Below are 67,972 nucleotides of genomic sequence, written 5' to 3' on the forward strand. Positions count from 1 at the left end.
GGATCGTGCTACGGCAGTGTGCTACAGGTAGGAGTCACGGGATCTGTGCTTTCAAGAAACTTTCATCCAACAGGAAAAACAGGCATATAAATAAAATACAGTGAAGATGAAATGTGTAATTATAAAACTATGTGAGGGAGCATGAACGTATAGAGAGGAGAGCGGGTTGCTCAGGATTTGGGTTCGGACAGTTCACAAGGCAGTAAACTTGAGAAGGATTTTGAAAATTACATAGGTGCTCACCAAGCACACTGTTGGGGCAGAGGGGGGCGAGGACAGACAGAATATTCCAGATGGAGGGAACAGAGTGGGCAAAGGCATGGAGATACAGAACAGCCTGATGGGCATGTTGTTCAAGTATGAAGGAGGTGGGGAAATGGACAACTTAGGCCAGATCCAGAAGGTTTTTCTGTTCCACCAGGAAGCTAGACCTCCCTTTGAGGCCACCTCTCCCTATGACCATGGATTTGGTATCACTGGTTACCCAAGTGACCCTCTAATTTATGAATTTCCTTTTCAAAATTGACCCACACAGAGGTCACCCCACAACAACCTGCAAATGAATTAACACCTCCCTGGGTTTGGGCCCCGCTCGCTAGCAACAGCGTTCTCGCAGCCAAATCATTTCATCGATTCCGAGCCTGTGCGTGTTCAGCACGAACGACTGTTCACCTAAGTCTTTCCTACTCCTGCTTGTAAAGTCTTTTTTTAATCCCGAGTGCAAACTTGTACCTTTTTTTAGTTAAAGCTCATCTTCTTAATCTCCCACTCCCTTTCCTTCTTGTCTAAACCTTTGTGAGTTCTGCTCCTGTCATCTGCTCGTCGTGTGCTGACTTAATGAGCAGACTTTCAGGAGGATGGGGCAGAGCTGAGTAAGGAGTGCCTTGGCATTCAGGGATGGAGAGGTCAGAAAGGCACCTCTCTTTCCTCTCTAAGCTTTCAGTCTAGCAGGAGACAGAGGACATGTTGAGTGGTGTCAAGTCCTGGGCTGGGGGTCTAGACACTTGGGTTCTAATTCTCCTCCCCACTGAGTGTGACCTTGGGCAGATGGCTCCCCATCCCCGAGTTTTAGCTTTCTCCTTTGGAAAGAGGAATGAGGCATTCCCTTTCTGGCCTGTAGGTCGAGGCCGTTCCTTCAGCACATATTAATTAAGTAATTGCTAACGACTCGGTGCTGGGCGTTCTGCCAGGTGCCGAGGGTAAAGAAATGAAGGTGATAGGCTGTACCTCTCCAGCCTGAAAGAAAGAAAGAACCTCAGAGAGAAGCTCGTGCAAGCTGCTGGGAGAGTACGGAGAGCTCATGCTATTCTGCGTTTGGCAATAACCATCGTCCACAGTTTGCTATCAGATACGTGTACTGATGAAGCATTGTAGGAACTTCGTACTGGTGCCAGGACCCCCTCTCCTGGTTGTTTTGAACTTCCCAGGGCCCTGCAGTAATTGGGCGCTTGTGGTAGGAAAGTCTTGGGCTACTGTTCATTAACGTGTGTCACTCGGCTGGGGAAGCTGGTTCCTGTCCAGGCACGGCTGTGGCTCCTGGGACACCTGCCCACCCCCCCTGCCACCTGAGTCCCTCTCATCGCTGTCTACGTGAGGCCAACGTGCCTTGTGTTCCAGCTTCGTTTCAGCTCTTCCCCTTCCACTCTCCTTTGAAGCAGACATCACCCAACATTTACAACCTGCCAGGACACCATTCCACGTGCCTCGCCGTCCTCCCCCTGAGCTTACTGAGTTCAGGCCACTGCACAGGGAGCACTGCTGTGTACCAGGCCTGGGCCCCTGCCACCATCCCTGCCTTTCTAATAACTCAGCCAACACACTGGCAGCGGGTCCGCTGACCTCAGCCTCTTGAAGACCTTCACCCCCACTTCCCTTTAGCAACCCAGTCAAATGCCCATCACTTGAACCTCAGCAGAGGAATTTTTCCACCTCTAAAATGCCATTTTGTTATCCTTCCCCCTACGCAGCCCGCCGTCTGCTTTAAGGCAACTCCAGACCCCTAACTTGCCCTCTCTTGAGTTTCTCCTTGGCTCCTTTACCCACCGCCCCCCCATCCCTGTCTGGACACAAGCAGAGTGTGGGGAGGACAATGACTCTGATGACTGTACTCTCCTCAGAGGTCTCATCTCCCTGGGCCCCTGACCTTCTACTCAATTTGCCTTGTCAGTTCCTAACCTGGAATCTGGCTGTGGCTTCTAGCTACAAGGCTGGCTAACTCTGGTTTCTAACCTCAGTCCGGTCTCGGGCAGCTTGGCAAGCTTGCCCAGTTCCCCAGGCTGACCTTTTTCTTTCCCTAGAGCAATGGCTCCAAACAAGATTCCAACGTCCACTTTGCCCTCCTGCCTTGCAGTGGCCAACTGTTCCTTCAAAGTATAGGGGAACGTGAGACCATCGGGTAAGAACTTCCACTTTGAAGGAGGGCAGGCTAGCTAGCTGGCATCTGAGTCCTACGAACCTCTGCTTCAAAACGCACATTGTTCTTTAGAAGGTTCTCGAACACCTGCTGTCAGCTCTCCCTGCTCTCCCCCGCCCAGCCTCCTTCCTCATGACCCAGGAGGATGATTGTTTGCTTTTCCCTGACATAGTTACCCCTTCTTTCCCTTCCCTCACTACCTCTGCTCTCAAAAGAACTCAGAGGGAACCAATCACATTATCAAGCAGTAATGAGTTACTAGAATTAGGTTATAAAGGGCAAACTTTGGCCTCCTGAACAAGACAGAAGCAGCCCAATGAGCTGAAGCGGAGGTCAGAGCCAGGCCCGCCCAACAAGAGCGGCCAGAAGCCAGGCCCTGAGTGTTACAGTGGAGCTCCTGGGGGTCAGGGCTGGCTCCCTGGCCTGGAGCAGGGAGAGGTCCGAGTGCAAGAACATGCGGAAGGGAGGAAACGGGGGTGGGTGTCAGGGGGACCACTCAGGGTTGGCAGGAAGGGGACTTGGTCATCGCGTGGGATGCCCTCCACCTCTCGTTAGGAACACTCGTCCTCCAGGCAGCTCATTTCGTTTTCAGGAGGCTTTTCCTTTTATCGAGTCTTATTCTGTTGTGCCCTCCAAGGCCACACGGAGGAAGTCTGGAGTGGAGGTCTTTTTGATAGAAAAGCCCTGGAAAGCTGTGAAAATACTGATCAGGGGACACACCTCTTTTCCTGACGAATTATCAGGTTCCTGCAGTAGGTCCTTGGGTGGAACAGCCTGGAAAGCCCTACACCATGCCGGACGCTCCCCCTGGGAACAAGTCCCCCTTGCCAGTGCCCGCCTTAAGCTGCTGGACTGAGAACGTCCCGTGGCACTTGTGAGCTCTTCCGGGCACAGTACGGCTATCGTCCATGCCCTTCTGGTCGACAGACTCGAGATCTTATTTTGCTTCTTGCACCTGTGTGGACGCACATGAGGTAGCCCCCTCCACAAGTGATGGCGTAGGGACTGAGGTCAGAGGTCAGTGAGACCCTCCTTACGAAGCAACATCAGCTTCGGCTCCGGCCATCCAAGCTCCCCAGGCCTGTGGCCAATCTCAGGGCAAGTCATTAATAGCAGGGTAAGTGAATCAAACACACATCCACCCCTCCGGTTTCTTCTATTTTTCCTTCTTTTGATTGCACTCATTTAGAAGTCTCAGCCCCGAGCTCAACAAAGCCCTAGATTTCCGCTGGTCCTGCCCCCACCACTGCCCCCTCCCGCATGAGGACCTACTGCCTTCTGCTGCAAGCTGCCCTTCCCGCTAGGGACTCTGCAGTGCTCTGGAGTGCTCGCCTGACCTGCCCCCCACAGCTCCCAGCTTGGGGTCTGAGCCCCAGACCCTGGAGGGTGGAGACTCCAGGTTCTACGGCTCTGGGATGGGCTGACCACTCTGGCGCTCCAGGGACCGGAGATGTGGCCGCATCTGCGCTGGAGTAAGTGGATGCCAATTAAAGGATTACTGGCTGCGAGGAGCCACTCCTGATTCTGCTTTGATTGGAAGGGGAACGGGGGACTCAAGCACAGAGCTGCTCCAGCCCGGTGCCCTCCCCAACGCACTTACTCTGATTCCACAAGGGATTGGAGGAGTCAGGAATTTCTACCACAGATGTAGACCCTGTCCAGGATAAAGCAATCATGAGATGAGAGGGAGACTCTGTGGTCAGGGGGCAGCAGCTGTCACTTGGGCCCAGGACACAAGCTCCACACCCTCAGAGAGACCTGGGAAAGGCCCCTCCCAGCCCAGGCTTCTCCTGGTCTCCTTGCAGGGCAAACCGGTCCTCCTCCTCCCCTTCGAGTCTTTCTCTAAGGGCCCTTCTGTATCTCGGCCAGTCCTCAGCAGCTCCATCTTCTCATTTTTTGCAACTTCAAGTGGCTGCAAGGACTGCTCACCCAAGGCGCGGCCCTGACAGACCATTTCCGAGCTTGCTGGGACCCACCACGCTTCCTCCTAACGGGCTGGTCCTACTGTGTGAGCCCACCGCCACCGCCACCCTCGCCTGCCCAAAAAGTCAAGTGCCGTCTCCAGGCTCTAACCACTCTACCTGTCCAAACTCTCCTGCCTGCCCACAACTTTCTACCTCTTCCCTGCTGTCCCCTTCTCACTGCCCGCCTGGTCTGACACACAGTTTCCCTGTGTGGAAATCACATTCCAGAACCAGCCTAGGGTAGAAAATGCGAAGCCTCCAGCTCAGGCAAAGCGCTTCTTTGGAAGCAAAACCTACCCTATTCAGATACAAAAAATATTCAGCCCGATCTCTGCACAGTGGGTCCTAGGGACAAATTCCAAGCAAACTGCTCTAAGGACCCCAGAGGAAAATAGGAATTCTGTACAGAGTGCCCTGGGTTATCCCTGAAAAAGGGAGGTGAGAAACAGCGGGTCTTCCCAGTTTAATGAACGAACACCTCACCAGAGAGCAGGTTACCCACTCTTCAGACATCCTTAAAGGCATGGTCAACATCCCCATCTTCACAGGAAGTGGAGGCCAGAGCTGTGGGGCAAAGCTGCAGAAGCAAGGTCGACTGGATCTTAGACTATCACTGTGATATATAAATACCACGCCCACCCGTGAAGACAGACGGCGCTGCTGGTCACTGGAGCTCTCACTAGCTATGGGGGCTTTTCCCACTTAGAACGGCCTTAAATGGCTTTATCACGTCCTTTTGCCCCATCTCCCATTACCATCAGTTACATATACATTGACTTCCTTTTCTAACATTTATTCACTAAAAACTCAACTTCAATTTGCGATAATAAGTATGATAAAAGATAGAAGCGTCTTAAAAGGCCAATGCATGACACAGTGAAGTAGCTCAAGAATTCATCCAGACCCAGGTCCCTAATGAAAAGCTGGATGTGAAGACACTTTTAAATCATCAAGTAAACAGTTCAGACTTGGAAAGGACTGACAAGAGGTACTTAACCAAGAGCCAGACACCATCTGAAAAAGCAATAATCTGATGCCGATTACAACATGAATAAATGCAAATGAAAGTGATAACTGCCTAGGGGGAAGGGGGCAGAGAGGGAGCCTTTCTACTTCTGTATACGGCTAGACCAAAAGTCAATAAATAAAACAATTAAACAGGAGAAGAAATCAGATTAAGAATTCTTGCCTTTAGGCAGGTCTCCTCTCTTTTGGCATAAACATAAGGAACAAGAAGATAAAATCTAGCCAGATTTCAGGAGCCCCACAGACTTAACCCAACACCCACCCCATCTGACAGATGGGGGTACCGAGGCCAAGAAAGATCAAACAACTTAGTCACTGAGCTCAGTGACTAACCCAGCGTGTCTGATTTCTAGTCGCTGGCTTTCTTCATTCTACCACATTGCCAGGAAGTTTAGTCAAGGAAAGTAAGGATAACCCCCTGAGGAAATAATTCTGCAGAAGCAAAAAGCTGTATGCTCGGGACTCTGCACTACACTCACCAATCGGGAAATTTAAATGTTAAACAGGAAATGGGTTAAGTAAATTGATTTGAAAATGATTACAGTGATTGAAAATGAGGATTTAGGGCCTTTGTAGAGACATGGAAAATGTCCAGATATAATGCCAAGTAGAAAAAAGTAGGGTACTGGGGCGCCTGGGTGGGCTCAGTCGGTTAAGCGTCTGCCTTCGGCTCAGGTCATGGGGTCCTGGAATAGAGTCCTGCATCAGCCTCCCAGCTTCTCCTTCAGCCTCTGCCTCTGTCCCTCATGAATAAATAAAATCTTTTAAAAAAGGTATTATTCAAAATCAGACGGGGCAGTGCTAGTCACACCTGAATGAAACCCAGCTCTGCCCATTATGAGCTCTGTGGCCTTAGGGAAATTCCTCAACCACTCTGAACCTCCAAAAGAACAGCAGTATCCACCTCCTAGAACTGCTCTGCACCTACGTAAGAGAATGAATGTGAGAATCACATGTGTCGTGTAGAAATGTGCGATTTCTGTTACTATCACAATCATATCATATTTGGCTGTGAACTAAACAGGAGTCCAGTTGGAAAAGCAGTTGGAAATTACTGGACACTGATACACAGACATGAAAAGAACCGCAAAAGTAGGATGGGGTTACAAATACGCGCGTTTTTTCTTCTAATAACGCAATGTCATTTTCTGATCAGAGAGAGGCATTTTAAAAAGGGACCTCAAAAAAAAAAAAAAAATCCTATTCTTCGGACCTGGCTCCTTCAGTTTGCTCTTTCCTCCAGAGGGGCTCCAGGCTTCCCGCACCTACTTTCCTAAGACTGCTGTGGCATCTGTTGGTGGGCAAGGTCAAGAACAGCCTGGATCCCTTGGAAAAGATGGGGGTGGGGTGGAGGGGTGACGACACACACATTCTAGGATCCAGGGCATCCTGCTTTGCTCAGAGCAGACCTGAGAGGACTTTGGGGCTACGGGCTGAATCAGAGGCTTTCACGCGCGTGTGCACGCATGCCCCCTTCACTCACTCCTCCCAACACTCTGTGGACCACTCCTGTATGCGAGGAACCGTGCGAGGAGCTTCTGAAGAATGAGGCTGATCCGCTGGAAGAATTTGGAACAATCTCCATCACACAAGTGAAAAAGCAAACTGCAGAACACTGTGCATAGAGTGCTACCATTTGTATTAAAAATAGAATATAAATATACATATTTATAAACTTGTAAATGCATAGCATTGCTCAGAAAGTGTACACAAGATCTGGATAGATAACAGTGATAAATTCTAGAGGTGGGCTGGGGAACCGAAGGCTGACCTCCGATCGGAAGGTGACTTTGTACTGCATATTCTTTTGTATTGCTCGGAGGTCTTACCAGGTATGTGTATTAATTAAAAAAAAAAAAAAGCAACAAAAAAATTTTTATAACAAGGAAAAGTGCGGCCAGAGCTGAGTGTACAGTGGTGAACGGGGCAGGCAGGGGGCTCCTGCGCAAAATGTCTCGAACTTGCTAAGCCACAACTGCTACAGTTTTTAAAACCAGACTGTTTACATAAGTTAAGGGAACAGTTCTTTCTACACCAATGATAGTAATTCGGCCCGTCGTTGTACAGAGATAAAGCGATTGGAAAATAAATACTAGTCATTCTTCAAGCCGGAGAGTATTAGGCTGTAGTTTCTACACCGGCGGGCGGGGAGCTTATCTGTTTAACTCCATCAGCAGAGAGGTCACTCCCTAGAACGTGTACAGAAGCACTGGTTACAGCAAAAGCATTTGCTGAGGATGACAAGTGATGAGATTAGCACACCCACTAAAAACACCTCCAGAAAAGAAGAGAGCAGAAGATACTGGGCCCTGAGGGAACCATGTTTCCTGGCATGCCCCCCCCAAACTGATGCTCTTCAACGGCAAGATCGACCCCCAAGGTAAATGAAAGGTCACGGGCACCCCCCTCTGATTCAGAAGGTCCCGTGCAGATGTCTTGCGCAGGATTCTCCCTGGGGTGACGAGGCGCAGACGGGCCCCAAGCAGAACCTGGCACTCCGGGGGAGGGTGCAGGGAGCGCCCAGCCGCAGGGGAGGCAGGACAATAGGTGTCCTGATGGCTGCAAAGTGCTGACAGGCTGGGAGGCGGCCAAAGCAGCCAGGCCAGCAGCAGTGCGGGGTGGGGGGTGCTGTGGACTTTGGAACCAGACGGACCTGACCTGGCACCAGCACGTACAGGCCGCCCAGCAGGTTCTCTGACCTCTCTGAGCCTCTGTTCTCTGTGCTATAGAGGCGGGTTGACTGGGACGTCCTTGTGATTACAGAAATCGGCGGGCCGCGGGCCACATCACTACCGCTGCAGCAGCGTGCACGGGCCCACCTGCATGCCGGCGGCAGGGGGAGGTGCCCCCCACCCTCCACCCTAAAGGCAAGAATCCATCCCACATGTATAATGCCCGCACGCTCACCATCTCATGAAGCCCGGGAAGCGAGCTGGACGGGAATTACCAGGACTATTCAGCAGTGGGGCGGGGCGGGGCGGGGGTGGTGAAGGGAGAGGGTTTCCTAAGAGCCAGTTTAGGGCAGGTTCCAGGTTGTGCCCCAGGTCTCCTGGTGAGTAGCCTGGCATTCTTTCCCCGCCGCACCATCCCCAGAAGGAGGGTGGATGGGGTCAGGCCAGGCAAAGGAGCCTGCAGCTCGCTCCCCTGCCCCCACTCCAGCTACCACTGCTGGGGGCAGGAAGAGATCCACAATCCATCTCAAGCCCTTCTCAGAGCCTCCTCGGTAGTGTTCCCACAAACGGACCATGGGGTGTGGGGTGGGCACCTGCAGTGAATTAGGAAAGGGACGACAGACAGCCAAGACGGGGTGAGCTCAGGCCTTGCAGGCGGCCTCACCACCTGCTTGGGAAAGAGGGACATGGTGGCCTTGCCAAGTGTAGCAATCCTTAAACAGCGCAGCCTCTCCAGCACAGAGGCGAGCACTAACGGTCCCAGGGTCATGAGCATTTCCACTAAAAATCTGGCATTGGACAGAAAAAGAAAATGCACTTTTTTTTTCTGTTGTGAAAAGGTCAGACGTAGTTATCTGACTTAACAATTTACGACTGACACTCAATGCCTTCCTTGAAAGAGCACCTCTATGAGCTCGGCTAGTCCCCACTTCCCTTTGCTGTCCTAGACCTGCCGGGCCCAGTCACACCGCCAGCCGCACAGCAGCAGCTTGGGTCAGGGGTCAGAGGGCACCTCCACACGGCCTGCCCCTGGGGCTTGTTTGGGCCCAAACTCTGATGGCCTGCCCTGTCTAGTCCCGACGCTGCCGCCCGAGAGCTCCCCGTGGCAGCGGCAACACCAGGACGTCTTGAACACTGCGAGGTCACCCTAAAATTCCTTCCCTCTATCCCTCCCCCCACCGCCACCTTAGTAAAGGGGTCTCTCAGGAGGAAAATCCATTTGTAGGAAAAATGGGGGTGCCCAGAACATTCCAACAGGCCCTGAGGCCAATGCTGCTAGTCCCGGGGAGACCTCGGGGGAGGGAGCCCCCCTTGGCCAGTATTAAGACCCTCCCCCATGCCTTTAGAAAGTCTCTAGGGGACCAGGTACCGAGTTCCCGGTTTCCTAACCTCAGCTCCAGAATCTAGAGAGGACCGTCCTCCGACAGCAGGCACGCTGCTCTCCCTCAGAGATGGGGCGGGGAAGGAGTCTGAGAGAGACTGGAGTGGAGTGGGGCAGGGCCAGGCTCACCTGAAGAGGAATACAAGAGCCTACCTGCGTGGTAAGAAGGTTTTTTATTTGAAATATAGTCTGAGCAACATGAGTGTAGCCGAGAGGAGGAGGGGCTGGCCTGCCTGGGGCGGCAGCCTCTCTAATGGCACAGGAGCAATACAAACATCCCAACGTCTGTGGCCCCAACCCTGCGGGTCAGGAAGGGCAGAACCGCGACAGGACGCCCGGCTCCCTCCGACCGGGTCTGCCCGCCTTGGCCCCGCCGCCCCCGCTCCAGACTGAGACGCGCTGCGGAGCTTCCTCCCGCCCACACAGAACGGGAGGAGCCAGTGACAATCCACTCTCCAGGACTACCTTGGAGGGGAAAGAATCAGAGGAGGCAGGAAGGAAGGGCAACGATCGAGGGCCCTCACCGAGCCAGCCTGGGCGAGCTCTCCAACAGTGGGGGTGAGCACCCACATCCCCCTTCTCAGGCTCTGCGGGCAGGGCGGAGGGCTCGGATCAGAGCCCCGGCTGAAGACAGCACGCGGGACCCTCCCAGAAGAGCACAGTGCTGAGGGGTTTCAAGCCGAGTTGACAGCGTTGGGGCTGGGCCACGTAAGCAGCCTGGGGTTGGAAGGACACAGACAAGGGTTGGGGTACCAAGAAGCAGCACAAAGCCATAAATAACAGAAGCAGATTCGGAGCTGGGAGGGTCCTGGGTGACCGCACATTTCCCGGGGCTGGGGACGCCCAGCCCCCCGCAGCTCAGGGCAGACACGGCTCCAGGGCACAGCCGGCCACACTCACACTGGGGCAGAGCCTTCTCTCCCCCACTGTCCACACGGCAGACGGGGCACGCCGGGGCAGCTCCCCGACCGCACGCACCGCAGAGCCTCCGGTCACACCTGAGGGGATGGAGCGGGGCTGTCCTGGTCCTGAGAGGCCTGTGCTGGACTCTGAGCATCTGGGGCACCGTCCTCCTCGGAAGCCGGGCCTCGCGATCTCGCCTCTGGGTGGCCCAGCAAAGGCTCTCCGGCACATTCTTCCAGTCCGTTCTCCCTGGTCTCCATGGACACCTCCTCCCCGGAGCCCTCCTCGGGCTCCGCGGCCTCCTCCTCCTCCTCCTGGTCTCTCACCTTGTGGACGATGAAGAGGTGGCGGCTGAGGGAGCTGGCCGAGGTGTAGCACAGGCCGCAGAGGAGACACTGAGCCGTGGAGCTGTCCGCCTGGTGCTGAGGTATGTGGCTCTGGAACTCGAGCCCCGAGTCCGTGGCAAAGCTACATTTCGCACACTGGAACAGGGACTTGTGCCTTTTGGTGGAAGAGACGGCCGCGCCATTGCTGGTGCCCGGAGCGTCCCCGGCTCCGCTGCCCGGTCTTTTCAGATGGCTCACCTGCAAGGGGACACGGTGTGAGCGTGTCGGGCGGAGCCCGTGCCCAGCGGGAGCCCCAGCCCCAAACGCTGCCGCCTATGGACTCCCAGGAGCCCCGCCCCGGCCGGGCTCGTCCCAGCCCCAAACCGTGGGTTTAGATTTGGTTTCTTTCAGGTTTCTGGGTTTGCTTTTGCTCTGTCTCCTGTAACATATGCATGTGGCACCACACTCCAAGGATGTGGGACAGGAGAAGTCCCTCTTGGCCAGCTCTCCCCGGGCCTGCCCACACGGAGAAGGCCACATGGCCTGGGTTCTGCGGCTCCCCGAGAGACCGTCTGTGCCCCCACAAAGGGACAGCCGCTGCCTTTTACAAAATGATACCACCACATGCACGCTTTGCTTCAGCCTCCTTTTCCTTCAGGACACGGGCTGGCGCTGTCCCCAGGAGGGCCCCTACAGGGCGACGGCGGGGCGAACGGTCCCCTCCTGCAGCATGTAGGTGCGCTCCTGCGATGTACTGCACACGGCCCTGCGGGGCGGGCGCGGACCCCTTCAGGCCCAAGGCCAAAGCCGCTGGACTGAACAATCCCAGGGACAGAACGGCTGGATCAAAGGGTACGTGCATTTGGAGGGTGGGGGTGTGCATGTCAATCGCAGACAGACGTCCCCAAAACGTCGGCGGACACCCCACCTGCCGCATGCCGAAGGCCTTCGGCTGACCAACGCCCTTCTCCAAGCAGCCGGGAAGAAATGCCCTGCAACCCAGGCAGCTCTCCGAGTCCCAGACATGCCCGACCCCCTGAGGAGCAGCCCTCCCTGCCCCGGCGTGGTGGGGAGAGCGAGCCGTGAGGAGGGGAAGCACGTTGCTCCTCAGGTTCACCGGAAACGGGACAAGGGCACGGAACGCGCTCCTGTCGTACAGCAAGGGTCCAGGATCCCGGGAGTCTAGGTTTGGCTCCTCCCGTAACGTGTGTGTGTGACACACGGGTGCACACGAGCACACACTCAGGGGAGCGCTGCCACCCTCAGCCCTGCACCCCCACCCCTCACCCCTCCCGGCACCAGAGGGCGGCAGCCGCCGGACTCTGGCACCTGTGGATCCCTCCGGTGTCCGCCGGGCCCGGGAAAGCCACAGGCTCGAGGAAAGCCACAGGCACGGGAAAGCCACAGGCACGAAAGGCTAACGGCTGCCTCCCAGGTCTCTGTCCCTGTCCTTCACCTGCGTGCGGTCCCCCGGTGGGCCGCACAGGACTAGAGAGCGAGCCGCGGTGGGGGACGCTGCAGCTGCGGCATGCTCCGTGGCTGCTGTCACACAAGGGCCCCCTGCAGCCGGCTCGACAGGCGCACGGAGCAGGTCACTCCCAAGGGCGGGGCCCCACGCTCACCTGAGGGGAATGTCCGCCCGGAGGTCTGACTTTGGATGTCTGGCTCAAATCGGGGTTTCTGATACCATGCATAAGGCTGATGTGGCTCTCCAGGAGGGAGGGCCGAGGAAAGCTGGGACTGTCCTCGGCGCAGTACCTGCGGGAGCATAGCCCGAAGACAGGGTCTAAGGTGACAGGCCCCAGGGAGCCTGGCGGGGCCACGCACACCGGCAAGGGGGCGAGGCGCACGCTGCCTCTGGCTTCTGGGGAGAGAGCTGGCTGGGGGTCATCAGGCTGGCCAGGTAGCGCTGGGCACTCCCCAGAGACACAGAGCCGGCGAGCCGGCCAAGGTGGCGGACAACAGCAAGTCAGAATGCTCGTCCCGGCCCTGAGCCATGACCTCTCTCCACTCCCTGCCATCACTGCCCAGAGGTCCCAGGGCTGGGCCACTGGTCAGCAAGGAGGAGGCCAGATGGGGCACATGGTCCCATCACCGTCACTCCTCCTGAGGCTCAGGGGCGGTCATGCTGACTGGCAGTGTTGTCTGGGGTGAGGGAGGTAGGAAGGGGGAGGCTCGGGGGCCACCAGCGGCCAGAAGCTGGTCCCCAACCAGCCCGGCCTCCTGAATGTGCCGCCACATCTGTCCAGGAGAATCTGGCTTCTCTCCTGCTTCTGCCCCCCGACCTCGCAGCAGAGAAGAGCCCCAGCAGCCCCAGCAGAGCCGGCCACAGTCATTTGGAACCTCGGGCCTCCGGGCTGGCACGTCCGGCACTCACCCACAAGTATAGACTTTCTTCACTGTGTCGTGGTTGTTGCGGATGTGTTTGCGCAGGCTGTTCGGGGTGTGGAAGGACTGCTCACACTGCCGACACGGGTACCGCTTCAACGCCTGCGGGAGATAGCACGCAAAGCATCAGAACTCCAGGACTGCTCCGGGGGTCTTGGTATGCAGGCAGTACAGGCGCAGAGCCCTCGGGCTCTGTGGGACCCTCCCTGCCCAAAGCCCCGGGCACCCTAAGGGGTCCGCCACATAAGGGAGCTCTAACCCCACAGGACAGAAGTCCAGAACTCTGGCCCGGGGACCACGCGCCGACACTTACCCGACCGTGGCTCCTCTTCATGTGGGACACGTAATTCTCCCGATCAGGAACCCACTCCTGGCACTCCTGGCAGGTCCAGCCCGTGTTCCTCAGCCGGGGCCTGGCCTCCGCCCTGCGATGGGCCTCAGGCCTGCCCCAACGGCTCGGAGGCAGGGAGCTGCCCCGAGCAGCCACACCCGTGGCTGGGGGCTCGGTGGGAACTCGAGAGCCAGGGCGGCTTGAGGACGTGTCCGACGAAGACTGGAGGCTTGACAGCTCGTCCACGTTTCGGGGCACACCGTGGGTGCTCTGGGGATGGGGAGAGCGATTACTGACTGGGTAAGGGGAAAGAGGCACAGAGTCAGAAACCCCGGCCTGAGGCGCGTGCCCTCCTCCCCAGCCTCCTGCCCCGGGACACCGCACCTTGACGTGCTGCATCAACTCTGGCTTCTGCAGGAACAGGAGTGGGCACTCGGGGCACTTGAAGACGCCCACCTGCGTCTTGCTGGCATTCTGGTAAAAATGTTGCTGAATGTGCCTCTTCTTGTTGAAGACCATTTCACAGGAGCACTTATAAATGAGCCTGGAGAGACGAGGCCCAGGGAGTGAGGGGGCCGGGCTCGGGCGCAGACCCTCCACGCCATCGCCGCTCTCTGTACCAGGGTCAGGTTTGGGAAAGCACTGCTCTGAGCCAACACGGCTACTCCCCTGCCTCGGGATGCCTCCGGTGAACCCCAGGCAGCCCCGGTGCCCGCCCCCACCCCCTGGTCCATCCCGACACCTTCCGCTAGAGGGCCCAGGCCACTCGGCTCCACCCCAAGGCCTGCCGGGGCCGCGCCACACTCACTGGGAGGGTCTGGGAGGCTGGGTGGGGTGCTGGGCGGCGCTGTGATCCGCGGTGCTGCTGGCCGTCTTGAAGGCCATGGGGCAGAACGCACACTTGTGGAAAACCTGGCAGTGTCGCTCCTGGATGTGGCTTTTCAGCAAGGCCAAGGTCAGGTGGACGACCCCACAGTGCACGCACCTGGATGACAGGGGTGGTGGGGGTGTGGCAGGCGCGTCAGATCCCGAAGTCGCGCTGGGGGAGGAGGACGGAGCGCAGGGGCAGAGCCTTCTCGGGGCCCTCTCTCCCCCTCCCCCCTCCACACGTGCACCCAGAGAGCCTGTCTGCTGCCACCACGCCCAAGGCCATGCTGGCGGGAATGGAGAGGCAGGAGAATGGTCCCAAGACGATATAAACCAAATCCTTTGAAGCGCGACACCACCGCAGGGGTGCAAGAGGCCACGGGAGCCTGGGCCTTCCCAGGGGCTGCTACCGAGTGAGCGGGGGATGGCCGCTTCATGCCAAGTGCGACTGGAGACGCCGGGCTGGCCCGAGCCACAGGCACAGGAAAAAAACGCAGCCTCAAAGCCCAGGACGGAATCCTCCCGAGCAGCACAGTCCAGGGGAACCTGTGCTGACCGCGGGAAGGTTCCACACTGTCCTGGCCATGTGGCTACTGAGATTTAAATTAATAAAACACGGCAGCCAGTCACGCTGGCCACATGTCAAGCTCAGCAGTCAGGCACGGCCGGTACAGCTCTGGACCACGGGGCTCTAAAAGCGCAGGCTGTGTTTTCCAAACACCGTTTAGCAAATGTATCGTTCGCATCGTGCACGACTCTGTCAAAGCACTTGTTTCTGAAACCGAGGCCGGACGCTTCTGCCGACTTCACAACCTCCAGCTCTACCTGGCCTTCCCCTTCCGCAGTCCACGAGCCTGTGGCCGACACGCCACTCTCCAACCACTCCAGGTCCTAGACCCTCTCGCGCGCTCCTTCTTTCCTCCCGCCTACACACAGAGAGCCCCATCTCCCCTTGTTGCAGTACCGCCCGACCCCATAACCCCAACATCCCAGTAAGACCGAGAAGAGAGGCTGTTGCTTTACTGACGAAAGGACATGCCTTCACTTACAGACCCTCTGACTCCCCAATACAGCCCTTCCATTCACTCCCCGAGCCCGTTTTCACAGTGCACCGACATCACCACAGAATCCCGCCTGGTCCTTTTCGTTTCTCCTCCTTTTCTGTGTATCTGGGGGGTGAGGGTGGGGGGACACAGGGAACCCCCTTTGCAAATTTAATTAGCTGTGAGGAGCAGCCCACAGAACCGGAAAGCTGTGTGCAACGACCTCTGATGTGTGCTCATTACTAAACTTGTTATGTGCTTTAGAGTTTCCACACGAGCTACTTAATTATATTTTCTTTTCTCTCCCCTAAACAAAATAGTGACCAACTTCTAGCACACAGAAGTACTTCCACACCACAAGTACCGTGGGGAGAAAAGAAAATCCACATGTTTCCAAATTCATCCGAAGCGGCCAAGTAGACCTGATACGTGTAAGGAATCTTAAGTGGCCTTCCTCGTACAAGTTGACCAGACGTCAGCAGGGGCAGTATAAACAGGTGCTCCCAAAATGCGGCTAAAAACCCCTTCTATGTACTGAAGAGATACTCTGCAAGGAAGCCTCATGGAAAGTAAGAACTCTGGGAGTGAAAGAACCCACACCGTGTCAGTGCAAGACTGAGTCAAGTACAGTTTACAAATTGATGAAAAAGCGGGAAGAGAAATCTGACCCCGAGACAGAACTCTTTACACCAATTTTTTTAAGAGACGGTACACAATTACAGAATCATATGCCATGAAATATGTAAAGTTTTAGAAAAGACAAAGAGTGTAAAATACTTGATTGTCCTAATAATCACAAATAATTTTAAAAAATGACAGATCATTAAGAACAGTTCAAACCTGCTCCTTTCCGACATCACTGGCCACTCCCCAAATTTTCAACAAAGAGCAGAAAAATTTACACAACTCTAAACTGTATATATAACATATATACACATTTTACATGAAGTACCTACACATAAAACACATAAAAGGTACTTTGACGATGTCTTCGAGAAAAGCAAAAATAACACAAAACAAAGCAAGATGGTAAGACTCTATCGTAGAATGAAATGGAGCACAGGGACACTGAGAATTCACTGAAACGTTAACACCCACAGAACGGGAGGAGATATCTGCACGTCATGTATCTGACAGGGGACTTACATCCAGAATAGACAAAGAACTCTTACAACTCAATAGTAAGATAATAAATAACCCAATTAAAAATAGACAAATAGGCAAACAGACATTTCTCCAAAGAAAATACACAAATACCGAACAGAAAAGATACTCAACACCGGGAGCCACTGGGAAAATGTAAATCAAAACCATAATGAGTCACCACGTCACACCCACAGGGACGGCCCTCAGCAGCAGTCAGACGAGGATGATGCCAGCAAGGATGCAGAGAAATCAGAAATCTCATCTGCCTGCTGGCAGGGATACAGAAACGGTACAACCACTTCTGAAAACAGTCGGGCAGTTCCTCAAAAGTTAAACAGAGTTACCAGGTGGTCCCACTCTTCGACTCCCAAGTGTTCACCCAAAAGAACAGAAAATTTGCGTCCACACCACAACTGACGCATCAGTGTTCGTCAGGGCGTTACTCATAACGGCCGGAAGGTGGAACCCCAAGTTCTTATCAGCTGGTAAAGGGCTGCGTGACCTGTGCTATCTACAGACAGGGGAGCATCATTCCGCCGTGACAAAGGAGCGACCTCTTGACATACTACAATAGGGGTGAATCTTGGCTAAAACTACAGACTCTATGATTCCTTTTCTGTGAAATGTCCAAAAAACCAAATATATGAGGCAGAAAATAAATGAGAGATAGCTAAGGGCGGTGGGAATGGAAGGGTTCTAATACAGAGTTTCTTCTGGAATGAAGAGAATGCTCTAAAATTGGCTGTGATAACTGAACAACTCTGTAAACACACTGAAAACCATCGAACTGTACACATTACATGGGTGGATGTGTGCTGTGTGTCTAAATAAAAGTGATACAAAAAATACATGCGTGAAGTAGTGAAGCTCTTAAGCACGACCGAGACTATACACTCAGGCATACGCCTCCTGACTTCAACCATGGGCCTCTGAAGGCTGGAAGGCCACCAGCCCCAGTGAGCCCCCGGCTGAATCATGTTCCTCTTCTGTCGGACATTCCGTAAAAAAGGCCTGACAGGGGCATCTGGGTGGCTCAATCGGTTAAGTGTCTGACACTTGTCCTGGGATCGAGCCCCGAATCCAGCTCCCCACCTAGGGGTGATCTGCTTCACCCTCTCCCTCTGCCCCAATAAATAAACATTAAAAAAAAAGAAAAAAGAAAAAAAGCCTTGAAAACCTGAATCACTTTTGAGACACTATGTTTCTTCTTACTCTTGCAGATGAAAGTAAAATAAAATATTGAATTAAAAGACCAAAGACCAGGGCACCTGGGTGGCTCAGTCTGTTAAGCATCTGCCTTCAGCTCAGGTCATGATCCCAGAGTCCTGGGACTGAGCCCCGCATCAGGCTCCTTGCTCAGTCTGCTTCTCCCTCTCCCTATTCATGATCTCTCCCCTGTTCATGATCTCTCTCTCTCTCTCTCTAATAAATAAATAAAATCTTTAAAAAATGTTATGAATCTATCTGTATCATTGGAAACTTCTTGGATTCAAAATCCAAAGATAAAAATTTAAGTACTGCTTGCATTTTTAGTGGATTGGACTTGATCTTGGAACCAACAGCACATACTTAAGTCACAGTTGGAAAGGTACTTTCAAATGTTAGGCAATACTGTAAAAACACACGTTCAGGTGTTTGGTTTAAAAATGTGGCCTGGCGGGGGCCACCCAGCTGGCTCGGTCGGTGGAGCCTGTGACTCCTGATCTCAGGGTTGTAGGTTTGAGCTCCATGTTGGGGCCAGAAATGACTTAAATAAAAAAACAACAAAAACACTGGGCTGGGATGCTACCAAGCCACGCCCCTCCGCCAGGGCTCTGAGTAACCCATCTCCGGTGTGTTCTGTTTCTCCTGCACTTTAGGGTCTCCATTTCCCATAACACGCAAAAGAAGCTAGTCTACATTTAGAAGTACGTACACGGGGACAGAAGCCAGGGAGTCCCCACAGGCCCTCCCCATGCCTCCGCCCCGTCTGCGAGCCACCATCAAGCTCTGATGCTTCCACTCCCCAAAGCTCTCCCAGATGTACCTTCTCTCCATCCCCACAGCCACCGTGCCTCAGCCAGAGCCACCAGCCTCTCCCCTGAACCCGCCCACTCGCCTCCCAGCCAGGCTCTGGGCTCTCCCCTCTCTAATGCACGTCAGCTTCCTCTTGAGATCTCCCTGAAGCACGGGTCTGCCACACCACTCCCCTGCTCCCCTGGGAGCCCCTCACTGGCCACTGTCACTGTCCACCTGGAGTGCCAAGCACTCCAAGGTCTTGCCTGGGCCTGGCCCTACCGATGCCCTGGCCTCATTTCCCACCCCACCCCCCAGTTCATCTCACCCCCACCAAATGTTCATCATTCCTGTAACCTCTGGTGTGCTCCAGATCCCTGCCCGTACCTTGCCAGACATGCTCCCCCCGCTCGCTTGCCGGAAAACCTACTATCTCCTCCATAAGCGTCCCTGATCACCCGTACTGGGGGGCTCCCCGCTCTAGTTACCGTCGCCTGGGTGGGTGTGTGCCCCACCCCACTGAAGCCCCTGCCGGCGGCAGCTCTGTCCCAACCCCCTTTGTATCCGGAGGGTCCGACACAGCACTACAGACCAGAGTAGGTACTCGAGAAGAAAGTTATTCAATGAACTAAATCAATTATTTTTTTTTTTAAATACCAAAGAGAAGAAAACCTTACTAAATTTGGACAAAATTCTCAGGTAACTGAAAGTGGTAACGTAAAAACGTGAGAAGATGTAGAAACTCCAGAATGTAGTAAGTCAGTAAAGGGAGCCTCACCGAGTGGTTGTAAAAGTCAGAGATCAACGTGTTTGGGAGGGCGTTCTCCTCCCCGTTTTGATCTTTTTCCTGAAAATGACTTCTTGCCTACACCTACTTGACAGGTGGAGTAGACTCAGTTTAAAATAGTTTTCTTGGTTTTACTATGAGGCTGATCATTTTTCCATTTTCAGGGTGTGCTTTTTTTTTTCACAAACGGACAAAAACTCTTCACCGTAAAGATACTGAAGCTTCTGTACCCTGCAGTTCCAGTGGCTAACGGAAACCGAGAACATCCGAAAGTACTGCAATTAGCGAACGTTTGACTGTGACGGTACTTCAAACTTAATACGCCAAACACAGTAACTCTGTAAGTAAACTAACTTTACACACTTTTTAAAAACGAAACTAATCCCCTAAACCATCCCTTCAAAGATCCTTTTTCATGTTTAATTCTTTTTAACTCCTTATTCTTACTACCCCCCCCACCTTGTTCTCTAAAAATAAAAACACCTAAATACCAACTCACGTTCCTGTCTCACTAGGCTGGGGGCCCGGGACTCTTCAGGCCGAAGTTCATCCTGAAACAAGCTCAGCCCCAGGAAAGGACGAGCCACTGGGCCAGGCCGGGACAGCACGCCAGGCAGCACCCACCTGTAGCCCACCTTGCGGGCATAGTGCAAGCAATTCTCCTTCACGTGGGTCTGGAAGTAGGCAGAGCGGCAGAGGGCCCCACACTCCGGGCAGCAGTAGGGGGACTTGTGGGCGTGGATCCGCTGGTGGGCGCAGAAGCTGCACTGGTTGGGCAGCAGCATCTGGCACACCTGGCAAGTCTAGGAAGAAACACCAAGAAAGCAGGTCACGCAGGAGCCACGGGGGCTGCGGACTCGCAGCTCGCCAACCACAGCGGTCTGGCTTTCCGCGCACGGGGTCCCACCACCACGTGCTCTTCCAACCCCCCCAGGAAATCTGGCACCCCCAAGCCTCGCTCCGAGTGTTGATAATACACCCAAGCAAGCTTTGCCTCTCACCTTATCCATCAGAGACAGAACTGATGCTGTGTTTGCAGACATCAGTCCTGCTTCTAGGAGGGGAGTGTTCCTTCCCTCGGGCTTAGCAGACCAGCTTTTCCTTTCCAGAGGCCAAAGGCACATCCTCTAGTGTCAGAGCCCACTACACTGCCAGACCCACTAGGCCCTCTGCCCTCGCTTGGCAGAGGCGGTGCTGGACACCTCCAGTCCCGTGGCTCGGAGATGTCCAGAGCAGACCCGACTGGCCCTCAGAAGCCCCCAGGGCAGGTGGGCTGAGTGGTCTTGCCAGTGTCCATGTCCTCAGCCCTGTTGGGGGTGTCCTGGGCCACTGCCCGGAGCTGGCTGACCACACGTGCCCGCAGGAAAGGGCGGAGTGGGCAATAGCTCCTTCGCTCCCAGACTCAGGAGAGAAGCAGGGGGAGAAGTCCGGCAGCCCGCACTGCTCTGGTGGGCACAGCGCAGACAGCCCCGGGGAAGCAGCAGACCGCGCAGGCGCCTGCGTCAGCGGAGGCCCTTCTGGGTCAAAAGGGTGCACTGGGATCGCTCTTCGCTGTGGGAGCCACTGACCTGGGCCCAGGGGAGGTGCTCAGAGGGACAAGTCGTTAAGGAGGACGGGAAGAGCAAAACCCAGAACATGGGGGCCTCTGCAGGACACACAGCCCAGTTTTCTCAACAAATAGATTTCAAGGGAAAAACAGAAAAAGGAAACTTACAGATTAAAAGACGTTTAAGAGAAAGGTTCACATTGCAGTGTATAGCTCTTATTTGGACCCTGATTCAAGCAAGCCAACTGTAGAGAGAGATGAGACGCTCAGAGATATCCGAGCACTAACCCGACAATGACATCAGGACATTTGACACTTGGTATTAAGGTCTGATAATAATAAGAGATTATCATTATTATTAGTTTTGAGATGTCATAATATTATATCCACGTTCTTTGTGAGGAAAACCTCATACTTTAAAGATACATACAGAACTATTATAGACCCAGTGATGCTGGGATTTGTTTAGAAATAATCCATGAGGGGCGCCTGGGTGGCTCAGTGGGTTAAGCCTCTGCCTTCAGCTCAGGTCATGATCTCAGGGTCTCTGGGATCGAGCCCCGTATCGGGCTCTCTGCTTGGCAGGGAGCCTGCTTCCTCCCCTCTCTGGCTGCTGCTCTGCCTACTTGTAATCTCTCTCTCTCTCTATCTGTAAAAAAGAAAAAAAAAAATTAAAAAAAAAAAAAAAAGAAAAAAAGAAATAATCCATGAGTGGGAAGGGATGGGTGAGAAAATACATAAAACGAGACGGGCCAGGAGCTGGCAATTATTAAAAGACGGTTTGTTCTACTTTTCTGGCCACTCTTACATATGTTTGGGACATTCCATAATAAAAAACCTTTTTGTCTTTTTGTTGTTTTTGTTTTAATTCCAACACCTGTCATCAGGTCCAAGGTTTTGTTCTTAAGATTTATTTATTTGAGAGGGAGGTAGGGGGAGAAATAAAGGGGGGAGAAGCAGAGGGAGAGAGAGGGGAAGCAGACTCCACACTGCTTCTACGGGTTCAATCCCACAACCCTGAGATCATGACCGGAGCCGAAACCAAGAGCCAGAGGTTTAACGGACTGAGTCATCCAGGCACACTGTGGGCCCCATAATTTTTTAAAATTACATAAAATTGGGATGTCTGGGTGGCACAGTCGGTTAAGTGCCCATCTCTTGGTTTCAGCCCAACCCTGACTGCAGGGTTGTGAGATCAAGCCCCCCCATAGGGCTCAGAGCTCAGCATGGAGTCTGGTTAAGATTCTCTCTTTCCCTTGCCCTGTGCCCCTCCCCCCAGCACACAGACAGGCATGCACATGCATGCAGGCTCTCACTCTCTTCCTCCCTCAAATAAATCTTAAAGTAAATATAAATAAATAAATATATATGTGTGTGTGTATATATACATACATATACAAGATATGTGTGTGTGTGTATATATAAATAATTAAAGGAGAAAAACAAAAACATTCCCTAAAAATGGAAAAGCAGAAACGAAATAACCCAACAGCATATCGAGGCAGTGACATAACCATATAGAAAAAACACTTGTTCCCAGTGACCTTTAAAATGCAGCATTTTGACGGATACATCCTTAATGTGATCTATTCTAAGGCCAGAAAGAACCGCAAATACACCCTCAACTTTATGTAGTTGCCTTAGATGTTAAAAAAAATTGGTATTAATACTTCAAAATTTGGGCATATATATGTATGTGTGGTAGGAAAATCTTAGGAACCAAGATTTTCAGTATAAAATCAGTTATGTAAAAACTCCATAATTTTACATTTGAATACCAGTATAAACTCATGATTTTTCTTCCCTGTTTTTTTTTAAAGTAGGCTCCATGCCTCATGTGGGACTCAAACTCACAACCCCAAGATCAAGAGTCATGTGGTCCACCCCCTCTTTCTTCTTTTTACGAATGTGTATTTCGGGGGCATCTGGGTGGCTCAGTCAGGGAAGCGTCTGCCTTTGGCTCAGCTCAGGATCTCAGGGTCCTGGGATCGAGCCCTGTGTTGTCTCCCTGCTCAGCAAGGGAGCTCACTTCTCTCCCCCTACCCCCCCTCCCCCCGCCCCGCTTGTGCTCTCTCCTGCTCACTTGTTCTCTCTCAAGTAAAATCTTCTTTAAAACATACATATACTTCCCGAGGCGCCGGGCTGGCTCAGTTGGAAGGACATGCAACTCTTGATCTCAGGGTCGTGAGTTTTTAATGAGTTTGAGCCCCACATTGACTGCAGAGATTACGTAAATAAATAAAATTTTTTCAATAAATAAATAAATATAATGAAAACATACACTTCTCAGCTCTGGCCACCGCAAAGGCCTAGCAGCAGATACGCCTGCCAAGTGTCCCTGGTACCCAGAATGTGAGGTCAAATACCATTCCTCACCGCAAGACACCTGGCTCTTTGGAAGGAGGGCTGATGCCATGTTTAGCCAAGAAATGCACCCAGGACACCTTGTTGGGACTGAAAAGTAAGGAAGCTTCATAGGCTTCATGGGTTCACATGTTCCCAGGACGTAGGAGCCAGCATGATAGGACTCCACGACCGAAGAGGAAACAGCCTGACCATGGAAAAGCACCTGACCCCAACATACCACACACGTGAAACCCAGTGAGCTCATTGTAAGAACAGAGGTGGCTACCTCACGCCCATTGGGGTGCCTATTGCGAAAGGCAAGCAAACCAACAGACAGACAAAACAGAAAACCGGGGCGCCTGGGTGGCTCAGTGGGTTAAGCCGCTGCCTTCAGCTCAGGTCATGATCTCGGGGTCCTGGGATCGAGTCCCACATCGGGCTCTCTGCTCGGCAGGGAGCCTGTTTCCCCCCCTCTCTCTCTACCTGCCTCTCTATCTACTTGTGATCTCTCTCTGTCAAATAAATAAATAAAATCTTAAAAAAACAACAACAACAAAAAAAAACCAGAAAACCGAAGGTGTCAGCGAGATATGGAGAAATTGGAACCCTCACGTTCAGTTGGCAGGAATGTGAAATGGTGCAGCCACTGTGTGCGGGGGAGGGGAGTGGTTCCTCAAAAATTAAAAATAGTTATGATATGATCTAGCCATTGCACTTCTGAGTACGTACCTGGAACAATTGAAAGCAGGACACTTGGACACTGTGTTCAAAGCAGCATTACTCAAGCAATCCCCAAGATGCGGAAGCAAGCCTAGCATCTATCCACGGGTGAGTGGATATACAAAATGGGGTATAAGCACACAATGGACTATTATTCAGCCTTGAAAAGGAAGGAACTCCTGTCACATGCCACAGTAGAGGTGAGCCTTGAGGACATTATGCTAAATGCAATTAGCCAGCCACAGAAAAACAAGTACTGTGTGATTCCACTGTGTGAGGCACGTGGAGTCAAATTCATAGAAACAGAAAGCAGGAGGGTGGTTGCCAGGGGCAGGAGGGAGGGGGTGTGGGGAGCTCTTTAATGGGTATAGAGTTTCAGTTTTGCAAGATGAAAAGAGCTCTGGAAATTGCACAACAGTGCGAATGTACTTAACGCTACTGAACTGTACACTTAAAAAATGGTGGAAATGGTAAACTTTATGCTATGTGCATTTTACCATAATTTTTTTAAAAATAATAAAGGACAGACTCTTAACACACTATTGGAGACTATTAGGACATCAACTCACTACTGTAAAAACTGGTAACTAAGGAAAACAAATTAAGTATATATCTCATTTTCCAACATAAACCAAATAGTCCTCATCAAAGACGGAAAGATATTTTACACAGAACTCCAGCTAATAACTGAGAAAAAATACTAAAATTATAAAACTCCTTTCTTCAACTCATAAAATTACTGACTCAAGGAGCAAATATTAATGAATACTAAAATAATTAGGTAAAAGATAAGGAAATCTACAATGAAGGTATCCAAACATCCCCACCTAAACTCACTGATCTTGTTTAGTATCATTAAAACTGAGACAATCTGGGGTAATGGGGGGGGGGGCTCAGTCAGTTAAGCAGCTGCCTTCAGCTTGGGTCATGATCCCAGGATCCTGGGATCGAGCACCGAGCTGGGGGAGAGGGGGAAGCCGGGCAGGGGGCTCCCTGCTCAGCAAGGAGCCTGCTTCTCCCTCTGCCTGCTGCTCCCTGCCTGTGTGCTTTCTTGCACTCTCTCTATTAAATAAATAAATAAAATCTTCAAAAAAAACAAACAAACAAACCAAAAAACCCAAGACAATCAAGGACTCTGTGCCTCCCTGAAGTCATGAAATATGAAGAAAGTGATATTCCCTCCACAAAACTGCCTATTTCTAGTCTTTATTGCCAATTTCTGGTCAACAGATAAAATACCGGGTACTGAAGAACTAATTCATTGCATAAGGAAGCATCAGTCAAACCCATAATCATCCTGGAAAATTCTCAGGATGCATGAACCAGTTTCTTCGACATCAGTGCTATGTAAAACAAAATGGGGTCTGGTGGGATGGAGTGGGAAGTGGTACTGCTCCAGACTGAGAAATTCAAAAGACAAAAACAAATGCTAACATGTGGTCCATGTTTGAATCCTGATTCAAAACAAGCCCAACTATAAAAAGATCATTTTTGACGTGAAAGGAAAACTTGTGTACGGACTTGTATTAGATAACATTAAGGAACTGCTCATTTTGTTGGATGTCACAATGACATCATAGTTAAATAAAAGCTTAAGGCCAAGAAGAAACAGTCTGTCTGTGCTGACAACATCCAAATAAAGTGGCTGGGAATGCAGGAAGGGCTGCCCTCCAGCCCCTGCAGGGAGGGTATCCAGTGCACGGGGAGAAGCCAGAAGGCCTGCGTGTGCTCCCCCGCGGTCCCTGCCCCTACTAGAGTGAAGCCCCGCCCCGCTCCATCCGTCTACCCTCTTCTCCGCACATGGCCAGAAGCCGGGGTACTGTCTCAGGAAACTCAAGTCCACCAGCCAGCAAGGTCAGGTTTCGACCCCAGACCTCAAACAGTGCCCTTTCCCTGAGACCATGTTTTTTGGCAGGGGACTTTGTGGGGGATGGTGCTGGGCTGAGGGAAGCCTGCCAGCCTTCTTGGGTCCCCTCTCCCTTTCTTGTCTGGGGGTCCAGCTCCTGCTAGAGGAGAAGATGCACGACGGGAGAGGTGTCAGCTGGGGCCTACACCCCAACCTCCGAGGGCTCGGATTTTAGAAGGCAGGTGAGAAACAGTGGAAAAGCACCGAGCATCAGACCTCTGCTGGCAACGGTTCTGATCACATGACCTAGAAGCAGCAGTCCGCTATGCGGGACAGCTATGTGGGGACAACAAGAAGACTGAAGCCGCAGAACAAAGGGCCGGGGGCCGCCAACGCCATGACTCATCAGAAGCACAGGGCAAACTGAGGAGAGGGCAAAGGTGGGGGGACAGGGAGCCCAGCCACCTCGCAGAAGGACCACAGACCACCAACTCCATCTCATGTCTCCGCTCCCACACTCCCCAGCTCTGCTCCTCAGGCGCACACTGCGCTTTCCCGCACCTCCGTGCCTTGTACCCAGACACCCTCCCCCCCCCCAACATTTCCTGCACGTCCAACTCAAATGTCCCAGCCACAAGGCACTTGCCCCCTGCCCCGAGTCACAGTGAGGTAGTCCCTCTAAGGAACCTCTGGGCATCCACGTCTACAAGCCTTTTAGCCCCTAACTTCATCGGCCTCAACCTGCAGCAGGCGGGCAGTGAGCCCTGTCCCTGCCCAGCTACGTGGGCCCCGGAGGAGCAGTGCGACTCCCCGCAGCACCCCTGGGCCCGACAAGGGAGCCTCCCTCCAGCCCGAGCGCACTGGGGACACTTGCGCAAGGCTCCTCTGCCACAGACAGGCACACGCAGGCCCCTGCCGAACTAAAGGAAAGAGCGGCTTTGCTTTCCTCCCAGGCCTCCGCAGCCCTGGCTTAGGGAGGTGCAGGGAGGGGCGGGCTTGGCTGGGTCCTGGAGAGAGTCACCTGGAGGAGGAAGCAGAGAGGCTTCTGCAGGCATGTCTGGGGGCCTACTTTCATGGGACCTGGCCAGGACAGACAGCCCCCGAGCAGAGGGTGCCAAAGGGTATTCTCGGCACAGACTGTCTTCAGAAAAACAAAAACCAAGCGCACCAGCTGAGCCAAAAATTGGAACAAGCAGATGAGCGGGGCTGCCTTCCTAGAGTGGTGCGAACACGGACCGAAGAGGGCCCCAAAGCCTGGGCCACAGCCGGTCTGCTCTCCTTCCTCAGCCCTGCCTCGGCCCACCAGCAGTCTCCCCAACACAGAACAGCTCCGTCCGCACCCCGTTCTGAGAGCAGAGACTGAGGAGCAGGGCGGTGATGCCCTACCTCTGTCCTCCAAGGTCTCGGGTGTGTGCAAAGCCCGGGCTGACACCTCCCAGAGACCGGTCACAGCGGGACCGAGGCCCTCGCCAGCCCAGGAGCCTGGGAGCTGAGCCCGACGTGGGGCGTGGCCACAGACCCAGCTGGTGAATGTTCAGTGTCCCCGGAGCTGGGGACAGGACCCTCTCCCCAGTAAACACCAAGTACTCTGCATTACGGAGGGTCACTAACCATCAAGCCGGCGTCTTCTTCTAAGACTCCTAAGATGCCACCAGCGCCCCCGCCTCAGGGAGCTTTTCTCCATGCCCAATCATGGAGCTCGCGAAAACCAGGGGGCTGACAGCCATCGCAGGGAGGGTCTGCTTACCAGCCCCTCGCTCTCCTCCGTCGTCCTCTGGAAATGGGCAGCCATAGCCATGTAGTCGCGTATCTGCCTGTGGCATTCGAGACACTTGACTCCGTGCCGGATGAGCCTCACGGGGTCCGGGTAGAGCGGCAAAGCTGGCAGGGTCGGGCTGGCAGCGCCCGGGGGGAGGCCAGGTTTGGGGGAGGCCGGGGGCGCCGGGGCGGCGGGGGCCGGGGCGCTGGCGGGGGCCGCCGCGAACATCTGGTCCGCGGAGATGGGCTTGACGAGCAGCTGCGAGCACTGCATGACCAGCCCCTTGCTCTTGTGGCCGCGGGCGTGCCGCAGCAGGCTGCATTTGTTGAAGAAGAGGAGCGTCTGCGAGCACAGCGTGCACAGCACCTCGATGTGCACGCTCCGCCGGCCGTAGTGCTGGCTCAGGCTCTTCTCTAAGGCAAACGCGTCCCCGCACTCCAGGCAGCAGTAGCCACTGGCCGGCACGTGGATCCTGCTGTCCGCGGGGGGGCTGAGATTTGGCGCGTACAGGGGCACGGGGTTGGAGCTGTGGAGGACCCTGTTGAAGGCCTCCACCACCAGCGGGGCGGCCTTCTTCACCTGGTGGACCAGGGGCACCGACATCTGGGGGAGCTGCGGCTCACTCCGCCGCTGCGCCGAGCTCTTGGCCGTCACGGACGCGGCCACACTGTGGGGGACGAGGTTCAGGTTGGCCAGGTGCACGGCCTTGGGCAGGAGGCTGGCAGGGGCCGGGGCAGAGGCCTGCAGCACCGCGCTCTGCTGCTGCTTCTTGCCGGGCTGCGCGCCGGGGGCAGCCCCCTTGGGGACCCGGGACCCCGAACTGCCGCACGGAGACGCAGACTCGCTGGCCTTCGCTGTGCTCTCGTCCCCTTTCTTGTCACCCTGGGGGCTCCCGGAATGCGTGCCCCCCTCCGGAGAGTGTGCCACTGCCGGCAAGGCAGTGACCTCGTCCTCTGGCACCTCGCTCGGGGCCTCGGCGACGGCACTCCCTAGAGGCGACCCAACGGGGGACTTACTGGGATCGTCGGGGTCCGGCAGGATCCTCGTGACGGTCCGTTTGATTTCCCCCGATGACGTCTTAATGGTTTTGATTCGGACTTTGGGAATCGCTGGCGGGGAGCTGGCGGCCACTGAAGGGGAGCCTTTGCTGCTGCTGTCACTGCAGATGCTCCGAGGGCTGTCTGATGGCTTGATACTCTTTCTAGTGGCCTCCAGAGGGCTCCGGGGGCTCTTTGGTGACTTGGGCATTTTGGGGCTACCTTTGGAGCCCTCTTTCGTGGGCCCTGAGGGATCCTTGGCGTGGCCAGGCTGCTCCTCCTTGGTGACACTAGCCACCCTTTTGGCCTGCAGGGCCACCAAGGCTGCAACGCAAGAGGAGAGCTTGGAGTGGGCTGGCTTCAGACGCTGCCTCGGGGGGACTGACGAGCAGGTGCCAAGTTCCAGGGCAAGCCCCTTGGGCTCTCCAATACTGTTGCTGGGGTGGCTGTTGAATTCCAAAGCTTCCCCAAAGAACCGACTGGCGTCCAGCTCCTTGGGAGGCTCCCCCGCCTTCTGCCCTCCTCGCTCGCGCTCCTGTTGACCCCCCAAGGGCAGAGGCTCCGGCTTGGGCTCCTTCTTACAGAAGTGATCAAACATATGGAGCTCTGGGACTGGAAACTTAGCCAGCGCCTCCAGGACTGGGCCCCCCACAGGCCCACACCCAGGAGGGGGTGGAAAATAACCGTCAGAGTGCTTGGGCTTCATTCCAAACCCATTATCTTTGATGGCATCCTCGGGTTCTGGGCTGGAGATCGGACTGAACTGGTTAAAGGTTGGTAATGGCTCTGACTTGGAAGGTTCTAGCTTGCTGGGGAAACCCCTGGCACTGTCTCCATTCATGAAAGTGGAATCAAACTTCCCACAGTTGTGGCCCAGGTTGTGGGGATCTGGAGGCAGGTCCGAGCCCCGGAATCCATTGTGGAGGAGGCTGGGAGCAATGTGGTCTTTCTCCGCTTCAAACGATTCCTGGCGGCTGGTGTTCTTGACAATGACGCTCACGGCCGGCACGTCGGAGGATGATCCTGAGTGAGACAAGGACACACTCTCATCCATGCACATGCCTGGAGGTTTGAGGGGACTTTCATTCTCCTCACTGGGGGTCTGGATGGCCTCCTTGGCATCAAGGCTGGTGGGATCTGGGATGTCAAAGGCAGCCAGAAGGTCATCAAAATCTGGAGTTTTCATATCCCCCATGGCTGGATGCTGGCAAGGGCTACAACAGAAACAGAACAGAATCAGTGATCCCCAGGATCCCACTGGACTCCGTCCAGCATCATGTCCACCACACTAACACACATGCACACGGCCAGCATGCACACGCATGACCCCAGACTCTGGGAAGACACACACCTGACTTTTACTCCAACAGGTTTCCGGAATGCTGGGCGTCCTGGGGGTGGGGTGGAAAGAGAGGTTTATAGAGCAGGGACAGGCCTGCCTGGCCAGGCCTAAACATCAGCACCTGGAAGTCCCTGGCTGGCCACAAGGCCAGAGAGCGAGCACACTCCATCACCCTGCCTCAGTGCCTCAGGGACTAGCCGCACTCCCTGACCACGCGCACTAGCAAAGCCCAAGCCCTGAGACCTTAAAAAAAAAAAAAAATAAGCGCAGCTCAGCACCTCTTTTCTTTGGAAAACTTCTGATTCATAGATGAGATGTGGCTATGACTTCTGTTAATTTAACTCCTAATATTTTATCATTCACTTTGTAATTTTGGCTTTTTTGCTGGATGAATTCAATCAAATCCAAGATGATTTGCTATTACCAGGATTGACGCTGCCCCACAAACTCACTCCAGCAAATTACATCATATCCTAGGCCTTTTTTTTTTCTAGTCAGTGTCTGCTTGGTTCCTTTGTTTTCACCCAAAACTCTTACTGGCTGATGAATAGATCCTAGATGTGAGGGGCAGAGCGACTCTCTAAGCCCCACATGGTTATCAAATGGTCCAGGGAACAGTGTCAGGGAAGCCCCAAATTTCATTTTAACTTAATAGACAAAGAAAAGCAAAGCCAGCTGTTTCCTTCATGCTCTGGAGGAGGAGAACCACAGCACTACTGAGAGAGAGGAGAGCCAAGGTCCTAGCAAGAGGCCTTGTGTCAGGAAACTACTGCAGAGCTCAGTTCGCTGGCTCCAGCCTGCTGGAGAGAGGAGGAAACCCCCCACCTCCCTTGTTCAGCCCCGAATCCTGCACCTGCGTCGGCATCCCAGAGCCGCACAGGCTCGTGTTATTTCCTGCCCTGTGCTTACCCTGAACACAGAACGACCCGACTCACTCCCAGAAAGCAGTGCAGTGGCTACACAGAACCAGCCACGTGACGAACCCTCGGGTCCAGGAACCCCAAGGCCAATGTTCTTATCCTAAGAACAAAAATCCCTGAAAGCTACACACAAAAGTATACAGCGTTACTAAAACAACACAAAAGAGACAAACACACACAAAGAATCTAAATGTCCAAGAATATGGAACGATTAAAGAATTGATAGACTATTATGCAGCCATTAAAAATCCTAATGATGACATTTACACGGCAACATGGAAAATCACTTAGAGTGCTAAGGCGCCTGGCTGGCTCTTTTGGGACAGCATGCAACTCTGACCTCAGGCTGTTGAGTTCCAGCCCCATGCTGGAGGCAGAGTTTACTACAAATAAAAAATCTTTTTTTATAATTTCCTTTCTTTAAAAAGATTTTATATACTTATTTGACAGAGAGACAGAGAGAGAGATCACAAGTAGGCAGAGAGGCAGGCAGAGAGAGGGGGGAAACAGGCTCCCCACTGAGCAGAGAGCCCGATGTGGGGCTCGATCCCAGGACCCCGAGATCATGACCTGAGCCGAAGGCAGACGCTTAACCGACGGCGCCAACCAAGCACCCCCAAAATTAAAAATCTTAAAAAAAAAAATTTCACTTATAGTGTTTAGTTTTAAAAAAAAGAAACTAATACCAAAAAACATTGTCAGACCAGAACAATGTAAAACTAAGTATGTATTTGAGCCAAGAGTAAAAGAAAAGGAAAAGGAATTGTGCAGGGAGGTGGGACTACTGGTGGGTTATTTTTCAGGACTCTTTGTGCTGACAGATTGCTTTTATAATTTTAAGAGGGGTAAGTAAGGGGGGGACCCACTTAGAACCACAGGGGAGAGGTATCTGGGGGCTCGGTTGGTTGAGCATTTGACTCTTGATTTCGGCTCCAGTCACGATCTCAGGGGCCTGGGACCCAGTCATGCTCAGCGGGGAGTCTGCCTGAGAGTCTCTCTCCCTCTCCTCAGCCCCTCTACCCCCACTCACAGTTCTCGCTCTCTCAAATAAGTAAATCTTTAAAAATTTAAAAAAAAAAAAAAAAAAAAAGACCCACAGGGGAGCAGATGGCATAGCGCAGGTGTGTCTGTTACCAGCCCCTGGGATCAACAGGTTCGCAGGTTCGGTTTCTTGCCCCCCCCTTCCAACCCCCAACAAAACACATCTGCCTGCTTAAGAGTTCCCACAGAGAATGGAAAACACCCACCACTGGGAATATATCTGATTATGGTAGGTGATAATACAGTGAAATACCAATTATCTGAACTAAATACGACAGGCAGCATCTCACTCTGAAATGAGATGGAAAGCTCCTGGACACAAATGACTGTCTCCTGGAAACAGGAGCCCGTCAGCACTGATGACCGGGAGGGCACTAACATCCCCAAATGGGCTGATCCAAATTACAGGACGTGCCTCTGTGATATTTGCTGTGTACGCTTCTTTCTTTCCCTCTTCCTCCCCCCCTTTTTTTTACAATCGGGGGGGGGGGAGATTGAGGGAGAAGGGCAGAATGGGTTGGTATTTTCAAGGAGCTGCAGAAAGCTGGTGAGGGAGGAGAGGCAGTAGCTGAGTGGTGAGAGCCAGGGTTAGCTGGGAGCCTACTGCTGCCTACCGGGAAGTCACAGGGGCCGCAGGCAGAGAGGTCTGACAGCAGAAGAAAGTGATGCTCTCCAAGAGGACGATCTCAGGGACTGGCGGAGAACGGCCAGAGGGAAGGGAAGGGATCTTCTGCTAGGAAGCTCAGAACAGGGAAAAGCTCTGGCGTTTCAACACTGGCAGCAGGAAAACCCTTTCTAACCTTTGGATCTTAAATACCAAAGCTGACAGTTTTAAAAGCCAAAGATCAAGTCCTGTTTTCTATTTACTCATCATAGGGAAAACCAAAAACAGCCACGATCAACAGCACTGAACAAGGGACTCATGGTGTACCTGTTTGCATTTCTTTAAACCTTCTTCCAAAGTAAGTATCACATTGTTTATAAGTAGAAAAGAGAAATTAATCAAAATGTACCGTTATAAAAGCAAAGAAAGAAACTGCACAGAAAAAGACCCCCAATAAAAAGTTGTAGTCACCAAAAACCTGCCAGTACGAAGTTAAAAGGCAAAGAGCAGCATACCGACAGGAATTATCTGCGACGTGACGGTGACTCCCATTAATGTCTTTACTATAGAGAAGGCCATGAAGTAAGTAAAAGATAAGCAGCCCACTAGGAAAATGAACAAAAATGGTGAGCACACAATCAGAAAAAGAAACACAAGTGGACAGTGAATACATTAAAAAGTTGCTACCTCACAAGGAATTAGAGAAATACAAATTAAAATACTGAGAAGCCTGGGATGCCTGGGTGGTTCAGTCATTAAGCATCTGCCTTTGGCTCAGGTCATGATCACGGGGTCCTGGGATTGAGCCCCTGCATCAGGCTCCCTGCTTGATGGGGAGCCTGCTTCTCCCTCTCCCACTCCCCCTGCTTGTGTTCCCTCTCTGTGTCTCTCTCGGTCACATAAATAAATAAAGTCTTTAAAAAAATAAAAAATAATAATAATGAGAAGCCATTTGGGGCTTACTAAATTGACCAAGGTTTTCAAAAAATAATTCCTGGGGCACCTGGTCCTAGGATCGAGCCCCACATCAGGCTCCTTGCTCAGCACCGAGTCTGCCTCTCCCTCTGCCTGCCGCTCCCCCTGCTTGCACTCACACGCTTGCTTCTCTCATTCTCTTGTGCTCTCTCTGAAATACATAAATAAAATATTTTAAAAATAATAAGAATTCCTGGGATTGGCACAGATGTGGCAAAGTAAGCATTTTCTTTCTTTCTTTCTTTCTTTTTTAAGTAGGCTCCAAGCATGGAGCCCAAGGCAGGGCTCAAACTCACAACTCTCAGATCAAGACCAGAGCTGAGATCAAGAGTCAGATGCTTAACCGACTGAGCCAGCCAGGCGCCCCTGCTAAGTAAGCATTCTAAAGACGGTATAATTTGATAAACCCTGTCTTAAGAGTAATTTAGCAATGCATACATAAGGCCCAACAATTCCACTTCCAGAAATTTATCCCAAGGAAATAAAGACTCACATGACAAAGAATCACTGGGGAATTATTTATAACAAAATTATTTCATAACAAAAAATGAGCCACAACCAAAGTTCCAACAAGAGAGAATTGGTTCAATAAATTATAGTATATTAACACAATGAAATACTAGACATCATTATAGCACAAGAATTACAGCTATGCTCCTGATGCAAAGTGTGTGTGGGGGGGGATACTGTAGTGCATATACAGTACAATTCTATTTAAAACAAAAGATTTTTAGGGGGGTGGTAAGGGGACGGCTGAGCCCGGTGGTGGGTACTAAGAAGAGCACATATTGCATGGAACCCTAGGTGTGGTGCATAAACAATGAATTTTGGAACACTGAAAAAAAAATTAAATTAAATTAAAAGCAAACAAATTTAAAAAACAAAAGATTTTCATTATATACTGCGTTTATGAAAAGGGCTAGAGGAACACTCTAAAATCTTAGAAGTCTCTCAACAGATGAGATTATTTTCTTTCTTTTATCTGCATTTTCAAACTATCAAACTGTTTCAAGTTGTACTGCTTGTGTAATTTTATTAAACTGTATTTTTAACAGACAAAAAGAAGAAGGAATTAGGAAGGCCAAAAACATGTGAGAAGCTTTTTACCAAGGACTCCAAACACCACTACCTGTAAGACTCTGAAAGCATACCCCGTGCGCCTCAGCAGGAGACCGCGGGCTGGAAAACCAGTGCCCTAACGTAACTGACATACGACATGCAGTCCAGGTGCAAGGCTCGGGCATGCCAGTGTCTGTGACCTGCTGCAGGCTGGAAAGAGCAAACCTCACACAGTGCTGCCCATTTTGCCAGGGGACAGTGCCCGGGACCAGAGCCTGGGTCTGGCCTCTGCCCCGTGTCCATGAAGACCAGCCTAGAAAGCCGGCCCCGGGGAAGCACCAGAGCAGACAAGGTCCGGGCACGTTAAGCCCAGCAAGTGAGCTGGGGGGGCCTTGTCGCCAGGCAAGGCAGGCCCCCACCTCCTGGTCCCTGTTACTAGGGCGACCCTTGCTACCACGAACGTCGCCCCAAGGAAGCGGAGAGCAGCACCAGGACTGACAGGCGGCGCTGTGCCGTCCCCTGAGGAGCTTCCCTGCGGGGAGATGGGGACACTGAAAATAGATCAACAGATCGATAGATCCGTCCCGGTTGTTTGTTACAGGATCGTCTACTCGCCCAAGAAATGTTGTCCAACACTTAAGCAAACACATCAACAGATGAGGGAGAGGGAACACCTTAATTCCAAGAGGATCTCATCAGGCCTGACTAGAGTCCTCCGAGGGGGCAGTAACAAGAGGACTACGGCAGAACGAGCAGGCAGACTCCACAGAATCTAAATATCAGAATTTCACAAAGAAACAATTTTTTAAAAAACTGAATTCCATACAACTTGGGTGAATGTATGTTGTGTGTGTGTGTGTGTGTATGTGTGTGTGTGTGTATGTGTGTGTGTGAGAAAGAGAGAGAGAGACTGTGATTGTCATTTATAGGGCACCATGAACAGTGGAGTTTTAAACCCACGGACCAGTTCTGGACTCGAGCTTAATACTTGCTTAAGCAGGGGTGCCTGGGTGGCTCAGTGGGTTAAGCTTCTGCCTTCGGCTTGGTCCTGGGATCGAGCCCCACATCGGGCTCTCTGCTCAGCGGGGAGCCTGCTTCCTCCTCTCTCTCTGCCTGCCTCTCTGCTTATTCATGATCTCTCTCTGTCAAGTAAATAAATCTTTAAAAAAAAAAAAAACTTGCTTAAGTTACCTAGAATGGTAGCTCCCCCCTCCATAAGGGGACCCAACTGTATCCATACATGTGGTCCCAGGGACCAGCCATTAAAAACGCCACTATTGGGACACCTGGTGGCTCACTCGTTGAGCATCCGGTTCCCAATTTTGGCTAGGGTCATGATCTCAGGGTTGTGGGATCAAGCCCCGCACTGGGCTGCCAGCTGGGCAAGAAGTGTGCTTGGGATTCTCTTTCTCCTTCTCCCTCTGACCCTCCACCACCCTCTCAAAAAAACAAAACAAAACAAAACAAAAGCCAGCACTACTGGGGTGCCCGGGTGGCTCAGTGGGTTAAGATATACGTATGTACACACAATAAATACATACACATATATGTGCTACATTCACATGCGCACATACATACCGCTACTGAACGAGGGCCTGCGAAAAAAATTAATTTAAAAACGAGGTCTCGTGTCCAATAGGCTTTGGGAACCAATGATCTAGCAGAGTATGACGCCGTAAGCTTCATGAGGGATGATCACTGCATTCTCCATCTATATACCATCAAGCAATAAAGTGAAACCTTCGAGACTGCAAATGGTCTTGAAACTGTTGCAGAAGTCAAAATGCGAAATTAAAAGACAGTGAATTCTCAGGAAGGCTGCATGACTGGGTGAAAGTATGGTAAAGGGGCATCAGTGAAGCCAAAGTGAAGGAACGTTTAGGGAAAAGCGATCCTAATGACACTTGTAGCATAACGGGTTCTCGGTTCGCCGTTCAGTAAAGAGGCTTGGCCACCGTTGCAGCCAATGTCGCATGTTTCATCCCAGAAAGCCCAGAAAACACTACACATGATCAGAAAGAATACTGGAAACGAAACACAACCTGTGATCCTGCCCTTACTCAAAACCATCCAGGGTCCACCGCTGGGTGAGCTGCTCAGTGCCGGTTCCGTGCACCTTAGGAAACACACAGCAGCGTAGGAAGCGGTCCTAAGAGATAAGTCTGAAGTTATAAAGTAGATGGGAGAGCTTTCTAATAAGAGCTTAAAAATTAGAACTCTTCTATTCTGGAGAGATGAAGGTTTAGGGGAGAGGGAGCGGATAACTGACACGTACATGTGTTCGTCACACCTCACACCTAAAATAGTAGAGAGGAAAGGGAAGCATTCTGAAGTCGGAAATAAAAGATGTACACAAATAAGACATAACTTTACTCATTCGTCAGAAAATACACTGAACAGGAACCGGGGCAGGGGGGGCATCAGTCGGTGAAGCCTCTGCCTTCAGCTCAGGTCATGATCTGGGGGGCCTGGGACTGAGCTGGCATCCTGGATCCCTGCTCAGCGGGGAGCCTGCTTCTCCCTCACCCTCTACCCCCTCCCCTGCTCGTGCTCTTTCTCTTTCTCTCTCTCTCTCAAATAAAATCTTAAAAAAAAAAAAAGAAACAATATGAAAAAAAATACACTGAAGTTGTTACAGGCAAAATATATAAATGTAGTAACATGCACACTTATTTGAATCCAGAAATTAAAAAAAAAAAAAAGGCTCTGAGGAACTAAGAACAAGAGCTGTCACTAAACCTATGAGCTTCCTTTCTCTCAGCATTGAAGCCTTTGAATTTCAAATAACATTAAACTTGGTCATCTGTTTCCCTTAACAATATTAAGTTCGGTAATGGTAGATTAATAAAAGTTCAGAAACAGGACATCAAGGGGGCAGAGGCACTCTGAAAACATTAAGAAAAATCTGATTCTATTCAGTATATTGTTTAATAAGACAAAGAAGCAAACAACATGTGACAGATTTATGCGACGAAAGTTAAAGGCAGCAGGATTCAAGGAACATTGGGCTGGAAACCACAAAACTGAGTTTCCTCGAATTTGCCATTGCTTGCTGAATAAGGACTAGCACGATGGGTGTGTGTATATTTATAACCTGTGAGTAAACTCTTTACCCTGCTCCCTCACATGACTGAATACGGCTCACGTGTTGATATAATCTGTTCAATATAATCTGTTCATTCAATGATACGTGTTCAATTATTGTTATAAAAGTTAAGGGTTTACAAAGGGGTTAAGTGGAAGTTATCCTCCGCTTTCTCTTTCAGAGGAGCAGTCCGGGGGAAACACAGTAAAGAGTAAGGCAAGCTGTCTGATGCACAGAGTGAGTGAGTGAACACTCACGCCTACTCAGAAGAAGCTGAGAGTGGAAGCCAATGTCTGAGCTGGTGGCCAGCTGGGGTGACTTCTGTCCCAAGAGCGGAAGCTAGGCGAGGGTAAAGACCGAACAAGGAGCAAGCGTGACAGCGAGCTGCCGCTGGTCCTCGCAGGAGCTTTAGCTGGACTCTGGCCGAACAATGGTGAGAGAAAGGCATTGAGCTCATGGGTGGTAGAGAAGGGAGCTCCGTGAAATCAGATGACAGGGAAAAGACCCAGAACGAAGCCCCAGGCCAGGAACGGGGGAGCAAGAAGAGTAAGAAACGGTGAAGCCCCAGAACGGCTCTGCCCTGACGCTGTCAGCAATTACCTATGAGAAGCTCGTGGGCAGGCTTTGGTTTATCATGTACAATTAAACTAACTTGAAGGATCTCTGAGCCCCTGAATAGGCCAGGCTACAATGGCTGGGCAAATTATCCTAAAACTATGGATTTCTACATAAAATTTAACTCCTGAAGTGGACAAGCAGACCCTCTTCCATACGCCTGGCCCTGCCCCCCCCCCCCGAGTACACATCGGAGGCCTGCCTGTGCGTCTCAGGGGCCCCAGACGTGGGCGCTCTGAGTCGGTCAGCAGCCGGTGTTTCATTTCATGAGGCATCTGGTACTCTAATGGTCAGCAAAGGGCAGACCAAAGAGACCTCAGCAGTACATGAAAGCAGATGTCCCGGTGGACGATGGACCCAGGCAGAACAGCAAAGCTTTTCGCTTGTCTTCTCCTCCATCTGGTCTCAGCCCCCTCCAACGTACACTCTGCCACAGTGGTTACAGGAACACATGCATCTGATCCAGAGACGTTCTCCTCAAGATGCCCGTCCCCTCCAGGAGATAGTTCCACGTCTCCAGCCAGCGTGGAGAGCCTGTTCCCATCTGGTCTCTGCCCACCTCCCCAGTGACTTCCCGGGGTGCCTTTCATTCACAGGCAGTTCTCACAAACTGCCTCTGTGTCAGGGCCTGGGACACTCCTCCTGACTCCAGAACACCCGACAGCCCACCCCACCGGCCCCCAACACAGACCTGCCTGAGAACGCCTCGTCTGCCCTAAGCTTCCGCTCCAGGGCCCCCTTCTCCACATGCGTTCTCTGAATACCGAGACACCAGTCCCCCGCACCCCGCCCCCTCCCCTGCCTTCTGCTGTAGGAGCGATTCCCACGGCGAGATGGGATCCTGAGTTTTCTCATCAGCCCATAAAGCCTCTCCAAAGTTGCGGTCCCGTCCTTTACCTCTATTTCTGAGACCTAACACATGTGGTTCCCAGGGGCGAGTAAGCTGTCACTGCTCACAGACCCTCCCCAGTGTTCCCTCCCGGGACCGTTCTTCAGTGCCTCCCCAAACCCCAGCTGACACACCTGCCCCTTTGTCCTGCCCAAGGTACACTTGGCCCCCAGAGGCAGCTTCTCCTCTCCCCTTCCGGGCCCTTCCACCCCAACCAAAAAATCCCACTTCCCAGGAAGAGAATTACATTGCAAACATTCTAACAAGACTCACAGGATGTTAGAGCTGAAGGGGACCTCAGAAATGATCTGGTCCGGTGGCTTCCAAATACACGTCTGCAGACTGCTCCCGGACCGACTGCAAAAGAACAACACGGGGAGTGGGTGACTTTCAAACACAGAACCCCAAGCTCCTACTCGGGAATCGAGATTTGACCAGTCTGGGATGGATCCCTGCATTTTTTTTAGAGCCTCCCTGGTGATTCCCGTGCACTGGCCTAGTCCACCCTCCTCATTTTACACGCGGAGAACTTGGGCTTGGAAAGGAGCGGGTCGGGGCACCGGGCTCAGTTGGTGGAGCGCGTGACTCTTGATCTCAGCATTGTGAGTTCGAGCCCACGTTCGGTGTAGGGATTACTTAAAAATAAAATTTTAAGAAAAAAAATATTGAGGGAAGGAAGAAAGAGAAGGAGAGAGGGAGTGAGGGAGGAGCATAGGTAGGTGGGTGCTGAGCTCATCCATTCTGGCAGCTTCGCCAGATGCCAAGGCATGCCTGGCAGTGAGGACATGAAGGGAAGGCCCAGCCCCTGCTCCCAAGGGCCCCGCACACGACCCACTGCAAACGGCCAGCAGCCACACATCGGGGGTGCCACGGAAGGCTCATCAGGGCACTGGCTTCCAGGCAAGGAAGGGAGAGGGACTCTCTCTGGCCGTGGTCCCCTCCGTGGGCTTCTCTGTGCTCCCTTTTGATTCCCTTACTCCTCTCAGGGCATAATTTTGACTTTTGCTACAGTAACTTCAGTAAAATATTCTCTCTTCTGCTACTTCATAAGCCCTACTAGAGGTACCCCCTATTACTGAGCTGGTATCCCCTCAATTCTACATTTGGGGTTCTACGCGGACAGGCAGCTCAAACGTAGTCCGTCCGAGCCTAACTCAATATCCCCCTACGGCAGGTGACCGCTCTGTCCTTCCCGTCGCTGAGGCCACATCTGACCTCCTCAGGCGCTCTCTTGCCTTCATACCGTGATTCCAGTCCAAGAGCAAATCCCGTCAAGAGCTCCTCCAAAACTCCTCCGAATGCAACCATTTCCCACTGCCTCCAACCAGCATCATCGCTCTCCCAGGTCCCTGCGAAAGCCTGCCCTCCTTCCTCTGCCGCTCATTCTCAACACGCCAGCCAGGGTGCGGCTGCTAACACACCCAGCGGATCACACTCCTCCTCTCCTGGAACACCTGCCCCTCTCCCGCAGGGTGAACTCCAGCCTTCCCGCAGGGCGGCCTCCGCGGCCTCCATCTCCCCCGCCTCTCTCTGTCACCCAGGCGGCCCGGGGCAGGCACAGGCCTCCACCCCGTTCCTCAAGCATGGCCCCGCTCAGAGCCTTTGGGGCTATTGCTCCCTCTGCTCGGAAAGTCCCCTCAGATCTCCAGGGCCTCCCTCATCGCGGCCACCAGGTCTTTACTCAATGGTCCCTCCGCCAGGAGCCTCCCATGACCGCTGCACGGGCCATTCCCCGCGCTTGCCATCAGTCTCAGTCCCTTCCCACCCCCTGACGTGTTCTGTATCCGCTCGCCTCCACTGTCTCTGTTAAGCTCCGCTGTGTTTACGGGAAGGTACTCTGCCGCTAGAAAGGAGGAATGAGTTGACAGGCTCACCTGCCCGGAACTAAGACTGTTCAAGGGGAGTCACGGGTTCCCACATAGCTTTATTCATAGTAAAGCAGCTGGCAAGTTTGCAGCATAATTTGTGTTTCACTTTTTATAAGCACAGAGACCCTGAGTGGTGATGGGGGTTTGCCAGTGGGAAGGGGTCTCCCCAAAGTAGCACTTGACCGTGTGTCCTGGGCTCCTGCAGGGCTAAGTTCAATACTGAACCTCTGGGAAGTAACCACTGGCCAACGTCCCTACGATAAGCTCATCGTCTTGCAGATGGGATCCGTGTGATGCCAGCAGAGAGGGCGGGCTCCCTCCGAGACCAAGAAGGAAGGGCAGGGCACAGTCTTAAGAAAAGGGGATGTGACTCTGAATATACTACAAACCACTGAGGCGTGTGCTTAAATGGGTGAATTGCATGGCATACGAATTTTATCTCAATAAAGCTGTTATTTTTAAAGATAAAAAGAAGAGGGGATAAAAGAGGAGGGAGCCTGCCATAGGTAGCACCCGTCAGCTGACTGAGATGATACACACGGAAACCAGTTACAGGCAACAAAGTTTAAACAGAGCTGAGAATGGAGACAAAACTGATACACTGTAACCCTCACCCCCTTTCCCTTTCCTGACTTGGAAACAGATCTTAGCAGTCCCGTGGGCACTGCATTTTATTGAAAAGGGGCAGAACCCAGAAACTAAGAGGAAAGGAGAGGACTCCTCTTTGTCCACGCAGCACCCTCCGGGAGGCCCTCCTGCAGAGTTTTGTAAAAGCATCATCTCCCGGTAGTAGGGACTCCCAAACAGAAGCAAAAACCTGTAGCCTCAGACCTGCTGGGAACCAAGCCTCCACTCTCTGAACAAAAAGGGCCCCAGAAAAGAGAAAGTAGCCACTCCACAGGATGACTTTTTCCTCATCTCCGGCACCCATGTGTTTGGTGGCTCTATGTGTGTCACCGGTCTCATCGACCACGGGCAAACTACAGTCCCGAAGATTCCAAAATCAAAGGGTTTTCTGTAGACGAGGGGTTGTGGGGAGAGGGCAGGGGGAAGGAACATGCTAACATTCTTAGGGTATGCTGTGGTTCCCCTCCATCACTCTCTTTCTCACACACACGGTCTTCCTCATCCCTTCTTCTTCCCTCTGCTCTCTCCCCTCTCAACGGAGACTGGGTGGGCTCTTTCACCACGGCGCCTCAGACCCAAGGGCAGCCGGCCTTCTTCAGGAAAGCAAGCTTCTCACCAACCACAGGGTACGGCAACAGACGTTACATCGAGGTGTCTGCATGTGTGCCCAAGGGAAGGACAGGGAATAAGGGACCTAAAGAAACACACCTATGTGCCCTTCTACCATCAGACAAATGGAATATTAAAATTCCTTCTCTTTTTCAGACATAAAGTGAAATATCTACAGATAAAATGATATTGGGGTGACTGAGTGGCCCAGTCGGTTAAACGCCCCGACTCCTGGTTTTGGCTCAGGTCATGACCCCAGGGTCCTGGGATCGAGTCCCGTGCTGGGCTCCACGTCAGCCTGGCGTCTGCTTGAGATTCTCTCCCTCTGTCCCTCTCCCGCTTGCACTCACTCTCCCTTTCTCAAGTTAATAAATAAAGTCTTTAAAAATAAATAATAAAATGATGTGATGTCTGGGATTTGCCTCAAAATGACACAGAGCAGAAGGAAGAGCTCGAGGAGGGTGTTCATAAATGCAACAGGATTAGCCACAAGTTAGTAACTACTGGATGTGGGGGAGGCGGAGGCGGAGGTCTCTACATGGGAGTATTTCCGCTTTCTTAGGACCAGATCCTTGGGTAGTGGACTCGGTGAGCCCAACCAGATAACCACCAAGGTCACACCCATTAGGACAGCTATTACACAACACAACCACCCAAATTCCAGAAAGTAACAAGTGCTGGTGAAGACGTGGGGAAATCAGAATCCTGGGCTGCTGGTGGGAACATAACCTGGTGCAGCCACTAAGGAAAACAATACAGCAGCTCCTGGTGAAAACTAAACCCAGAGCCACCGTCTATTCTAGCAAGTCCACTTCTGGGGACATCCCCAAAAGACCTGAAAGCAGGGTCTCAAAGAGTACTTCCTACACACGTGTTCATAGCAGCATTATACACAACACCCAAAAGATGAAAGCAACCCAAGTGTCCATGAACAGATGAACGGGTAAACAAAATGTGATATAAATAAACAACAGAATATTATTTGGCCTTAAAAAGACACAAAGGTCCAAGACACACACTACAGCATGGATGAGCCTTGAGGACATCCCTGAGTGAAATCCGCCACGTGGCAAAGGACAAATACTGTATGATCCCACCTAGGAATCCAGGTTCCTGGGGGGGTCACGTCATGGAGACAGAAAGCATAACAGTGGTTACCAGAGGCTAAGGGGGAGAAAGGACAGGGAGTTAGTGTTTGACGGGTACAGAGTTTCAGTCTGGGGTGATGAAAAGATTCCGGATGGCGGTAATGGTTGTAAAACTGTGCATGTACTTAACACCACTCAACAGTACCTTAAAAATGGTTAAAATGGTCAATTTTGTTATGTATGTTTTGCCACAATTAGAAAAAAAAAAAAAAAAGGCACCAAGGAACATAAAGACATCACTTGTGTCTCTTCAAGGCCAGCTCAGGTCAGCCTAGACATCATACCTCAGAGAGGTTCTCAAAACAAGGGCGTGGTGAGCGTTGCTAGGGATGGAGAGCTATGGAGAAAGGAATAACATCTACCTAGGCACATGGTCTAGTTTCCAACCACCACCTAAGGAAAGAAGAAAAATAAAACATTTTTAAGTAGGCCTAAAGGTAAATGTCTACGTAAGTTAAGGTAATAATCACAGAAATAAAAGTGTATGTCGGACCCTGAGAAAATCTCCAAACATAAATTCAAAGCCCCAGATTCAAGGCTGCAGAGCGTCTCCCCCTCCCCGTCACGGTGTGGTGGTTCAGGGCACAGGCTCCACGTGACCTCAAACCCAGCTCCGAGACTCGCTGGCCATTTGACCTTGTGGTGGTTTCTTCACCTCTGTGTCATTTTCCCTGTGTGTAAAATGGGGCTGTTGTAGGGATTCAATGAGTTAATATTTGTGAAGTTCTTACAACACTGCCTTCAACATAGCAAACACACATGTTCAGCATTATGCCACCAACCTCAGGGGCCAGCAGGCTTTACCTCCTAGTTTTCCAGAGAGCCCCAGAAGACTGCCGGATCCCTAAATGTCGGGCTGGTCAGAAGCGTGCACAGGGGGGAGGCAAGTTACCCACCCCTCCACACAGCTCAGGAGGCCGGCTGAAGTGGAGGAAGCAGAGGGCCAGGCAAGCTGGGGAAAGTCACAGGAGCGGGGACAGGAAACGGACAAGCACTGAACCAGGGGATAAGAATGAGAGAAGATACAGAAAAGCTGGTAGAGCCGTTTTTTAAAACCAGGTGATCTTTACCGTAGTTGAGCACCAGCATCGCCTCCGGAACTTTGGAAAACTTCTCGTGCTTGGTCACAGCGCCCCGAGATTCGGGTTGAACTGGCCAGTGTGGAGAAACTGGTTAATGGCCCATCAGGTCTGTGCCCACAAATGATGGAGTGAAAAGTCGCATTTCAAATTCTGCTCACGCTTACTCTAATTTGGCATTCCCTCATTTGACTTCATTTTTGTCTCAACTTTGAGAGACCAGCATTTAGTTTGGATTCGAAATACAGATAGAGACAGTATGAGCGGAAAAATTTTAAAGGGAAGGGAAGGAAACTCACAATACCAATTCCACAGAAGAGAAACAGAAAAACTTTCTTCCCCTAAACCTTTTCTTCTTCTTACTGGACCATCACATTTCAAAACACAAACTAAGAAGCAGACACTGTGCCGTCCCAGCAAGGACAAAAATCAGAGACCCGGGTGCCAGGCAGAGGGGTGTTTCACGTCTCCCAGGTGCGTTCGTTCTGAGGCGCTCCAGAATGGGCCTGGTTATTTAGTCCCGGTTAACCTTAGCTCCTGCGGCCACTGGATTCCATCAGGTTATTCGAACTGCCTCCTGTCCCCAGTAACGCAGCTCGGGGTCAGAGAGGGGCTGGCCTGCCTGAGTATCAGGCATCGCTGACCCAGGCTGCCTGCTTCTCGCTGGATTTATAGAAGCTTTACAGTTTATAAAACACAATTTCCACTTCGCAAGGAACTCACCCCAGTGAGTGGGCGAGCCAAGAACGCCCAGGCTCCCACCTGCCTCCATGGACCAAGGCAGGGGTTCCGTTAGGAGCTCTGAACCGGGGTCCGATGGCACACATTTCAGTTTTCCAGCACCCTCCTCTTGCCAGGGAGATGGAACACATCTTCCTTCAATTCACCACTGAGACATTCGCTACAAGCCCTTGCCATAATCATGACGCACCTTAGGGTGTTCTAAGACTCAACGTCAGTAAACAGTGTCCTAGAACGCTGTTCTGATTTAGAGGTTCTTCCAACACCAGAAAGATTAAGAACGGTCAGAGCCAAAGAGACTCCAGGAAACCATTACATTTAAGCCACTGACTCTATGAGCAAGGAAGCAGAGCCCGAGAAGGGAGGCCGTCAAATGAGATGAAGCCAAATGAGATGAAGCACGTAAACATCACTGGGAAAGATGCCTGTTATCCCTGGCAAGGTGACCGGCCCTGCCTTAGCCTTCCCAGAGGGGCGGAATGAAGTCCCTTACTCACAGTTACCCATTCACACACCCCCATCAGGTACCGGGTACGAGGCTTATTTAATCCTCGGACGAGTGATTCTAGCCCTGGATGTACATTAGGAAGAGGTCAGGAGCAAGACTAATGCCTAACCCCAACTCAGACCAATTAAATCAGCATCTTTAGGGATGGGGCCAGGCATCCTTTAAAACCACCACAGGTGATGGATAATTCTGGGGCTGAGAACCACGGTCTATAGACCAAAGTGTGGTCCAGGGAGCAGTGGCCTCAAAAATCACCCCAAAAGCTTGCTAACAATGCAGACTTCTGGACCTCTCTGGAAACTGACCGCAGTGAACCCGGGTATCCAAAGCTGTGACAGTTACCTGGTGGCTATGGAACAATGGCGTTGGCATTGAATGAATCCCAGAAATGGCACCAGTGCTCCAGATGGCCCCGGAGGCCAGGATGACCCAAGCAGCTGGCCCAAGAGAGACTCCCAGATGATTCAGACTCCCATGCCCACCCTCACCCAAGAGTCACTGCATAAGCCCCTCGGCATGGCCGGCAACCAAGGCAACACTTCCAGGAAGGAGGCGGAGCTACTGGGGGCTTCTCCTCTCATTCGGGTTCCCCATCAGGACTTACAAGCCGGTGGGACCACTCAGGCCTTCTCTCCCGTACTTCCTCCATCTCGTTCCAGCCCCAGCCACACTGATCTCCTTGCTGCTCCCAAAACTCCTCAAGCTTTCTCTGGCTTCAAGGACTTTGTCTCCTGCTTTTCTTTCTACCCTGATGGCTCCTCCCTCGGGTGTCTGCATGGCTCCCTCGGGCAGATCTCTGCTTAAACGTCTTTTTATCAGTGAGACTTCCCTGATTTCCATATTTAAAAGAAAAAATCTGCCTCCCCACCAAACCTCCCTAACCTCCATCCTTGCTTTGTTTTTCTCCATCATACTTTATATTTTGCTTGTTATCTATAAGCCTACACACACTAGAATGAGTTCCATGAAGGTAAGATTTTTATTTATTTCCTATTACAATCCCAGTGCCTAAAACAGTGCCTGGCACACAGCAAGCACTCAAATACTTATTCTGCGACTGAATGGATCAGAAACACCAATCTCAACACATAGCTCACACCAAAAGATCACAGGGAGGAAGTTGATTATAGCCAAATCCCTGCTCCACTGATCTCATCTTGGCAAAAGCCTCTTTAAAAACAGGCTAGAAGCCTAATGAAACAGAAACCATTTAGAAATAAGTATTTCCAGTCAATTAACCCAATCCAAATGGGTTTGTGAGTCAAAGACAATTTCTTTTGAAAAACAGATAAAACTATGGAGACAAAAAATGAAGTTGAAAGAAGGCGATCGAACAAAATGGATTTCAGATACAGTCCTGGTAAGTGTATAGGTTCAAAAGAAAACCCAAGAGCACTGACAGCTACCTTCAGACAGGGAACAATTTTCGCAGACCGGAAAGAAGAGAAAGGCTCCAATCTTGGGTTACGGTCTGCGAGCACAGGCCCGGTGCAGGATACGATCGCGTGCTTACCTCAGACCCACCAGCCTGATACACCTAAGGAGGACTCTCCCTTTCCCCTTCTTCCTACTCACACCCCACCCGCCTCCAAAACTCACTGGAAGCCACAGACGATACTTGAGCTCTACCCCGTTGGGAGTGCCGGAAGCCTCTGTCAAGGCAGACACACAGAAGATGGGAAGCGTCCTGCCCCCACCCGGTCTCACTGATGTCCTCCGTTTCACATCCTTGTCGCCTCTCCCCTCCCTGCCTGTCTCTCCGCCACGGTCATCCCGCATATCTCCTGGAGACCAGTCTTCCCCAAACACTGCTTTCGTCAGGTCACTCACTTTTCTCAAAACCCTGAAGTGGTTTTCTATCACCTACCACAGCTCCTCGAGCCAGGCTTTTGAGAACCTCCATACTCTAGACCTAGACCAAGTCCATTGCTTTTACATTTCCACAGGAGCTTCTTCACCTGCTTTGAAGACCAAATCATTGCCTTCCCCTTCAACACACCACTAAGAGGTAAGATTGCGGCAACCGGAACACACTGGACCAGGTGTCCAGTCTCCATTGCTGCCAAGATCGTCCCTGCTCCCCACACCATCCACACCCATTCCTTCCGCTCCAGCTTCCAGACACTGCCCTTTCCTGCTCCAACGCCACAGGCCACGCACCCTGCACTTCCACAGGCACGCGTACTCATTCACTCAGGGGTCGTGACTGAGCACCTACTATGTGCCGGGTCCCTGCCCCCGGGGGTGCTGACGTTCCACCGGATGGAGACACACAGTCACAAACAAGCAGATTCAGGACAAGTCATAGAGCTTTCCTCGACGGGAGCTCCTCAACTGCAATCAGAAATGGGAGTGACTACTTTTTCAATTCTGAAGCAACTGCAACAGCAAGCCGTGTGAACACGGGGGAACAGAGGTTTTAGGCAGAGGGAAGAGCAAACAGGAGTGTTTGGTGCACTCAAGGAACCCACACCAGAGCAGAGGGAGTCAGAGGAGATGGGGCGGGGGGTGATGCAGAACACGGAGGGATACCGCGAGGACTGGCATTTGGTCTTTGACTGAAGCTTCAGGAGGACCGGAACTTACACTGTCCAAGAGTCACTGCCCTCCCCCTATGCACCTCAGCCATCTATCACGAGCTATAAAATTAGGAGGGATTTTTCTTCTTGAATGCTCCAAACTTTCCCAAAGTAAGCATATATTACTTTGGGGGGGGGGGGGGGGCGTCTTGCCAATCCTGTAAGAGTCAGCACAAATTCCACCTCTGCCTCAAAGCCCACTGGGCCGGTGCTAGGGCTCTGCCCAGGCTGCACCCTAGGCCCCAGCCAGCAGGACCACCAGGGTGACCCCAGAGTTCACAGGATCTGCCTGCAGCAACTAATGGTCATCAAAGTTTCTTCTGCTGCCCTCACTTCTCTCCCGCCCTGCAGGAGTGTGTCCCTTCGGATACTCTTGCCCCCAAGTGCCTGTCTGTGCCCCAGTCGTTCTCTCAGTTGACTTAATTAATTCCTGGTAATTAAAGCTACTATTTGGTGATGAACTGCTAAGAGTCTGACCTCTCCCAGGGGGGTGTAAATATTTTAAAAGGGGAGTCTAAGTGGGAATGCAAAAGCCTTAGACTCAGAAAGCCGGAGCTAGAATGGTGGAATGACAGGCACTGGGTTCATATTTTGTGGGTCACTGGCTACCTTCTCCTAACGGGCTCAGGGGCTTGGAGAAACAGTGGCACCAGGAGACAAGTGAAGAAATGAACCATGAGATTACATCACTGCCGCCACCTCCCTCCTCCCAAAGGGCCATTCAATCCATTTTGGGTACCAGAGAATGTTCCCCAGAGGAAACCCCAGCCATCTCAGAGGGGTGACCCGTGTGAAAATAACCACTACCCTCAGCAAGAAAAGCCCCCTTAAGACATCCCTGGTCTGCAAGAAAATTGTTCTCTAATTGCTTTCAGTGGGGGGGGACTCCTGGAGGGCAGAGTTCACCTCACAGGATTCTTTTGTGCTCCACAGAGCACCCAGCTCTGGGTTGGGCCCAGGCTAGGCCTTTCACAAGCAACTGTGGATTCCCGATCAATGATGGCCCCATTGCAAAAAGACTCCATGGGATTTTAAATACAAGTAAACATTCTAATTAAGAATAACGGTAGAATTTATCACACATCTAATATTTTTAAGGGCCCGAAGATTTATAGGCCTAATGACATCTCAGACAGCGAATAAGTTTTTACAACCTCAGCCAGTTCAGCTCAGATCCGAAGAGTCCGTCCAGCAAGGCAAGACAGAGCACAGCCCTTGCCCATACACACCAGAGCCTGGGCTGGGCCAAGCCCCAGAAGAATCTGAACAGCTGCTCACTGCCCACCCCTGGGCCCCCTTCTCCTCTGAAAATGCCAAACCTCTGCCTCAGATGTGTTTTCAGGCCCTAGAATAGCCCCGGGAGGCTTGCAGTTACAATGGACACCTGTCTTCAAACCCTCTCTCGGGTCTCCCTCTGCCCTTCGGCTTGCCCCGGAACAACTTCAACGTTAGGAGCCGAATCGGCAAACAGGAGTAGGATGCTGTATCCGGCAGCAAACCAGAGCCCACTCCACCGGCTCATGTTCAACTCCAGCTTGCCCAGGGCAGTGTGGGGAAGATGTTCCTTTGCCCCAAGAGTGGATGAAAATGAGAAAGAAGTAGCCACCCCCCTCCCGTCTCACACCCAGAATGAGCCGAACCCCCAGAAGGGGAGAAATCCTAGGAATGCATGTGAGGCTTATGCACAGAAACCCCTCTCTTTACAGTCCCATGACCCCTAGGTGGTAACACCAAGGCCTCTGGCATGCCCCATGTTGACAAGCAGGAGACTGAGTCTGTGGTCTCCTGGGGAGCGAAGGCCGGGGACCACACCCAGAAGGAGTGATTTCTTTAAAAGCACTCTAAAAGAAAACACCCACCAAATGCAGCTAGAAGCCAAGTCACACTCTAATCACCCCTCCCAGATGGTGCAGCCCGGGACCTCTGAATTCAGGCACTGGCCCAGTCAGAGGTCCCAGCCTAACTCACCTCACATCTAACAAAGGCATCTTCCCCTGAGTGACCAGGGAGGGTGGCTGGTTCTGACATCAGGACTCTTCCGTAGGGACGTATTTCTGGGCAGCTTGAGTTTTTGCCTTAGGCCATTCAAGCTTATCTCCAAAATGAAAACAGACTAACTGGTTGTTTTTATAAAGAGGATACACAAACCTTGAGAAAATTCAAGTGACAGGCAAACATGTAAACAAAAGCCAAAACCACCCAATCCCACCACTCAGCGGGAAGGAGGTCTCCCAGCAAACTGTTCTGCAGACGAGAGGGGGTCCATTCGGAGTTAACCCTAGAGGGGAGGAGGTCTCCATTCTCTGAATAATCCTGGCGACTTAGTTTTGCACAAGACCCTTAATGCCACCTCTGAACTGCCCAAAGTATTTTTCTAGGGGGCTCCCCAATAACTGTGCAGCTCTCATCAACAGACAAAACAAAGTGATGCAGATCCCCCTCAGCTCCCCTCCCCCAAAAAACACACACTCCGACTGGAGCCCAGGAGTTAATCTGCTCAGTGGACACACTCCTGTTTTTTCACTCAACGCTGTGGCAGTCTTTGCACAATCAATCACAAGTATGGATATCCTCAGCCTTTTCATCTCCTGGAGGGTGTTAGTGACAGAAAAGGGGCACCATTACCTCTTGATCCAACACCTCGAGAATAAAAAAATGGAGAAGGTAAAGGACTTACCCAAAGTCACACAGTGAACAGTGGACACCCCAGAAGTGCTGAGAGGTTTGAGGAATGACTCTGTGGGTGACAGGGAACTGGAAAGGTGGTCATTAACTTTTGAGTTATAAAAAGGATCAGATCGGTCATTTCAACAAATACACGCTTCCCACTTCAAATAAAAGTAAATGGTTGGCGGAAGTACCACTCTGATCCTAAAACGTTTCTCAGTATTAATTAGCTAATGGATATCACAATGCTACATGCCTAGAACACTGGAGCGAACACAGCTTTATAAGTACACGCAACTGCTCTGCATCCAGAATTCTCTCCTATTCAGGTGTTCCTATTTTTTATGGAAAAGAAAAAGTTAAAACGAAGTTACATATAAAGATAGAGCTGGGGATAAAGATCTAATATAAACACTAAATATTAAAATGTTAACAGTGTTCTGGGTTAGAGGACTTACCAGTAAGTTGTATTTCCTTAGTATACCTATCTGTGCCCCCTGCGTTTTCTACTTGAATATTCTGGTGTAATTCTTTTTACAGTTTTAAAAGAAAAATAATTAGTCCACAGTCTAGGTTGGTCTATTTGGATTTTATTTTTCACTACAGAAAAACACAGATTCAAAACTCTAGAAGATCCACCACCCTTCCCAGCTTTGCAGAAGCAGAAAGAAGGTTAAGATGAGGCTCAGACCCCACAAAGATTCCAATCCAGTAGGAAAGCTCACCATGACCAGGCTGAGTAGAGGGGAGGAGTTACTACTTTATTTTTTGTCTCCGATGTGTAGGGAAAATGAAAATTCTAAACCAATCTCTTCTTCCAGTGTGAACAAAAGCTCCCCGCCCCCTCCCTGGGTTCACAGACCTCTGTTCCCAGAACAATTTCCAATACATCTGTCCACAACCACCCTTTAGCTACAAGACTACCCACACCACTTGGAATCTGGATACCAATTCTGAGGAAGACCCTTTTCCAGTATTTTGTTTCTAAAAAGTTATTCCTCCTCTTCCTTAAGAGTCACAAACATATGATCCAACCCACACCATACAGAATCGTGCATTCTATCAATTAATAATAGTGGCTGCCCACACTGTATGGAGCTTAAGTCAAGACTGTGTTAACGAAAAGGATGAATCTTCACCCGCCTGAGAAAAACAAACAGGAATTGAGGAGCAAGAGTTTGTTAATATGTCCCAGCCCTGGCCAGAAGGGGTGGGGGATGGCCAGAAGACAGAACATCTGTCATTCTGCAGTTTCATTTCTCATGGCCAGTTAATACCCTAAGTTTATGCATCAGTATCTTCCAAGTTTGGTTAGTGAGTCAGTCTGCCTGGATCCAATAAGCTCCGAGTGCCCTACAAAATCTGAATTTTAGGACTATGAAACTGAGGACCAGATCCTAAAACACAGTGATCCCGAGAAAATAAAGCCACCTCCAGAATGACATCTGTCTCCACTCCCGAACTCCAGCACCGACCATGGTGTGTATCTAATGTATCTATCTAATACTCATCTAATTCTCTCTGTGGCTTGTAGAATAAAATCCAAACTTGACCGGCCTTTCACAGCTCCAACTCAGCTTCCCAGGCTCCTGCCCAGACCAACCAAGCCTCGCAGGGCTCCGCGCTTTCACACATAGCTCTCTCTACCTAGACTGTCCTTTGTCCAGCCTCACTCGCCTGTAAAACTCCTATTCTTCCTCCAAAGCCCAGTTCAAAAGCCACTTCTGCCTCCAAAGTCTTCCCTACTCCCCCTAGGCATTTAGTTCCTACCGCTCCCAACAGCTCTCTAACCAGTGAGCATTAGAGAACTTCTTAAGTACATTGTAGCTCCTTTGTTTACATATCTGACCTCCCCTGGATACCCTGAGGTTCTGAAGGAAAGGAACTCACTTTGTATCCAAAAGTCCTACCACAGTGTCAAGAACGAAATGGGAGATCAATGTTGAATGATTGATTACATGGAACCCTGGCATTATTTAAAGAAAAGGGGAGGAAAAAAAGAGTCTCCCGGAATCCAAGAACTAAATTTTAAGTTTAATCTTTAAAATTTAAAATTTTAAATTAAATCTATATATTTAATCTCATCCAATGTGACCACAACATAGCTAAGAGACAGCATGAAAGTTTTAAAAATGTAATAATAGCAACTAACATGTGAGGTAAGTGCTTTGTCTACGTGGCTTGTTTAATCTGATATGCACAACAGCCCTATGAGGTAGGTACTTTTATCTGCATTTACCAATCCTATGAGATAGCTACTTTGATCTACATTTAAGCTGGGAAAAGCCTGAGGCCTTTCCAAACAGGAAACTGAGGCACATAAGAAATTAAACTCAAAGTCATTCTGTTAGCAAGTGGCAGAAGCAAGATGCAAACTCCAGTAGTTTGTTTCCAGAGCCAGTGGGCTCTGGGATCCAGGAGACCTGGGTTTGAATCCAGATTATGTTACAAATGTGGTTTTGGGTAAGTCATCTATCCCCTCAGGGCTTGTATCTGTAAAAAGGGCAGGGCAAGCCCTTTCTCTTAAGTTGCAGAGAGGCTGAACTTAAATATGATGTTTGCAGAAGTCTCTCAAACTGATTCTTCCATCTAGCAGGCACTCCATAAATGCTCATTGGTCTTCCTTTGCCTTCCTAAAAGCTGCACAAGATGGACTCTGAGGAAAAGGATCTCCCCCAGACTCTCTGCGGCTTTTCCAAGCGGATCAAGTAGTTAGACCACTCAAGGAGAAAGCCTCCCCTTACCTGCTTATCTCAAAGTCCATTCCCCCACACTGCGGCCAGAGACCTTTTAAAATGTAAATGTCATCATGTCAATCACTTGAAACCCTTCAAAGGTTCCTAATTTCACTGCGGATACAGACCGAAGTTGAGGGATGGGTGGGGAAGGAGACTTTCTGTCCCAAGGCCCCCTGTGCTCTAACTCACCTCTCTACAGACTTACCTCCCCTCTCCCTCTCCCCCTCCAGCCACACAGGCCTCTTTCACTTCCTCCAACTCGCCAAGCTCCGTGCTGCTCCACACATGGTTAACTCTTAACCCTCCTTCGGGTCTCAGCCCAGACGTCACTTCCTCGGGGAAGCCTTCCCAAAGCCCCCAGATCAAACCAAGGCCCATCACTCTCGGCATTCTGGTCCTCTTTCCTTCCTCGAGCTCAGCCCAGTTTGAAATGATCAGTTTACCGCCTCCTTCAAAGTTTTATTCAAAAGACACCTTCCAAGAAGGCCTTCCAGGGCCACTTGAATGTAAATTCAACCCCCACCCAGTATCTCATATCCTCCTTCCCTGTCTTCTGTTTCTCCCCAACATTTAGCCCCTTTTGAAGAGGCTGCATTTTTCACAATCTGTTTTCCCAGGCTCCTGCTACTTCCCACACACACACACCAGAGGGCAGGTATTTCTGTTTGCTTTCTTCACAGCATCTAAAACAACGCACGGCACATATTTGTTGACAAATATTCGGCACGGAACGAAATTTCCAGATTATTTATTATTGGGCTTTCCCACTAGGCTACCAGCTCAAGCCAAAAACATGTCCTTCTGTCCATCCTCCCAACACCTTATCCAGTACCCAGCACATAGTAAGTGCTCAGTAAAAATTTGCTGAGTGACTCAAAGCTGTGACCATTGGGAAAACGGTCACAATACGTGTGCTAGCACCATGCTTCCTCCTCTCTTTCACTGTGCAGTGTACCTGTGAGTTTGAGGAAACAGACCCATGAAATCCCAGCAAGCACCCACCAGGCCAGGCATCTGTGTCCACATCCTGTATGCTCAGCCACACTGTACACACCAACAGATGCACCCTAGAAGGCCTGTATGAACAGAGAGCTGAAGGCAAGTGGGCCAACCCTAAGCCAAATACCATCTTACCCCCGAGTCCCATTCTCCTACTGCCAGTCCTATCCTAGGCCAGTCCTGGGTGCCAGACACGCTTCCCTGGGTGGGCCTGTGGATTTATTCCAATCCAGGACTTTTAGTGCTCCCTCTGGCCTACTCAGAGAAACAGAAAGTTAAAAATCCCTGAGCAGCTCCCATCATCCTGGGGTTCTCAGGAACAGGCAGACCTAAGGTCGTATGGACCCCTCCCCCTCGCACACGCTGCTCCAAGGCCAGGAGGCCATCTGTCCAGCAGACGCTCCCCTGTCCTCCCTCGGGTCACATTGAGCCTCCCCCCCCCCCCCCCGCACACACGCTCCCAGGTTGGCAGGAAGAGCCCCTGCAGAGAGATCATTTCCCCCCTGGTCAGCAGGCCTGGCCCCCCCAAGACCCCCAACTCGGGAGCAGGAATACCTGTCTGCTCCCGAAGAAACCTCCCCCAGGCTCAGAACTTGGGCGGCGGCGGGGGGGGGACCGAGGGGCGCCGCGGTCGACCCCCGAAGTGTCCGCCCAGAACGGCGCCAGCTCTCGGCGCGGCGGGGGACGGAAGGGCTGACAGGGCGGCCGGCGGGGCGAGGCGGCACCGTTATCCGCGCCCGGGCGGGGGGCCGCGGGCTGTGGCCGGGGGCGGCCGGCGGCCCCGCGCGGGGAGGGCGGCGGCGGGTCGCGGCGGCGGCGGCGGGGGCGGGCGGCCGGAGGCGGGCTGGGGTGGCGGCAGGGGCCCGCCAGGCGGCGGTCGGGGGAAGTGGCTGCCGCCTCGCCTCGGGCGGCGCGCAGGGTCCGCCCGGCTGCAGGGCCGCGGCGCGGGCGCGGGCTCGGCCCCGGCTCGGCGCGGCCCCGGCCGGCGGGCTGGGGCGGCCTCGGCGGCGGCGGCGGCCCCGGCCCGCAGGCTCCCGGCCCCGGCCCGGCCCGCGGGGGGGCGCTTACCTGGCGGCGGCGGCGGCGGCAGGCCCCGGGCTCGGCCGCGCGCGTCCCCAGCGCCGGCTGCGGGAGCCACAACATGGCGACGGCGGTGGCGGGCGGGGCTGCGGCTCCGGGGGCGGAGCGGGGGCGGGAGCCGGGCTGGCGGCGGGACCCGGCTGGGGCCGCGGGCGGGCGAGGGAGGGGGGCGGGCGGAAGGCGACTCGGACCTGGGCGCCGGCCCAGGGCGGCGCGGCGGAGGGGCTGCCCCGGCCCGGGCCCGGCCTCCGGCCTCCCGCTCCCGCCTCCGGCCTCCCGCCCCGAGGCGAGCTGCGCCGCGCGGGCCCGACGGCGGCGGGGCGGGGCGGGCGGGCGGGGGCGGCGCCGCTCAGGGCTGGACCCCGACCCCGCGCGCCCCGGCCGGGCCCAGCCCCCGCCCCGCCCGCCCCGCCGAGCACCCGGGCGCCGCGGCTCCGGCCGGGCGGCCGCTCCCTGCGCCCCGGGCCGCGGGTCCTGCCCCCGCTGGAGGGACCCGAGCTGCCTCCGCGGCCGACTCGCCCCAGCGGACGGCGGGCGCCGCGGGAGCCGGGACGGCGAGGTCGGCGCTCGGATCTGGCTCGCAGGGGGCCTAGCAAGAGGCTGCGGGGTGGAAGGGAGCAGGGGTGGCCGGGCCCGGCGCTCGGTGGGTGCGCCCTCGGCGTTTGGTCCTTGCCGGCCTTGGGGACTTGCTCGCAGGCTTGGAGGCGGGGGCCACTCTGACGTGTCGCCTCTGGGAGAACCGAGAGACCCGCAGTGAGCAGAGTTGACCACCGAGAGCCGAGGCCTCCCCGGAGGTAGCCTGGGAGAGGGACGGGGGAGCTCTGACCGCGCAAGGTGAGAACGCAGAGAGGCGGGCGGAAGGCCAGGAGGGCGACCAGCGGGACCTTCCAAGAACCCGGTGCCCCTGGAAGCAGGCGGCCTTAAGGGGCCAGGGCAGGGCGTGGGGGCGCAGAGGCGAGGCCCTGGCGTCTGACAGTGGACCCCCACCGCTGACCACGGAGAAATGCCTTCTGAAGAACCAGAAAAGAGATGCCAGTTTGCAAGGGGGGAGGAACTGACTTCGAGCCAGGGCCCGCTGTGCGCCAGGCAGTGAGCTGAGTTGAGCCCTTGGATGAGAAGTGCGTGAAGCAGCGAAAGCTTTAAAGGGTGATCTTTTCAGAAGTTTGGCGGTGAGCCGGACAGGCCTGTAGCTGGAGGGGTAGTAAGAGCAAAGGAGAGAAGTAATTTCTTTATCCCCCGGCCTGCACCCCAGTATGAGGTAGAGCTCCGGATAGAGGAGCTGAGGGGGGGAGAATGGAATATGGAATAATTAATGGTGCAACATCTCAGAAAAGGACAACGAGTTAGATAGGGCTAGTGGAGGGGGAGGAAGAAATCAAAGAGGCACAGCTCTTCCTACAAGGATTAAAGGATGCGTAAAGATGGAAATACTTTGAGACGGGGAGGCATACATACTGGTCCTCCATGTTTCCGTGTATCACCTGCTTAGATCACCCCCAAAGTCATCCATAGGCCGTCTGGAGTTACTGTCCTTTAAAACTTAAGTGCAGTTGGCTCAAACCACTATTTTACTTAGAGTGGGGAAAGCCAGCATACCTGCCAGTATTTCCAAAGATTCACAGGGAAACTTACATTTCTCCTAATTGTCCTATTGGCCCCAATGTTCTATTCCCAAATTTTTAGGAAATTTGTCATCGTACCCTGGATACCTTCCCATTTATATGCCCCCCAAATATACCACCATGTGAAAACAAAGTAGCCAATGTTACGATTGTTAAATAAATTCTAGTTTATTTGTAACCATTATTGTAACCATTAAAAATCACGTTGAAGGAAAAGATTAATGACATGGGAAATATTTGTAATTGAAAAGCACATCGTCAGATGTTATGATACTAGCTTGTAATATATAAATATACTATGCATACCACATAGATATCATTCCTACATAAATTGGGTTTTTATTTCCTTCTGTGACTTCTTCATCTTCTTATTTTCACAGTACATTAATATTTCTCTTTAGCTCAGGAAAAAAATGATATTTTAAAGTATTTTTAAGAAGGGTATTTTTAAAGAGGTCTTTATGGAGTTGAAAAGAGATATTAGGAATTAAGAGAGGAGGGGCACCTGACTGGCTCAGTTGACAGAGCATGGGATTCCCAATCTCAGTGTCCTGAGTTGAAGCCTCAACGTTGGGCATGGAGCCTCCTTTAAAAAATCAGGAAGAGGGGCGCCTGGGTGCCTCAGTGGGTTAAAGCCTCTGCCTTCGGCTCGGGTCATGATCCCAGGGTTCTGGGATCGAGCCCTGCATCGGGCTCTCTGCTCCGCGAAGAGCCTGCTTCCTTCTCTCTCTCTGCCTGCCTCCCTGCCTACTTGTGATCTCTCTCTCTGTCAAATAAATAAATAAAATCTGTAATAAGTAAATAAATAAATAAATAAAAAATCAGGAAGAGGGGCGCCTGGGTGGCTCAGTGGGTTAAAGCCTCTGCCTTCAGCTCAGGTCATGATCCCAGGTCCTGGGATTGAGCCCCGAATCAGGCTCTCTGCTTGGTGGGAAGCCTGCTTCCCTCCCTCCACCACCTGCCTCTCTGTCTACTTGTGATCTCTGTCAAATAGATAAATAAAATCTTTTAAAAAATAATAAAAATAAAATAAAATAAAAAATGAGGAAGAAAGGAAATTGCGAATGGGTCTTTGAAGGATGAAGGGGACTTAGGTCAGCAGAGATGGGCTAACTGGGGAGGCAGCCCTCAGCTGGAGGAACCCTACAATCAAGGACACAAAATAAAAAAATGGATGGAGTGTTCACGGAACACCAGAGGTCAGTTTGATTGAAGTATAGGATTTGAGGTGAAGAAAAGCAGGAGACTCAGTCTGGAAAAATAAGATGGGGCCATGGTCCTGAAAGCCAAGCTAAACCCTTCGTAATTTGCTGTTGAGAAGAACCCCCTGGAGCTTGAACTGTGCAGGTGATAAATTTCAAAGTAAATTTTCCTGTAACCTCTTTCTTAATGAGGTTCTGGATCTCAGCCCTTCTAACTTAATGATATTTGGATTTTTGATTAACTCAGAGCAGTGAGGTAGGGGCAACAGTTTTTGCATTCCAACTCTTTACAAAATGAGAATTGGCCCCTGATTCTCTACCTGTTAATTACTACAATTTTGATTCACAAGGCACCAGAGTTTCAGAAAGAACCAATTAGCAAAGAGCAGAGATAAGAGGAAGAAGAAATGTGCACCTTAAACCAGTGTTTTGTGTTTTGTTTTTTTTTTTTTTTACAATTTCTATGAGTTTGGCTTTTTTTAGATTCCACAGATGAGTGAGATCATACAATATTTGTCTTTCTCTGACTTATTTCATGTAGCGTAATGCCCTTAAGATCCATCCATGTTGTCAAAAATGGCAGGATTTCCTCCTCTCTCTCTTTTTTTTTTTAATCGCTAAATAATATTCTTGGCAAACTTTTTTGACTGTGACCCCCCCTTTACAAAATCTGTTGCGCATCTCAACCCAAAATATACAGATGCATATACATAAATACACCTCTGAGAAAGAAGTTTCATGAAGTATTACTCTTACGTACTGCTTGCTGATACTTTCAGCTTGATTATTTTTATTTCTTTCCCAACACTGGTCAGGATCTGCTACATTGATTTTATGACCCAGTATAGGGTTACAAAATGCCTCAAAGGACATCGAAGAGAGGCTAGAGTATTCCCTGCCGTGTTTACAGTTCTCATTTAAATAGCCATGTAGTCTGTGACCTTAAGTTTGCCATATTTACATGCCCCAGAAATCAACAGGACAGTCAAGACTCTCTCAGGATATGGAGGGGGCAGGGATAGAAGGGTTGACACAAGCCAGGTTGGGTTCCTCTTCCCTTCTTAGCAAATATTTCCTGATACCAGTATTTCTCAGGAGCCGTAAATGTTTTCTTCTTTGTTTAACTTGAGAGGCAGACTGAATTTCAGACAAGGGCGGATTACCACCTGTAAACCAGAGACAACTTGTCATTTGAATGAACAGAATCATGGACTAAAATGAAAGGGAAAGTAATGTATCTTAATTGTGGCAGTATGCGGAGGCTATCTTAACTGCCACTGTTGGAATATGATAGTGACAGTAAGTATCATCCTTTTCTTCTAAGTCCAGAACCAATGAGAAGATGAAACTAAACTCTATACCAATGGAGCTGAACTCAAGAATGTGGCCTGGCTGACGACTGGTAGGCTTTTTAATGTTCCCTGAATTTAAATTATCTCCTCCAAAACTCCAACCTCCCCCTTGAGGGGGCCTAGCAACTTTCACTGTGTCTGATAGAGAAGATTGCACTCTGAGTGCAGGCAGATCTGAATTCACCAGTTAGGTAAGTCCAAGACAAATTCTCTCCTACCTGCCCTCCTATTAAAAATAATAATAATAGGGGCACCTGGGTGGCTCAGTGGGTTAAGCCTCTGCCTTTGGCTCAGGTCATGATCTCAGGGTCCTGGGATCCAGCCCCGCATCAGGCTCTCTGCTCAGCATGAAGCCTGCTTCCTCCTCTCTCTCTGCCGGTCTCTCTGCCTACTTGTGATCGCTCTCTCTCTCTGTCAAATAAATAAATAAAATATTAATAATAATAATAATAATAATAATTAGGGAATAGGATCTATCCCTACCCAAACAAATTGGATCTGACCCAATAGTTAGGCAGTGGAGCAGAAAAGTATATTAATGCAGTGAATTATAAAAAATGGCAAATCCATACCTTCCCATCTCATTGTCCCTTAAAACTTATAAGGAACATTCGCCATTCTTCTGATGTGAGGCCAAAATTTTTCTTTGAGCAAGAGTGCTGATTAGAGTGTTCTTGGGCCCTTTCTTACATAAATCCTATCCACAGTGTATTTTCTGTGCTTTGCAATTTGTTTCTTTAAAGTTGTCTAAGGACTTAAAACTTCTTGCAAAGCAGTATACATGAAGGCTTCTTCTTTAAAAAAAAAAAAAAAAATCCTTTGTAATTGTCTCACCCACATTTGGTTTGACAGTAATTTTCAACTGGTTGTTAGCTAATACTTCCAGAGCATTCAACTGACATTTCATAGAAACAACTCTTTCTTTTCGTGCTTATATTTCATCAGTTTGTGTAACTTAAGTTAATTACACTCTGGCATAGAGCTGTCATAAGGAAGTTTGGGACCAAACACAACAGACTCTTGTTAGGCATTTAACTCAATTGGTAGAAAGAAGTGTGTAGGAATTCCAGAGATGAAAGCATTCACTAGGTCGTGGGTAGTATAGTACAGTCAATATGTTTAATTGGAAGGAATAGAAAGTGTCGATTCCAGAGAGTCCATTGAAAGAGAGCCATTAATGCTCATAGGCTAGTATGGCCAACTCTATGTGCATATATTTTAACCTTCTTCTTCCATATTTATCCATTTTATAATCCCCTCAAAGTCACTGTCCTTCCATTCCCAATTTAGCTAAACATGGCTTTAAATGACAGGATTGGTATGGCTATCAAAGAAATTCAAATGGTAATGTTGCATACTGCACTAGCAAAATACACATACCTTATACACTTTCCAGTGCTAATGAGATGATGTAATTGGGACATTCAGAGAAAGCTGTGGCGATGTGAATTGGCATCATCCCTTTAAGAAACAATTAATCAGGGGCGCCTGGGTGGCTCAGTGGGTTAAGCCGCTGCCTTTGGCTCAGGTCATGATCTCAGGGTCCTGGGATCGAGTTCCGCATCGGGCTCTCTGCTCAGCAGCAAACCTGCTTCCCTCTCTCTCTCTCTGCCTGCCTCTCTGTCTACTTGTGATCTCTCTCTCTCTGTCAAATAAATAAATAAAAAAACTTAAAAAAAAAAAAAAAGAAAAGAAACAATTAATTGTACTTCCGAAGAGCCTTAAAAGAGATGGGCCCCTTTGACTCATCAATACCACTCCTGGAAATTTTCTTTGGGAATAACCCTCCCCCCAGGAGAATGGCCACATGTACCATATTTACTATACCCTTATTTGTGGTCATGAAAGTTGGAGCAACTTATGGTATGTAACATTGTGTAACTTAATCACTGAGTAAACAGAAAGGAGTAACTTGGAAAACATCTGATTACATATTATTTGGAAAAAGATACAATTTATTCCACTACACTAAGAGCCTGAACCTGAATTGTGTACTTTAAAAGGCTGAATTTTGTGAATCATAGCTCAACTTTTCAAAAAAGATACAATTCTGTATTTTTGCTTTTGTATCAGCCAAGATCAGCAGGAAACAGATGGCCTGCTCAAAATGTGTAACTGAAGAGAGTTGAAGAAGGGATAGTGTACAAAGAGGCCAGCAGGGTTGAGGGAAACCGACAAGGGATAGTGAAGCACCCTAGGGCTCACATCTGCTGAGAAGCCATTATCAGCCATAGGCTAAGTGAGAACAATAGCTTTGGGGAAAAAAGAGCCCCTAGGAACTTGCAGAAAATCAACCCTACCTCTCTCTCCTGCCCTCAGGTCTCCTGTGGAAACTCCCCCACTGGCTGAACCCAAGAGGAAGCCCAGGGGAACTGAGCCCAGATGACAGTGTCCTTCAAGGCCCGCTGCTGGAGAAGGACGGAGGGTAGATCTGGAAAGACAAAGGCAGAATATCTAGCAGGTGTGTGGTCATAGAACAAAGTGAGAACTGTCTAAGCGTATGGCCAAGGAGCTTCAGGGAATCCAGAAAACCAGGGTTCCAGAGAGAATAATAAGTGAAGGTAGCTGGAGAGTAGGTAGGGCAGGTGGAGGGAACAGGAAAGATCATTAACTCAGACTGAGATGAGGATGAGAGGCAGAAGCAGGTGCATTTTATGTTTTGGTCAGATACTTAGCTGGAGACTGAGCTCTGAAAGAGATTAATAGGAGATACAGGAACTAAATTAGACTAGAGCACTGGAAATTCTTCCCCTATTGGCTATTACCTATATTTCTCCTTCCTCGCTAAACTGCATGCGTTCAACAAATAATTGCTTAGTACCTATCATGTGCCAGGAACTGTTAGGCCCTGGGGATTGAGGAGGGAACAAAATTAACATCCTTGCTGTCCTGCAGGTTACATCCCAGTCGGGGGAGATAGACCATAGATAAGCAAATATGTCAAGGAATGATAAGTGTTATAAAGAAAAAATGGGGGAGAGCAGGGAAATAAAATTCTGCCCATAAAAACCTCTTGATTTAGACCACACAGCCCCCTCCCCACGACACACACCAGAGCTCCTGAGTAAATTAGGCCATGTGTATTTCTCACTGGCACAAAGATCATAATACCTTCCTCCCTCCAGCACCCCAGCCAGTTCTGCTCTCTGTGGGGAGGAGCTTCCTGAAATGAATCATGTCAGTACCCTGCTTTAAATCCTCCAAAGCTCTTATTTGCCTGCGGTGTGGAGTACTGTCTAAGCTCCTCACCGTGGATCTTTTCTTATCTTCTCTGTCCATCACGTGCCTCTACCTTTCCCACTCTCCTCTTCTGCCTACACTAACGGTCTGCAGTTTACCGGTCAGATCGGTATGTTTGTTCATGCTGCTTTTACCATGGGGAGGGCCTTGCTGTGCCCTCCTCCCCTTCCCAGAATTTGGCAATGCCCTCTTTCTTCTTCTTCTTTTTTTTTTTAAGATTTTATTTATTTATTTGACAGACAGATCACGAGTAGGCAGGGAGGCAGGCAGAGAGAGAGGAGGAAGCAGGCTCCCTGCTGAGCAGAGAGCCCGATGTGGGCCTCGATCCCAGGACTCTGGGATCATGACCTGAGCCAAAGGCAGAGGCTTTAACCCACTGAGCCACCCAGGCGCCCCTGGATCTTTATTCTTCTAAACCCCTTAGCTGTCACCTCTTTGGTCAAGCTCCCCTGGCTTTCCCAGGTGGGAAGGAGCATCTCTCAGCTCCCTCCTTCATGTTACCAGTGTATCTTATAGGTACCTATGAATACATTTATCACACCGTATAATCTTATTTCTTGGATCTCAAGATGTACAGAAGTGGGTTTGGGACACCTGGGTGGCTCAGTTGGTTGAACGTCTGACTTCGGCTCGGGTCATAATCTTGGCGTCCTGGGATCGAGCCTGGAATCCAGTTCCCTGCTCAGGGGAGAGCCTGCTTCTCTCTCTCCCTTTCCCTCTGCCCCCCCCATATAAATAAATAATAACTTAAAATATAATCCATGGGTCAGAATCCTATGTTCATTGGTTCACATGTGTCCCTCTTGTATTACTAATCGTCCAGCCTAAAAACTTGTATTGACAACTGACATATATCCCCCCACCCCCCGACCCCCAATGCTTGATCTTGTGTTTATCATTTTCTGGCTTCTAAAAATATTTTTAGCTAGAAAAAAAATTTTTTTAAGATTTTATTTATTTGACAGAGAGCTCACAAGGAGGCAGAGAGGCAGGCAGAGAGAGTGGGGGAAGCAGGCTTCCCGCTGAGCAGAGAGCCCGATGCGGGGCTCAATCCCAGAACTCTGAGATCATGACCTGAGCCGAAGGCAGAGGCTCAACCCACTGAGCCACTCAGGCTCCCCAAGAAAATATTTTTTTAAATCAATTTTTTAAATGGCCCTAGCTTTGATTTCATGGATATGTGGAATCTCAAAAGACAAAACAAAACAAAATAAAACAAATGAACAAAAAAAAGCAGAAACAGACTGGTAAATACAGAGAATGGAAGGTTGCCAGCAGGGAGGGGGAGAGGGGTGGACAAAACGGATGAAAGGGAGTAGAAGATACGGGCTTCCAGTTATGGGATAAATAAGCCACGAGGATGAAAGGAACAGGGTAGGGAATGTAGTCAGTAGTATGGTAGTGGCCTTTATGTGGTGACCAATGGTAGCAACACTTGCATAGTGACCCAAGCATAAAAACAGAGTTGTCAAATCACTGTATCGTACACCTGAAACCAAATGTAATATTGGGTGTGTCAACTGTCCTTCAATTTAAAAAATTATCCTAGCTTTATAAAATTTTAAAAGTCTTGCTTTTTAAAAAAAAAGTTGAGATTGAATGTGTTTATGTATCTTTACTAGCTATATACATTTCCTCTTGTGAAATATCTGTTCATATCTTTTTGCCCATTTTCTATTAGTTTTTTATCTTTTTCTCATTAATTTTCAGAATTTCCTTGTGTGTTCTTTTAATATTCCTTTAGAGTTTTTTTTTTCCCCTTAGAATTCAAGTAAACAGAAAAAGTTTAATTTCTAGAACCTTGTGTATGTCTATGTGTTTGCATATACATGTAAGCATATATTTGTGTATGTGAGCCTACAAACATATTCCCAACACATCTATTTTAGTTGCTTTCTTTATTAAAGAGTATCATTCCCTACATAATATCCTGGGACTTTTTTTTTTTTTTTTAAGATTTTATTTATTTGACCGAGGGAGTGAGAGCACAAGCAGGGGGAGGAGCAGAGGGAGAAGCAGGCCCCCCGCTGAGCAGGGAGCCTAACACAGGACTCAATCCCAGGACCCTGGGACCATGACCCAAGCCGAAGGCAGATGCTTAACCGACTGAGCCACCCAGGTGCCCCTATCCTGGGACTTCTTTTTCACTTTCCATGTGATATTGCTAAGATTTATCTCAGGCATGCTGCAAGTAACTGAGTTTATTTACTGTGGCTGTTACAGGTTATTCTAGAATGTGATTACACTAATACTACTTTGCCCCTTGCAGCAGAGGCCCTTGGTACACTGCGTTTCCCCCTTGGCTCACCTTTGATTTTAGCCAAATACATCGTGGCCAGTTTCCTGGGAGCTCCCAAACACTGACAATTCCTACTGTTTGTGTTAGGCCTTGGGTTTCTCCAGTTTCGGGCCCAGGCCCTTCTCTGCTAAGAGAGCTTCTCAGCATCCCCTCAGGCACAGCCTGATAGTAAGGAGAGTTAACCCTCAACTAATGGGGGATGTGCGCCAAGGGGTAAAAGCCCCAGGCTCCCAGCCTTCAGAAGGCAATTCTGGAAGGCACTTTGTATGCTTCCTAGATGTCTTCCTAGAGGCGTCTGTGGAACCACATGCCCCGAGTCAGCTCTTCTTCAACCTCTGCCTCATCCTCCTGTCCTTCACTCCCGCTGCCTGAGATCACTTCCCAAGTAAACAGCCTGCACCCAAGTCCTTGACCCAGTCTCTGCTTTTGAGGAACTCAAACTAATACAGCCAATGTGCTGATAATGAGCGTTTTGGCTGTTGCAGGTTTTTGCTGTTGCTAAAGTGCTGCTAAGAAAATCCGTGTAGCGGCGCCTGGGTGGCTCAGTGGATTAAGCCTCTGCCTTCGGCTCAGGTCATGATCTCAGGGTCCTGGGATCAAGCCCCGCATCGGGCTCTCTGCTCTGCAGGGAGCCTGCGTCCTCCTCTTTCTCTGCCTGCCTCTCTGCCTACTTGTGATCTCTCTCTCTGTCAAATAAATAAATAAAATCTTAAAAAAAAAAAAAAGAAAGAAAATCCGTGTAAAGCCCACTAGTGCAAAAGTGCAGGAATGTCTCCCGTGTATTTATACAGGAGCAGAGATGCTGGCTCAAAGGCTACGTCGACTTTCAGCTCTACGAGATAATTCCAGGCTGTTTACCAACGTGCTTTTTACCAAATCACAGTTTCCACAACATCGTATATGGGACCCTACGGCTCCACATCCTCTCCGGCACTTGGAATTGTCAGATTTCTTAATTTTCACCACTTGCGTGGGTATCAAATGAAATCTCATTGTGGTCTCAATTTGTATTTCCCGATGACTCATGAGATTGAACAGGGCTTCCTATATTTATTGACCATAAATGTTTCATCTTCTGGGAAATTCTTAGCTTTTGCCCGTTTTTCCATTGGTTGATTGTCCTTTCCTCATTAATTTCACTAATCCTTTTCTTTTTTAAATTTTTATTAATGTATTTAAGTCATCTCTACCTCCAACATAGGACTCGAACTCACAACCCCAACATCAAGAGTCACATGTTTCACCAACCCAACCAGCCAAACGCCCCTAATTTTACTAATTCTGGGACAGTTATGGGTTTCCCCCCCACCTTGGCAATCAGGTGCTCAGAATTGAATTAATCACGGTCTTTACCCAATAAGACCTTTTTTCTGGTTACAAAATTAAAGCTTGTCATAAAAGAAACATGTAAAGAACACAGACACGTGTAACTTAGAGAAAGTCTCCTAAATTTAGGTCAGCTCCACCCCACCTCTGAGCAGGAAGAGCTCCCAGAAGTTTGTTGCCCCACACTTTGGGGATTCTGTTTTCACATATGTCTCCCAAATTGGATAGGTTCTCGAAAGTAAGGACCGTGTGGTAGTTGTCCTCTCAGCCCCAGGTCCTGCCAGAGATCAGGAATGTAGCGCATCCCTGTTGAACTCACTCTCCTGAAACGTGCGTCAGAACAAGTTTTAAAGGTACAGGACTTCAGTTTGACCAGAACAGAAGACTAGAAGACTCAGGTCGGAGAAAAACGGAGACTCGTACTTGTAACATGTTCTGGGGCTTGATTACTTAAAGTCTTAGCCATTGGGCCGAAGTGTCTGGTTTCTATCTTGGAGGCAGCCAGCCGAGGAGGCACTGAAGGCCACTTTGGGTGGAGGGAGGTTTTTTTATCAGCCACAGAATTAAAATAAAACATTGACAATCTAGTCATCTAATGGCAGAGTATGGGATGTAAGGGGGGAGGTTGGGGGAAAATAAAACGGAAGACAGAGGAATGAATGAATCCAGAAGTTATTAACTTCTGGGGGGGACCCAGACTCCTATGAAAAATTCATGAAAACTAGGCCTTTTTTCAGAAGAATAGACCTAAACATCAGCCTCTGCACTTTTTTTAAGGCAGCTGTTTTTTTTTTGTTTTTTTGTTTTTTTGGGTTTTTTTTTAGTTTTATTTAAAACTAAATTTAAGTTTATCTCAACACCCAATGTGGGGCTCTAACTCGCAACCCTGAGATCAAGAGTTCCATGCTCCACCAAGTACGTCAGCTAGGCATCCCAGCCCCTGCACTTTTTAAGAACCTGTGATCAGTGGGCTTTTCTAAGAACAAGAGACGAAGAACCTGAACCAGGATGGCAGAATGTGTTTAATTCACTCAGACATGCTGATCCATCTCCAGCTAGACGCAAGGCACCGTGCTGAGTGCTAAGCACACATGCCGTCTGGTGTAAAGCGTGGAGTACAGCGTGGCAAGATGGTCAAAAGCACAGACTCTGAGCCCAACTGCCTGCTTTCAAACCCCTGCCAGGTGACCTTGGCTAATTTGCAGAACCCATCGGCCCTCTGTAGGTGTCTCACAGAGACCGTCCTATCACCACCCTCATCG

The 67,972-nt window shown here is 50.8% G+C and overlaps 1 protein-coding gene across 3 annotated transcripts; it reads right to left on the minus strand.

Moving 5' to 3' along the window:
- Nucleotides 1-7,055: 7,055 nt before the first annotated feature.
- On the minus strand, nt 7,056-55,760 carry ZNF592 (zinc finger protein 592). 3 transcript variants are annotated; one of them, XM_046010262.1, is made up of 10 exons: nt 55,658-55,760; nt 39,300-39,383; nt 27,448-29,710; nt 19,867-20,045; nt 14,213-14,389; nt 13,789-13,948; nt 13,387-13,674; nt 13,063-13,175; nt 12,308-12,443; nt 7,056-10,943 (listed from the first exon to the last, which is right to left on the minus strand). In XM_046010262.1, exons 3-10 carry the CDS (start codon nt 29,689-29,691, stop codon nt 10,449-10,451), a joined length of 3,792 nt encoding a protein of 1,263 aa, XP_045866218.1. In that variant the 5' UTR covers nt 29,692-29,710; nt 39,300-39,383; nt 55,658-55,760; the 3' UTR covers nt 7,056-10,448. The 3 variants fall into 3 exon arrangements, with proteins under 3 accessions (XP_045866218.1, XP_045866220.1, XP_045866221.1); XM_046010264.1 differs by lacking the exon at nt 55,658-55,760 and adding an exon at nt 43,563-43,671; XM_046010265.1 differs by lacking the exons at nt 39,300-39,383; nt 55,658-55,760 and adding an exon at nt 29,848-29,979.
- Nucleotides 55,761-67,972: the final 12,212 nt, after the last annotated feature.

This window comes from Meles meles, chromosome 6 (assembly GCF_922984935.1).
Source record: "Meles meles chromosome 6, mMelMel3.1 paternal haplotype, whole genome shotgun sequence".
NCBI lineage: Eukaryota > Metazoa > Chordata > Mammalia > Carnivora > Mustelidae > Meles > Meles meles.

Excerpts from the sequence above, each read along its gene's own strand:
- ZNF592 (XM_046010262.1), bottom strand. The coding sequence starts at position 29,691 with ATGGGGGATATGAAAACTCCAGATTTTGATGACCTTCTGGCTGCCTTT. Across the intron at positions 13,675-13,788 it reads AGTTGATGCAGCACGTCAAG|AGCACCCACGGTGTGCCCCG; the intron begins GTGCGGTGTCCC and ends CCCCATCCCCAG. Across the intron at positions 13,176-13,386 it reads TGAAGAGGAGCCACGGTCGG|GCGTTGAAGCGGTACCCGTG; the intron begins GTAAGTGTCGGC and ends TATCTCCCGCAG.